The sequence below is a fragment of the Strongylocentrotus purpuratus genome, unplaced genomic scaffold, assembly GCF_000002235.5.
Source record: "Strongylocentrotus purpuratus isolate Spur 01 unplaced genomic scaffold, Spur_5.0 spur5_scaffold_18, whole genome shotgun sequence".
Taxonomy (NCBI): Eukaryota; Metazoa; Echinodermata; class Echinoidea; order Camarodonta; family Strongylocentrotidae; genus Strongylocentrotus; species Strongylocentrotus purpuratus.
Window position 1 is genome coordinate 18,476,747 of NW_022145603.1, and position 51,198 is coordinate 18,527,944.

Genomic DNA, 51,198 nt, shown 5'->3' on the forward strand with positions numbered 1-51,198 from the left:
AAGTCTTAATATTCAGTTTTTTGTTTTGTAAATTGTTTTGCAAATATTTGTATGGAATTGGTTATAAATAAAATTGACCTTTATCTATAACATTTTCAAATAGGTTTGTATTCAATAGCTGCTTTTCATTGGCTACACTTTAGTCAAAGAATGTATAGTGGAAGATAAGACCCGAACGGATAGGACCAAAGAAAAATCGAAGAAAATATTTATTTACCTTTATATTACGTTTCCCCATAAGTTTTTTTTTCAAAGAAATTCGATCCTATACATTTTTATTAAAGAGTGCCATCTCTTGTTAGGTTTCAAACAGCGGTCGTGGATCATTTGGATCGTCAAGTCGGAAGTGATGTTGCTAGCCGCTACGACGAACATTTGATATTTGTTGTGGATTGTAGCCTTCTTTAGGTCTTTTCTTGTCCATTAGCAGTTCGAAAGGATTGTGAGTATTTTAGTGAACCTGTATTAAAATGCTACTTTCGATCTTGTAGTTTCAAGTCTATTATTTTTCTGAGTATAAAGTGGAGTGTCGCCGCCCGGCCCGGTCCATCGGCAACAGTGCAGTGCCAGTGCACTGTGATATGAGCGACTCCGGCCGAGCTGTTGGAGGCCGGAGGCGGGGTCATTTTTGTTGATGTTGTGTCGAGCGTGGGTGAAAAGCTGGTTCCTTTGTTTTAGTTTCTTATTTATGACTTATGGCCCTGCTGTTTCTACAGACGTATTAAATCGTGTCATGCAAATACCTCCTCTTTCATTGTCTTCCAAAATATTGTGTAAAATCTGTGGAGTGTTGGCTTGCTGCTTAATTGCACTGGTCCGAGAATGAGGATCGTCCGCATAAACGAGGGTAGGGGTCTAACTTTAGGCCTATTCGCATAAACCCGGACAAATTGCATCCTAAAAAATAAGCATATTCTTCATTTTTGCGAACTACGGTTTCTGCTTTCCAATCCGCACGCTGGAGCCAATGCGAAAAAAAAATGGATTCCAGTTCACTGTCTACTTTTAATTTTATGGGTTGACGGCTTCCCAAAGATTCATCATTCATAGATCAAATGTGAAAGTCTCTGTACATAGTGAAATGCTCAGTACATAGTGAAACGCTGCTGCATCAAGGAGTATCATCGTGGAATCCGTTTTTCGCATCACGAACGCGCGGATTGGAAATGAGAATCGTCTCCGTGGACGATGCTTTCTGGGTTTTTTAGGACGCGTCTCTCCGTGTTTACAAAGACGATCCTTGTTTATGCGGGCGATTCCTTATTCTCAGCCCAGCGCCCCTACTGTCACTAATGCCACTGTTTGCTCTCACCATTTACTGGCATTGGTCTCTCAAGGGACGTACAAATCATGGTCACAAATCTACAGTATTTAAATTTTTTGATAATCATTATTGAAGGAAAAAACATTACAAGATCATAATGTGAGAGCAAATGGTGGCATGAACAGCCTGCCATAGTTGAGTCCAACTTAAAGTCGTTCTTAGTCTTTGTGAAACACTCCCCTGTTCTAAACATTGATGATGATAAATACGATAATTTCTTTTCTCTACAGTTACTCCCTAAACACCAGGTTGACTTGAGCAGTTGACCATCATAGGATGATGACGTTGTCCATAGACATGGTACTCTCCGATGCCAGGAGACTGGTAGAAAGGTTAAAGGAACACGACAGCGCAGCCGACCATCTCATCCAGGAAACAACAACGTTGAACAAGAAAATTGAAGTCATGAAAGAGGTAATCATGTCTGCTGACTGTCCTATTGTAGAGAATTAATTTAAAGGGAAAGTCCACCCTGATGTTAAGTTGGTTGTAGTGGAAGCAGAAATTGAGAACAACGAATCAGTGGAAGTTGACCACCGTTCACTATTCATATTATGATATTGTAAATCCTAGATTCCTGTTTATGTGAGACTTTAAGCAATCAGAAACACGACTATAATTTTTATATTTTCAGTACCAAGAAGAGATCGAGGAGATGAACAACATCGCCCGACACCGGCCTCGCTCTGCCCTCATCCTTGGTATACAGCAGGAGAATCGACAGATCAGGGAGCTACAGAAGGAGAACCAGGAGCTACGGGTGGCCCTGGAGGAGCACCAGTCGGCCCTGGACCTGATCATGAGCAGCTATCGGGACCAGGTCTCGAGGCTGGTCAACGCTAACCAAGCCGAGAGGGACAACATGCTCGCTAATCAGAAGACGCTGGACTTTGAGCAGGTGATGTGTGGTTCCAAAGCCAATGTAATAGACTGGTTTACTATGATCTATCATATTCAAATTTTAGGCGTACTGTTTGAAGAAAAGCTTTCCTGAGGCTTGCAAGACAAAGCAAGAAGTAATGTATGCTGACTGGACTTTTGTGATAAACAGCTTTCAAGAATTGTCTTTCGCAGTATGAAATTTTGGTGAAGCTGAACAAGTCGCAATATCTATGGAAGTCTCTTGTGCAATTGCATTAAAACTATAAACAAATATCAAACGTCATATCCACACTTTCAATTCCATCTGTACTCTTGATAAGCCTTTCATTGAGTACTACGCTTCAAAAGGGTTGGTTTTCAGCAGCATTAATGTAGATGTAGAAGCTAAAGGATTAACATCATTTTATTCCTTTCATTATCTGTGATTGGCAGGACCCGGCAGTCACTTCCATCGAAAAGATCATCGAGATGGCCGCCGTCATGCAACGAGCCATCAACGTCGACGAGCAGACCTCATACGACGTCGAGGAAACCCTGGCGCGGCTACAGATGGAGAACCGTGGCCTTCGGGAACTCCTGCAGATCTCCAGGACGACGCAGGCCAGGCATCTACCCACCTACGGCAGCGAGGGGAGTGTGGACTTGGGAGAGAGGGAAAAGGGGAGAGACGATGATGCGGAGAAGGACAACGAGACGAGCGAGAGTGACAGTGATAAGGACACGTCTGTCATTCACGACACGACTATCATACAAAAGGATAAGAACGGTGTACCGTTGAATTGATCGGGTGAACTGTGATGGCAGCAGAGACTGTCATATATCAACTCCACTTTATCCTCATTATGATGAACGCTACACGAGGAAGCGCTACATGTTTGAGTTACTTGAGTAAGACAACATGAACTGATCGTTGGAAAGGATTACAGTAAATTGTTTAGCTACCCATTGCGTCCTGCATTTATATTTATATATTTATATATCTCAACAGGCCCAATGCAAGAAAGTCAATGCAGATCGTTTATTGTACAATGTTAAATTGTTAATTGTCCTCTTCAATAGTTAGTTATTTTGTAAAAACAACTGACATCACCAAATTGTATCTAAAAATTATGATTTAATTTAATTTTCATATATTCCAAAATATCTATAGGTTATTTAACGTTAGATTTATACTCAACATAAATGTGTTTGTAAGATAAATAGAGGGTTCAATGAACCATATTAGCACAAACTGGAACATTTGTTTTAAATTAAAAAGGAAAGGTATGGTGTAGTCGTCAGCGAGATCTATTCTGTGCTTCAAGTTTATCAGCTTGTGAAAAAACAAGAATAGGAGCAATTCAGCCGTTTTTGTGTATCTAAAGTAAGTTTGGTCCCAAATGATTAAAAATAGGGTCGTGTATCATCCCTGGGGGCCGGTTTTGGAGGATCAACACAATTTCATTCACCTATTTATTACCTTCAGGCTTTTAATAGCCATACCCATGTCAGGAGTGTGTTTCCCTCTGGTTTTCTGAAGTCCCCAACTATTGGTACAGTCAAACCTGCTTAAGTGACCACCTGTCTACAAAGACCACGTTTTTGTTTTCCTTCAAAATGGTTTCTCATCGGGACATGTACTAAAGAATTCAAAGGAACCTGCCTACAAAGACCACTTTTTGTGTTTGGGTGGTTGCTAAAGACAGGTTTGACTGTATTAACACCAAGTTTGTAATGCCCTGGTCACCTGCCGAGAACCCTATATGCATTCGATGTGTCAGTTGAAAAGTTTCCTTTTAGCTATAATTTCTATCGGTGGTTTGTAGTAGTTGAAATTAGTGATCACGATTGCCAAATGCTGCTCTGGTACAGAAATGTGTATGTTTTTATCAAATTAGACAAAAATGTTGTTAGGGGTGTAAGGCGATTCTGTGCAATGTGTCCCGTACTACAGAGCATAGGTCTTTCTTTCCACTTAAATGTATTTCATTGAAAAATGTATTTCATCCAAAAATAATAAGTATTTTGATGTGACCAAACAGTTATCGCATTGGACACATTGTACAGAATCACCCACTGGCATACATGTAAATGCTATGCAGTGCTGGTGTAGGACAGGTGAAAATACCAGAATTTTAAGTTTTAAACTTGTCAAAACATATAACGGTACACAACGACACGACAGCTATGTGTATCGGTACATATAGCTCTACTTTAGGCTTATTTATGTGTGTGTGAATGTTACAGTATGTTTTTTGTGATTTTGCTCTGGAGACAATTGCTCCGATGTTATTTTGTCAGAGGTATAGGGATAAATGATTATGGTTGAAATTGGGTAGCATCTTAGGTTTTGGGTTAGGTAAAGTGTTTGGTGTAGGAAATCGGAGGTGGAGCTATTGTGGTAGGAGCACAGCTCATGACCTGACTATGACCAGATTTTGAAAAAACTTGCATCAGGGTTGGATTTAAATATGAAGATTTCCTCATTATTGAGGTCCAGAAGTATATGAATTCAATTTTTTTTTACATGGATCACTTGTTTCAGTATGGACTTTCTTCACCTTGGTCGGGAGCGATCTACATATTGCAACGTCCAACTCTTAAATCGTTTTGCAATTTGTTGAAAATTTAGCTGTAGTCGTGTCATGAGGGAGGCTTGATCCACAGTTGTAAAATATTTTATCGAAATATAATGTATAATTGTACAAATGAGAGCAGTTGATAAATAGTACATTGAACTTGTACATTAAAACCTTTTTTGAGAAGAAAAAGAAGAAGATTATCTCCATGTTGCATTGTTGTTCATCAGGTGTTGTGGGAAAATGGGCAAGCTTTTTTTTTTTAGCTCTGGAGGGGGGGGGGGGGAAGAGGGAGGAGGTAGGAGGTGGATGAGAAGAGGAGAGGTACAGTGGCGGATCTTGGGGTAAGGGATCTCCGTGTTCAAGGGGGAGGGGGATGCTTCCTCCATAGTCCAAACATCACTTTACAAGCACAAAAAAAACAAAACAAACTTTCCAGTTTCCTCTTTCAGCCAAGGACCTTTACATGTAACATGGAGTTGCTGACGTGTCTCGAGTTGGATATGTAATATAAAATCAATCAATTTTTGCGCTGGAAAAACTTTCATTGCTTCTTAACAACTGCTGATTTTATAGCTAGAATTGTTTCATGAAAATATTTTAATATGCTGGAATTATTTGCAGAATTCTTTTTTTGTTTGTTTTATATTTCATTAACAAAATTCAAATGCCTAAAAATACCCAGAATTATCAACAACAAAAATAACATCAACAAGAACAAAAACAAAGAAACTGATTGAATTTTTTATCAAATGATTTTATTATGTTGCGTGTATCAAAACATACAAAAAGTAAATATTCTCTTAATAGAAAATTTGTCACTTGCTGCAAAGATTGTATTTCATATCGTTAATTGAAAAGTGCAAGAGAACAGATCATATTATTTGCAAGTTAGAATGCACATAAACATAAGGATTAACATTATGAACCACAACGTTATCAATGAAAGTTAAGAGAGATTAAAACACATTATGAACCACAACGTTATCAATTAAAGTTAAGAGAGATTAAAATACTTGTTATATAGAGCAAAGACAACAATAAAATAGTTCTCTGTGGAGAAAATATGAAATGGAATGGAATGGGTCCAAGAAAATCAGTGCTGCAGGCTCGGTATAAACTGTTGAGCAACATACATATTCTACATAGGTCGAGTTGATGGTCATCTGTATGAGATCAAAATTACTTGAGAACGAGATGTAGAGGGAGGGGTGGCTTCTAAGAACAACACTAGTTACTGTATTTGGCAAGTAATGATGGCCGTGGATACGAGTGATGAAAAATGAAGAGAGAAATGAGAGAGAGAGGGGGTGAATTATAAATAGGTGGAGATGGGGGATTGTGGATAGAATGAGAGAGAGGGGGGGGGGGAAGGGATACAGATAGATAGACAGAGATAAGGAGGGGTGAAGAGAAAAAGAAGGAAGAGAGAGAGGGAGGGGAGAAAGAAAAGGCGATTTTCTTATTACCGGATATAACTTTTGGCACATTTAAATTCGAAGCTTTAATGTCCAATCATTATTACAAGATGGAAGCACTTAGTATTAAAGTAGTTCAAAAATGTGAAAATAAAATTGATTGCATTGTGCATATGAATTCACTACTGCCTTGACACATGTTTACACTGCCCAATAGGGACCCGTTTCACAAAGCCTTTTTTCAATGACAAATGACAAATATCAGTGACAAATCTGCTGATAACCAACCAGACGCAAGGATTTCAGTAGCTTATAACAAAAACTGTCACCTGTTACTGATGACAAGTTTTGTGAAACGCCCCCCAGTTATCTTGATGTCATAACTTTAAGAAATGTAAGAAATGATATGAACCGATACTAAAAACATGTACGTATAAGTACTAAAATATTGCGTCCATCATCTTATTAACTCTTTATGTGCGACACAAATAATTTCCCCATGCCACATTGTCTATATCATGGAATAGATATATACCAAAAGGCTTCAAGAATATCAAACTGTTTCCAGTGCAAAATTAATCTATATCAGTATCAAAAAGGTTGTCATGGAATTAATGAAGACCAGAAATGGGTAATTTGCAAAGCCATTGTGTTACACAAAGCAATCCTTCCACTCAATTGGTGCCTATTGTTTTTGTGCAAAATTACATGTGTAGCAAATGAGCAGCTGTGCAGAAAGGCTAAGGAAGCAATGAAAGAGTTAATAATGCTGTTTACATATAACAAACTGTAAAAGACATGCAAGAAAAATATTGCAACATTATACATTTAAGTACTAATTCTTATATCCATAAAATACCTTATCACAAATGAAAAAATATGTGTATAAACTTAAACGCTGCATAAAAGAAGTTAATTTTACAAAATGTGTAATAAAGTTCAAATAAATTGAAACTTAAAGTAGAAAACTTGAATCTATCATTGATTGTATTGATACCAAGAAATATGTTAAGTAAACTGAAAATCATAGACCAAGAAATATTGAACCCTGCACAAAAAAAAGAATATGTATGAATGTATATTATATAAATAAAGTTGAGATGCAAATTCATCAATATTGTGATGAACGTATGTTTCTTGGACACATTAAAAATACATATACATGTACTATGTATATGTAAGCTACATTTACTACTTGTTGATGTATTGAATTGCAAAATATAAGAAAGTTAAATGTTCTTTAAAGGCCAACAAATCATTTGATTTCTTTCTCGAGTAACTCACTATTGCACTATAAAAATAATCAGTTCATAAACAACAAAGAATGAGAATTCAAGAAAAATTCCTCAAAACCAAAGTTTTCAAAAAGTTCTCTCCTGCGTAGTCTTGTCATTTAGCTGTTGTACGCCTAAAATCTACACAAAATTAACAATCAAAATTATTTTAAAAACTTAATGAAACAAAGAGTTGTAAATTCCTATAATTTACATGAACATCAATATAATTTTTAAGTAGCTTCATCTTAATGTAACTTAGCCTCACCATAAAATACATGTGCATGATATACATAAGATAAACGAATTGAAGAAGAAAAAAAATCTTTATAATTATACTCCAGAGTTGATAATGATACTTCATATCTAAAATATTAATTTTCACTCTTAATCATGATCTTTCCATAATTTAAAATTTAATTACCTTTATTCATAAGAAATATAAAAAGTTAAGGCACAATTCACTCAATTTGTGTTAATATATACATTATTATTTAGAAAAAACAATAATATGTGTCCATTTTTAGAGAGCAGCTACATACTAGTTCTCTATTGTGCTTAATATAGAGTATCATACCATTACATTGGCTGTAGCCGAGCTGCCACAATAAGGCAATAAAGCTGAAGCTATTAAAATGTTCTATTGTGCACATGAACATGTATAGCATACACAGAATATGTTATTAGAATAAATGTGCAAGATGGTCGACTTTGTTAGAGTCGACAATCCCCAATTAATACGTACCGGTAGGCCTACACATCTTACAAATATGGTTTGTGTGATGTTCGTGGATTGTTATGTCAATTTGGCACAATTTTTTGAGTTACGACACATTTTAAAATGAGAGAGAATTGATATACTTTGAAATTTCAGCTACATCTGTAGGCATAAATTCATGTTTCAATTTCAGAGCAATACCGCTCACCGTTCTCATTGATTTTCATTCACTGTTTTTGTTCCCTCATAAGCAGTATCAAAAAATTCTTTAAAATATCAAGGTGAAAAATCAAAATGCTTTTAAAAACTGTTTGGCACTGTACGTATCTTCTGATTCAGAATGTTCCCCCCCCCCCCAAATATCCACGAGAAGAAACAGCTTCACGAACAGTTAGCAACTAAATTGTCCATATAAATTTTGTACTACTCATGATGATGGGTCACTTGTTTTCTGTTCTATTCTTAAAAGTTTCTGCCACGGCTGACTGAGCACTAGCATTTCACAACAATTTCTCACAATCATAAACTGCATGACTCTGCAAAGCAAAGTTGCCATTTGTGAGCAAGAATTCCGCAGCTAATATTTACACAAAATTGTTCAAGTACACATGGTATAAGGCACAGGTACGTGTATGAAATGTTCTTTAAGTACAATATTTATAAGTAGAATAAGTGTCCAAAGTTTAAAATTGAAGACATTCAAGAGACATCCTTCTATACGTCTTATGCTGCCTTGTGTACTAGTTTTTTCTAATAATTTGATTAACATACATGATATCTCATTAGGAATGTGAGAGCATAAGAAATAATGCCTTTGGCTACTTTGTAGCAGAGACATGACAATACATTTTTTTTCAATTTGAGGAAGCAAAGCCGATTCATTAAGCATGTCAGAACAAACTTTCCAGCAACTCCACGAAGTTACAATTGTGCGCAGGAATTCCCGAGCTAATCCACAACGATAAGTGGATCTCTGTCACTGTCGTTCTTTTTTTTTTCCAATTTGAGAAAGCAAAGCTGATTTATTAAGCATTTCAGAACAATTTTCCAGCGACTCTGCGAAGTTGCCAATTGCGAGCAACAATTCCAGAGCTAATCAACAACGATTAGTGGATCTCTGTCGTTGTCGTTCATTTCGGCCGCGTTGAGGGTCGCCGTTGGGTCCTCCATGGGGCGTTGAGCCTGGCGCTCACGATCCTCGAAGCGAGTGCGGTTGCGCAGGGCTTTCTCGTGGTTGCGCTTCAGGAGTCTCTCCTTGAAGCCGCAGAGCGGGAAGTCACGGCGCCCTCTGGTGAGGCGGCGCTGAACGAGGACTCCTGCAACGATCAACACGAACCAGACCCCGATGAGGAAGTAATCTGCAGAGGCATGAGAGAAGAAAATAGAAATAACAAGATATCTATCAAAATATGACCTTTGACCCTATAAAAGATGGAACACTTGAAGCAGCACCACCCAAATCTATAGGTGTGTAGATTATACCAAGACACACCTCCATACAAAATTTGAACAAAATCTGTCAAGGAATGTGGCAGTTAGAGCGCACACAAGAATATGACGCTGCTGATTCCAAAGTACCCCTCCGGCATACTGCCAGGGAATACAATAATTTAATGCTAACCCTTGCCTTTCCTTTGGAAACAAATCCTTCTTGATAATAGCTGACTCAATTAACCTCATTAGACTTTGTCACTTTTAACATTGGTTTGTTTGGTTTACCTGAATTACCACCAAAACAAAATATGTAACCTAAGATTGAGATTTTAACAATACAAATAATACCCTTGTTTGAAGTTTGCATGAAATGAGAACGATATCACATATGTTGGTGACATCACTGACATTGCCAGCTTTCAGATTTTATTTAAATTTTTTCTGAAAAGATCATTTTAGCAATATGTTTTCATGTTTTTTTAATTAAATTTAAAAAAGAAGAAGCAAGAAGCCTCAAAAAGGAAAACAGGTGGGGAAGCTAATCATGATTTTTTTAAAAATAATTTCGCCAAATGATCTATCATTAGTTTCATCACACTTACCAACAGGGTTCATAGGCACAATGACGTAAGCCTCGCTATATCCAGGTATGTAAGATCTGTGGATTACATTGAGAACAATGTAATGGAGAACCCCGCCCGAGTAGTAGCTGATGGCGGCTATGACGAGATAGCTGCCCCATGCTGCACAGGCAAGCATACTCAGCTGAAAAATAGAAAGAAAAGACATAATTTGATGTTGCTATGTCAGGTAAATTTCTAACAATAATATAGAAAATAATACTAGCTTTGAGTTGGCTTCCTCATACAGCATATGTAAGCATGCTCAGCTGACAGAAAAAGAAGACATAGATTTATCCAGTGAACATAAGATTGAGCTGCTACAGGTGCTATGTTAGATAGCTCTCAGGCAAGACCATAAAGTCGGCAAGCTTACTCAGCTGAAAGACAGAAAGAAAAGCAACAATTTGATGTTGCTATGTTGGGTAAACCATTAACAAGATCATAAGATAAGCTAATATCTATAATGTGGTGGTTCTTACTCGAATCAACAAATATAAATATTGTTTGATCTTTATTTCATTCATCATAACAACATATAAAATACAACACATAGTGTACAAGTTAAAGAAAAGTATTTTCAATAGAATACAACAACAACAAAAATGCTATATGAATGTGGAGACAGCTTTATTGGTGCTGCCACCGAAACAAAAATAAAGTATGATATCAGTTGTTGTTTCTTTGAAGTATATGCTTTACCTAAAGGCTGCTAGGTCCTAGAAATATAGTAGTAGGCACATTAGAAATACAACGTAATATTAACATAAGTGTAGGCAGAACATTTTGTTTTCTTGTATAGATCGAACAAAGTTATTGATAAACTTTAAAGAATTGGTTTAGTGATGTTAGGTTTACGAACAAGTTGTCTACTACCCAATCGGTCTATTCCCATTTGGTCTCTACCCAGCCTGTATACTATCCTAGATCATGGTCTAATAATCATTTAATCATGAATAATAATAATCATTAAATGATTATTACACCATATTGATGGTAGACGAAGTGGGCATTAGACAAATGTAGAATCAGACCAACTGATTATAATAAATAAACAATAGACCAAATGGGTAGTAGACTCATTGGAGATTAGACCATATGGAAATTAGACCAAGTGACTACTAGCCTAAATGGTCATTAGACCAAATGATAAGTAGACAAAATGATTATTAGACCATGTGAATAGTAGAGGAGCTGGGTGTAGACCAAATGGGAATAGACCGACTGGTTGTAGACTAAACGGCAATTCCTAAGAATCAGCATGGCTACAGATACTAATGTATAACAGGCGCAAATACAATGAAATCATATTACGATATTAACTTGTGGAAATAAACTACCCTTCTTTTTACAGATATGATATCATGTATCCTGAGATGAATAAATCCCTTCTTGCAACATCGTTCACTATAATTATTAATTGGTAGGAAACCGAAACTCATCGATCAAGAAAAGGTATTCACTTACCGCAGATCATAATAATGGACCTAATTAAATGGGCGACAATAAAAGCCAACTGACGAACACATCAGATCCTATTATTGATACCATCAATAACAGTTCAAATGTTCTTTCACTTTTTATCTTTACAATTAGCACTAGCTTAATGGGACGTGTTCATTTTTTTTTACTGCAATTAAAGAAAGGCATGGTATTATTACTTTATTGACAGTGGGATGGAGGCATATTTTTATATCTGTCTAAAAGAAAGGTGAAGAAAAAATGAATACAAATGAGAAGAATGGAGTGTTGGTGGGATGGGGGGATGGTTGGTAGAGAAAGGGGGCTGGGAGGGAAGAGAGGAAAAAGAGAAAGGAGAAGAGAGATGAGAGGAGAAATGAGAGAGGGATAGAAAGAAGGGAGTGAGAGAAGAAGACAGAGAGGGAAGAAAAGGAGAGGAGAAGAAGAGAGAAAAAAGAGGAATATGAGAGAGGGAAAAAGAAAGTCAGTAACACAAAGAGAAGGAGAGACAGATGGTGAGAGAGGGCGAGAGAGGGGGAGTGGAGAGACATGCAGAGACAGAGGGAGAGGGAGAGGAGAGGAGAGAGAGAGGGGGGGGGGTATAGAAACACGAAGAAAGAGACATATAGGTAGAGACAGAAGGGAGAGAGGGGAGAGAGAAAGAGAAAGACAGAAAGAGATTGGAGAGACATATAGGGAGAGACATGGGTGAGGGGAGATAGAAAGAGAAAGATAAAGATACAAGGAGGGGGGGGGGGGGGGGAGTCAGATAGGGGAGAGACAGAAGGGGACAGAATCACAGAAAGTCTTGAATTCAAATCCTTGTCTCTTGACTAATGTCCCCCCCCCCCCCCTCCATTATTTGCCCCTTAGTTACTTTCGCAAGTACTGTGTATTTATAAACACTAAATGTTACATCTTTTTTTCCTTTTGCTGTAGGCTTTCCAACTAATCGTTGTAAATAGAATTACGGTGTGATTGAACTCAAAAGATTATTTGTATCCTCATTATGTCAGCATACGCAGCTAAACTACATTTTATATTTCCTGTAACGCTTGGCTCTTTCTCTCTTTCTCTCTTTTCTTCACTGCTCTACCAACCTCCTCTGCCTACCTTTTAGTCCTCTTCTACTCTCTTGCTCTGTCGGCATCGTCATTGTACAAATCTGATTTTGTGTAACCTACCCCAAAAAAGCTGTTATAACTTTATTTCCCCATTGATGTAATTGTCTATGATTCTGATTTTTGTAAATTGATCTCTAAACATTTACAAATGAAAAAACATATAAACAATTAATTTCAACTTTCATATTTCCTGTTGACTTTATACCAAAGCTGTCTGGTCGAGTATACATTACAGATATATAAATGAATACAAATATAACGGTTAAAAGATATAAAACTGTACTTTGTATACCTTTGTTAAACAGGGAAGTAAGTAATACACCTAAATGTTCGAGCTCCTAAAAATGGCTAAATATTGCAATAATTATGATATCTGCCATTCTTTTTCTGGTGTAAAGACCGAAGTTCTCCTCACACTTCGGTTACGTGTATGTTGCAAGCACATGAATACTGCGGTTGCATCGTCCGTAGCTGTATCACACCTGATTGGCCCCGGGAAAGACACATAGTCTTGTCATGCTATAGCCCCTTTAACTTTTCCACGTCAAAATTTGCAACTGTATTAATTTCTACTTCAGATCTACTTTTGATCAAAACAGCACTCATCATCATCGCTCATCATCCCCTCTGCACAGTCTTGTCAAGTATATCCTATTACTTTCTACTTTCACTTCTATACTTCCTTGGGCAGGAAGTAATGTCTATTTTGAGCACATCTATGTGCTGTTTCCTGAAAAAACACAAATCTCATTTCATTTCATTTAAGCCTATTCTTAAACACACAATGCAGATGAATTTTATGTTTATCACGTTTAGAAGATCCTGTCTAATCTATTTGTGGCTCTCTCATCTATTAAAGTGAAAGTGATTTTAACCCCTAAATATAGGCCTGTCTTCGTCAGCTTGAGTTTGCCAAATAACCCCCTTTTTTCAAACTTGGGATGTTATCCTGAAGCTCAAAATTGCGTTTTCACAAGACCGTTACGCTCACCACAAACTAGCTCGGACGGGCAAAAATTAGCCCGCTTTTTCCCAAATAGCAGGCTACTTTAGAAACAAGACCAAGATTTCTTGGTATATTTTCTCGACCAAATATCCCACTAATTGCAGCCACGGGCTGATGAAAATACAAATTAACTGGTTAATTTGCATTCAGGATATTTGAAATAGCGGAAAAAACTACACACACCTGGTAGAAAAGCAATATACATTAATTATCACAACTTCACTCATTCCTGCCAACTTTTTACTTCAGGAAGATAGACAAGTTCGGTCTCTGTTTAATATACATCACTAATCACTCAGAGACATTTATATATATGTGACTCTTGATAAGAATGAGTGCAGATTTTTTTCTTTCTTCCCAGGTAAACTTAGAGCCAGCAGTTTTCTAGTTTTTGATACTTACCAGCTTGGTGAAGACGATGAGGATGACTGGAACTATCATCACACCGCACATGTACGCCATACCGTAGGCCAGTGACCTGTACCACACATTCAAATTACCTACAAACAGGAAGAAAAAAAAGACAAAATACACTTTAAAGCGATACTGAACAGATGAAATTTCTGCCCTAGCGTACTGTTTATTGCACAGTGCCATCTCATGGTCTACTTTCCAACAGTGCATCACCCAATACCTTATTCTAACTACCGGTATGCAGAAAGAGGACTTGACATATTTTTTTCAACAAATCAGGACGGGTCAGGCTTCCAAAAGTAAAAACAAATAGATTTAGGGGGTCATTCCTCATACGTGCCATGACACTACACAACGACAGGTTCAGGAGGTAATTGTTAATTATTTATTTATTATTTATTATTAGTTACAGAATCAGTTATTAAGGATATATGGATGTACTGCATAATTATTTAAACTCTTGTAATTTGCCCATAACTGTATAATGATATCACCAGTTGTAATTTGTGTGTAATTATGTTTCTATACCAAAGCCTACACTGTATACCAGTCTGTACTCATATTCTATTGTGTGTTATATTTATTCCTGGTTTTGTACTTTGTATAAATTGATAGTACATGTATGTTAATTGATGTTATATAAATTGAGAAACAGCCGGAAAATGACTTTTATGCCATGTAAATGTGCATGATCAATAAAATTGAACTTGAACTTGAACTTGATGCGAGGACTAATAGTGCAGCTAGAGAAGCAGCGAGTTATGGAACCATACTGCCACAGCTGACCCGAGATGGCACTTAAGGAGATTTTGCAGTAGTGCTTCTACTACAGTATGGCTTTAAATGCCTTCTTTGTTCACTTTGTAAATTATGCATAATATTTTATGTCATATACTCTATATAAGGAAGACATTGACTTATAAGAATGGAATTCTTAGATTCATATTTCCTATCACTAAATAAAGTGTACCATCACACTTTCTGAATGATATTCAAGAGCTATTAAAATGATCAAAACGAGTCACAAGAGATCTTTCGATCCAATGGCCAGCACACTCTATTGTTCTCTAGTTCAAGGCTTTTTTTCTCATGATTTGACCCTGTTAATTCCTGGTATTTCAACATGGCATTATGGTGAAGTTTATGTAAGCATATCTCTATAGAGTAGAGAATCTCTTTTTTTGAAAAATCAGTTCAAAACTTGATCCATGTGAGATTAGTGGCACCGAGTCACATGCATACACGTACACACACATGTAGGACCTACATCTCCCAGTCCTATCCGAGGGATTCTTACGGTACTCACCGAAGGGCGTGAAGAAGACGATCGCAGACAGGAGGAAGCCCAGAGTCAAGGAAACCCACATCATGATAGGAAGGACGTAGCCCCAGCGCCACCAGAGGGCCACCCACATCAGGCCTCCAGGGATGCCAAACACAAGAGCCATTGCCAGGATGACTGGAAAATAAAACGGATTTTCAGTTGATTTTGATTGTATATATATTTTGATGGTTTAACTCATATATGAAAATAAGACATAAAACAGGCTTTTAAAATCTGTCAGCACTTAAATGCTTGGAATGGTATACATAGAGCCAATTCATTGCTTTGTGACGATTTACATTCACTTAAAATTGAATAAATTATAAATATTATAGTTGGGAGAATTCAGGAATAGATCAGATCAATTTTTCCCAATTTTTAGCATTAATAATGGTATGTTTTCACTCAAACTTTCAGATTATCTTTAATTGTACATCTATCATTAAAGTCACTACCTTAGCACGATTTTCTCTCATCTGAACAATGTTACCAAGTCCCTTTAAAAAATGACTAAACTTGGTAAGGGTATAAATAATTCAGTTGTTAACTACAAATGTAATGAAAGCAAGTCTTTTTTTCTTTTGGATCAAAATCAATGACCCATGCACAAAATCTCTAATTGTATCCTCAATTTCTCAAAGAAATTGACATAGCTTGATCTTTAAAAATTTCTCTAAGACTGTTCTCACCTGGTTGTGAGAGGGAGGTGTTCGCGGAGAGGATCATGATCGAGAACAGGCAGAACGGAAGGTATCCAAAGAATAGGAGCTCTGCAAATGTAACCAAAAAAACCAAAAAGATAGCCAAGTAAAAAATTAGGTCAGAAAGAAATATATTTCATAAATTAGTTATCAAGAACATATGTTACAAATTATTGTATTTCAATACCGGTAGTCAGAATGAGAATTGGATACATTAATTGATGACGTCACACTTCACCACTCTATGTAACAGTATAGCTTGTCCTACCTAATGCATTTTACTTGCTCTCTGACTGTCGGAATACATTTATTCATAAAAGGTGTTTTGTAACGAGGCACTTATCAAAGATATATGCATTAAATTTGATTACATTACGAAAATGGCCTATTACTGTTATTTTTGTGTAGAATATCTGTTATTGGTACTGTCATCTGTCTATGTAATGCTGATGCACGTTTTATTTACTGTATTATTTCAATGAACTGTATTGTTTCAATGATATTTCCTTATGGACTTTCCTTCCTTATTCAATCTTTTTGTTATTCTTTTCATGAAACGTGCTAGTCCAGAAGGATATAGTGATATATCACAAAAATAGCATACATAAATATATTTTCTGTGTGAAGCTAGAAAGGCGTGTTCCCTGACAAGCATGGCTTTAACTCAAATGCCTCCATATTCTAAATATGACAAGTAACAGTTTTCAAAATGAGGACCCAGTTTTTATGCCACATGTTTGTGTAGTCCCATATGCATCTTTCTGTGTACAGTACTTGTTACTTTTACCAATACTGGGCCACATTTCTTATCATTTTGATGACTCCAGAACCTTGCAGTACACACCAATGCTACGTGATCAACCATTTCTGATCGATTCCACACCGTTTCTTTAATTTAATTTAATTTTATCTTTACCTGCATGAAAAAAGTGATGTCCTGTGAAGCACATCACCGCTCCTATGATCATAGCCGCAGCAAAAACTATTCCATATAAAGGTTGAACTGTACAGAAAGAAAGAACAGTGAGTCATTACTTAAAGCCTGTCTGCACTAGTTTGGCCAGGAGGGATTAGACCTCCCTGCAAGGTCACTGACAGGTGGTTATCTCAACAAATCAGCTCTCAATTAACATAAGAAAAATAGAGCACCATGAGTGATCAACGGGTACCGCTTAAGCTACAGTCCCATATACGTCCCGGACCGTCCCGGACCCCATCCGGGGTGATCTGGGATTCGGTCCGTGTTGACACCGTGTTGGCACCGGGGTGGTCCTGGATGGTCCTGGGTGGTCCTGGATGGTCCTGGATGGTCCTGGGCGGTCCGGGAGTCGACCCTGGATGTTTTTGACGGTCAAAAACTGCCGGGGTGGTCCGGGACAATAGTTTGATCCGGGGTGATCCGTGTAGCCACCGTGCTGGGTCCGGGGTCATCCGTAGTGGCGCCGGGGCGGTCCGTATTGATCCGTGGCAGTCCGGGAGTGAGTTATTGACCCCGGATCACCCCGGCGCCCCTACGGATGATCCCGGACCCAGCACGGTGGCTACACGGATCACCCCGGATCGTTCCAGGATGATCCGTGTTGGCACCGGGATGGTCCGGTGTCATCCGTGTTGGCACCGTGTTGGCACCGGGGTTGTCCGGGACGGTCCGTGGCGGCTCCGTGCTGGGTCTGGAATGATCTTTACTGCTGCCGGGGCTATGCCCGGAAGGTCCGGGGCGGTCCGTAGTGGTACCGTGTTGGGTCCGGGGAGACGGTCGGCGGTTGCGATTTTTTGAACAAAACATCCCGGACCATCCCGGATCACCCCAGACCATGGTCCGGGATGGTCCGGAGTGGTCCGTGCTCGTCCGTGCTGGTCCGGCTTTATATGGGACTGGGGCTTAAGGCATTATGGCATTATATTATAGAGGGCGCAAGTAGCTACAAGTAGTGCAGTCCCACTTTAAAAGATCTTTTGGATGTACTGTAGGTGTGGACTATTTCAATTCTAAAAATCATGTACACTTCATAAGAAAATTCGCATTTGGCAAATTAATGTTCATCTACATTTCCTTATACATGTACATGTAATTCACAGGAAATATTAGATCTGGGGAGTGTTTCACAAAGACTAAGATCGACTTTAAACTGGACTTACATATGGCAGGCTGTTCATGCCACTGTTTGCTCTTACCATTATGATCTATAGACAATATTTTTTTTTTCAATAATGAATTATCCAAAAATATAAATTCTGTAGATTTGAGACCATGATTTGTACGTTCCTTGAGAGACCAATGCCGGTAAATGGTAAGAGCAAACAGTGGCATGAACAGCCTGCCATAGTTAAGTCCAACTTAAAGTCAATCTTTAATAGTCTTTGTGAAACACTCACCTGGGATCCAAAACATTATTTTGCAAGCCAAAAAGTAGGAATAATTCCTGCGGAATAGGAATGGTTGGCAGCTGTGATAACCAAAAAATGATCACCGATATCTCACAACATGTACTTTGTTCAAATCTATCATTTTGTTCTTGCTCAAGAACTATTAAATAAAATATTGTTTGAAAAAAAAAAAATAAATAAATAAATGATAAAATAAATCTGTAAACTCACCCCGACCATAGCACAAACTCCCATGGCTGTTCCCACAGGCATACGTGACTCTGGGTATGTACGGCGACATGGCTCCGGTTATTGAATTTCTCACTATCGTGTTCAGGATGACCCCACGGCCGTTAAACATCGCCAACCTCAGCTCCAGCTTATCGTTCTTCCCAAACATATGAATCTAAAATGAACAAGGAACATCCTTAAAGGCACCTTTTCTACTTTTAGTGATAACCGTTAAACATCGCCAACCTCAGCTCCAGCTTATTGTTCTTGCCACACATATGAATCTAAAAGGAACAAGGAATACATCCTCACATGAACCGTTTCCATTTTACTGATGTTTTTGCATTGTCTTTTGATCCGGAATGCTAGGAATCGCACATTAAACAATAAGAGGAAAATTTTAGGCCATTTCTAATGAAGTACGTTGTGCCATTATCAAATAAGAGTGATTTTTATTGTAACTGATCATTGACATCTCTAAATTGGCAATGCAGAGTAATGTAAAATCACTAGTTTTGTGTATTAATTGGCAATTTGTTTGCGATATTTTGCAATTTTCTTTCGCATTGGTTTACTTAATAAATATTGTCCTTTTCAGTTATAAAGATGGCATGATGTAAGCATTTCAGAATTAAAAAAAACTGATCATGATAAAATAAGGTTTCTCTAATCCTCCAAACAACAGGTATTTTTTTGTGTGCTCACCTTACGGCCATGTTTCATGATGCCTTCGACGGTCATCATCTTCTTCAACTCGCCAAAGAGGGAGTCCTTGGAATACATGTTCCATGGGATGAACATGATGTAGAAGTCGTAGCGAAGCACGCTGCGTTTGGGAGCGGATGAGTCGCAGTCAGGCGGGTTCTTGTCAAAGCCCACGTTTGCCAGCGAGAACGTGACATTGATGAGGACGTTCTCAACTTGATAATGAATATTAAGGTTGGGATTTAATTCCGGGTTGGTCTCCATGTTGCATGATCCTGGGACAGGCACTATATGGTGATAGATAGGGAGAGAAGAACAATTTTTTGGTCAGGCTGCCAAAGAATATTTCATTTATATGTTTTTTTAAAGCCCAACTGCACTACTTGTAGCTACTTGCTCCGTCTACCGGTATATAGAAATCAATGCCTAAGCGGTGCCCATTGGTCCCCCACGATCCTCTTTTTCCTATGTTAATTGAGAACTGATTTGTTGAGCTAACCACCTGTCAATGACCTTGCAGGGAGGTCTAATCCCCCTGGCCAAACTAGTACAGACGGCCTGTAAAACAGTTTATTGACAAGAAATTATTTGTGACTAAATAAATTGTTTCCAGATCCAGAGCCACATGACTGTAATTCAATGAATTCACATATCTGCACTTCATATTTTTACACACAATTTTACGGAGATGGAATAGAGGATGTAAAGTTCCATCATTCTATAATATATCCCAAGTTGGCCACCCAATATTCAAATATGTATCTTCTTTTTCATCTTCATACATGTATATCAAATTAAAATCCAACTACCACACACATCTGTGAATCTTGATGTACACCCCCTCTTTCTTTCTTTCTTTTTCTCTCTCTTTTTCCCCTTTTACCAATATTTTTTCTTCCATATGAGCCACTTTGTATTCATGGAGACGTCATTGAGCAGGTACATGAGTACAAATACCTGGGAACAATCATTGATGATAAGCTTTCTTGGAAGCAAAACTGTCTGTCTGTTCAAAAGAAAACGAACACAAGGATGTTTTTCTTACGGAAACTAAAGAGCTGACGGGAAATGAAATATCATATTATGAGACATTTTAATTTATGACTCATGTTATTTATTCATACGATTGTGCCGGTAAATTGTTAACTTGATTTCTTCAATCGTTAAGAGTTCATTTTACTGTAGAAGTGTTGCGTAATTATATCACGCATTTATAATTAAGAAATCTGAATGTAAATGTATTTATTCCTGTTATTTTTCTGCAAATCCAAAACCATCTGTGGATCGGGAGCTAGCGGATGGGGGGGGGGGGGGGGGGGGGGGGGTGGTGACAAGAAATACTATATTATATTATGAGACATTTTAATTTATGACGCATGTTTAATGTAGGCAATAGGAAATTGAGGGGCATATGCACACTATAAATAGTTATCCATATTTATGTACATAGTTTTCTATTGTTAAATGTTATATTGTATTTTCTATCATTTGTATTTTCTATCATTTGTATTTTCATTGTCAAAAAAGCCATTGGAAGCAAAATTTCTATGTAATGTTTGCATGCATGGACCAATAAAATAATCTTGAATCTTGAATCTTGAATCTTGAATATTTGTATTTTATTCATTGAGGGTATACATGTAGTCATGCTATCAAGCTTTGCTTTTCTTGTCAACCCTCCCGTTTGATGTTTTCGATTAGTTACAGCCATCCTTACGTTATTCTACATACATATTCTTTTATACAGTAGGCTTGCAGGTGCACCATGTGAGAGAGAGAGAGAAGATTGAGGAGTCCTGATTCTTATTATTTTTGTCATGTGCAAAATTTGCTAGGTTTTGGTTGTTTTATATTTGTAAAAGACTGCAAAAGAAAAAGAAAATCAAACAGAAATAAATTAAATCAAATTACATCAAATCATATGAAGTACCTGAACTGTTCAGAGGCGTGTATAAAATCAAGGCTTCCGTTGCCGTCATATTAGGCTCCGTCAGCGCCACGTAACTCTGCACGTCTTGCTGGTAACTGTTCATTCGCCATAGGAGACCGATGTGATCGCCCCTGATGGCGTATTCCCGGCGGGGCGTGTAGTACAGCGATGCAGTCAGATTGGAGTTCCATACGTGGTACTGTATGAGGACGGAGGAGTAGGTCGTGTTCATACTGGGAAGGCTCATGTTGGTGCAGATGAAGTTTGGGCGAGACGTAGAGACATTGTAGAGTGTGAACTCATCCGCGATGATCTGTAAATGGTCTGGATTACACACAAAACAAAACAAAATCACAAAAACATCAAAACAAGGAGTAGGTTGTGTTCAGACTAGGGAGGCTGAGGTTGGTGCAGATGAAGTTTGGGGGAAGCATAGAGACATTGTAGAGTGTGAACTCATCTGCGATGATCTGTAAGTGGCCTGGATTTCAAACAACAACAAAATTACAAAAAAACATAAAAATGGACTAAATTACCACTTTGACTAGCTCGACTAATTAAAGGTAAAGACCAGTTTTGGAAACAAAAAATGACATGGAAGCTGTTATTACCAATCATGTGAAATAATGTTTTGACTAATACGTGATGATACAAATTTTGCTTGAAAACCGCCTACCGTACTAATTGATTTATAGATATCGCGTAGTCCCATATACATGTACATCTTTCTGTGTACAGTGCTTATATCTTAACCAACCAAGACTGGGCCAAATTTCTTATCATTTTGCTGATTCCAGAACCTTGCAGTACACACCAATACTTGCATGCTAGATGATCTACCTTTTTTGATCGATTCCATGTTTCTTTCACGATGCAATCGCATGACCAGAACTGGTCTATAGGCCCTACCTTTAAACTAAAGAACCATGCTAGGCGCAAATAGTAACATTTGACTGAATGCCCAAAATGCAAACACAACGACAACCCATTGACTACTGAAATTGTTCATCTTCAAAGCAGAACTTTTTCATCTTAAATGCAGACAGTTTATATCAGTTTGGTGTCGGCTGGTCGGAGCTTCCTGGAGTTACAGTTTGCTGTGAATCCCGTGAGAAAGTGCATAGACTATTATAAGTCTTCATTTTTAGGAAAAATACTCCAAAAAAGATAAGAAAAATGACACGAAACAGGCAACAAACATATCAACTTTTAAATCACGACCTTTATTTGGACATTAGATGAATATTTACTTAATTTTGGGCATGTTTTAGTAGGGTATCTCTACGCCAGAGTTACGGGTCAAATTTTGGATAGACTTCTGAACTAGCGCCCTTTTTTTTATGCGCTCTTAATTCCGATGACATGTGATTATTGATTATATTTTAATTGTGCTTTATGGTACTTGTGATTGACTGATTGCCAAATAAATAATAATAATAAGCAAAATAATACTCATTCAATACTTATAACACTAATAATAGGGATCTCCATTCACATGATGATTCAAGTCTCAAGAATCAAGTTTTGTTCAACTGTTAACAAAAACAAACAATGAAACATAGATCTATCTCACCTGCGGAATTCCGACAGTCTTCCCCGTACGACAGAACTGATCCAAGAATCGCGAATTCTACCAGCACTGTGATCCAATAATACTTCATTTTGCCGACGAAATGATAACAAAATGGTGAGCAGTTTTATGACTGAACAACAAGTGAAAATGACGCCAAAGATTCATGCACTTCCGAGTTCCGTGTTCAATTCAGAGAGTTACTTGCCTTTTGATGCGCTATGCACGCAACGCCCGCATACTGTGTACAAATGAGATACGATGTGGTGCGCATTTGGTCATGTGACATTACGTAATGGGATAGACAAAAGGGACTTCCCCTAAAAAAAAAAGTCGCACACCCGGCCCGCGCTCTGAAAATGTTGGATCGGGGTCTATTTCGTTTTAGTGCAAAATACGGGCATTAGAGAATGTTCACAATTACCACTAATTTTACAGAAACAATAATCGAGCTTCTACATAGCTAACCCCATTCCCCCCCCCCCCCGAAAAACCAAACAGGGAGAGACTAGGAAGAAGAAGGCCGATGTTAGGAAAATTGAAAAGAAACAAGAAAAGAAGACCGCCACATGGATATGGACATATAAAAGTTATCGTCCCGATACGTGCATAAAATGTGTAGTCAGGGGAGCTTAACCCACACTTGTTTAGGTACTCCCAAAGTACCCGTTAATACATAGAACAAGTGCACCTTTTCTTTTTAAAAAACTACCCCTTCTTATAAGTGCCCCTTTTGATAAGTGCACCCCCTCCCCATTTTTTCATAAGATCTCCTTCCCTTTCTCAAAAATGTCCTTATTAAAATCTGATAAGTGCTCCTTTTCCTTCAACAACTGCCCCCTTTTCCTTTGCAGTAATTGGATCTTTTCCATCTCTGGTAAGGTCCCATTTTCAGGTACGAGAAGTACCCTTACCACCTTCAAGGAGTACCCCTTCACCTCTGATAATTTCCCCTATCAAAATCTGACAGGTACACGTTTTACTTTGACTGCCCCTTTTCATTTGTAATAATTGCCCGCTTCCCTTTCTGATAAGTGCTTCCATTCTTCTGTGATGAGTGCCCCTATTAACATCTGATAAATGCCCCTTTTATTTTGATACGTGCCACTTTTCCTTTCTAAAAAAGTACCCCTTTTTTCCTTATAATAAGCGTCCTTTTCTATTCTAATAAGAGCCCCTATTCATCTCTTGTGAGTGCCTCTTTTCAGTTGAAATAAATTCCCCTTTTCACCTCTGATATTTTTAAAGAGATAAACAAAGGTTGATTTCATCCCTGATAGCTAGTGTAATCACAACCATGACGATTCAGGGGTATATACCAACGTCTAAAAATGATGTATGTTCACTTTGAGGTTTCCCTTTCTAGTTCTGTATATGTTCAAATATAAAAGTTACACGTCTAAATCTTCTGGCTCTTTTCTTTATATTATTTATCTTCCTCCTATTTGCTTCTTATTCTTTATCTCCTCTTTCTCTTCCTTTTTAAAATGTTATTTTCTTCTTCTTTTTCTCCTTCCCCTTTCTTCCTCTTCCAATTCTTCCCCTTCTTCTTCTAGTTCCTCTCATTCTTCATTTTCTTCTTACTCCTCCAATTCTTCTTCCCCTCCTTCTTTCTCTTCTTCTTTTTCTTCCAATTCTTCTTCTTCCCCTCCTTCTTCTTTTTCTTCCTATTCTTCTTCCCCTCCTTCTTTTTTTTCTTCTTTTTCTTCCAACTTTTCTTCTTTCTCTTCTTCTTTTTCTTCCAATTCTTCTTCTTCCCCTCCTTCTTTCTCTTCTTCTTTTTCTTCCTATTCTTCTTCTTCCCCTCCTTCTTTCTTTTCTTCTTTTTCTTCCAACTTTTCTTCTTTCTCTTCTTCTTTTTCTTCCAATACTTCTTTTTCCCCTCCTTCTTTCTCTTCTTCTTTCTCTTCCAATTCTTCTTCTTCCCCTCCTTCTTTCTCTTCTTCTTCTTTCTCTTCCAATTCTCTTCTGCCCCTCCTTTTTCTTGATACTTGATGTTCCCCTGGAACACTCCTCATTTAAAAATAAACACAATCATAAATCATGAAGGCTTTCAAGAAATCAACCCAAGGGCATTCCAAACGGTGACACAAAAGGCCACTGAAATGCACCATTTTCGTTATGTAATAAAATTTAATGCCCCGATCTTTGTTATAAGTACCTCGTTACAAATTATTTCACTCACCTGTCACATATTATGGAGTCAGAAGGCAAATTGCATACATTAATTGTTGCTAGGTAGGACAAACATGACGGCTTATACTACCTAATAACACGCAATGTATACAATTCGCCTTCGGACTATTGAAATTCAATATTTGTAACAGGGGTGAATTAAATAATTTGTAACGAGGCACGTAACACAGAATTGTGCATTAAAATTGATTACATTACAAAAAATGGCCTATTGCATAAGGTAAATTTCCAGGAAGCCTTTGCTATTGTGTTCATAGTATGAACAATCGCACAATATACAAAAGTAGGTCAAATAAAACACCAAAGGTAAAGAAACAGAGATTTTATATACAATAGTTTATTACAGATCTGTTATATTTAAACATACCAGGCTTGTGCTGTGTACATAATATTCATAAATAATCAAATTCAAACATTGAAATGGTAACTGTCAACTAATACTTTGTGAGGAGTATTCCTGCTTTTGAGAAAAGGAATGATGATTGAATGTTTGACCCCAGAAGGAACAGAGCTGATTAATTTCCACTCAAATGATACGCCTGTTTATACCAGGCAAAGTATCAATGGTTTAAACTGCTGCTGGAAAGGAGGGGGGGGGGGGGGGGTAATTTGGGGAACAGTTTCTAGTTGTAATTACAGTTAACTCTGCATAACAAAAAGGTGAATCTGTTGAGTCGGCAAAAATAGTTTGACTCCTGCAAAATGCAACTTAGAAAGTGAAAATAATACATTTTGCAAATTTAGGTCAAACAAATTGATTAGACTTAAAGTATGTGCCCCCCCCCCCAAATTCACAAGTTCTTTTCTATCATTACATCTTAAATACTCCTAAAAGAGTGACCACTATATAGCTTTGCAATTTACAAATATATTTACATAATATACAAAAAGAAAACAAAAAACATGACATCATCATGTTTACAAAAATACTCTTCTTTGACACTTTTATATCAAACGTTGGAAATGGATAATATAGATTTTGGGGGTAACTCTTTAGACCACTTTGGATAAAGCACATGTACAAATGACCCCAAAATATCCAGAGATCTTTTAAACATGGAAAAGTCCCACTTCGTGCATTTTGGACTGATCACGGATTACTTTTGTTTTCCCTCTTGAAAAGAATATTTCCACTTGGGAATCATAGAATGTAACGCGGGTGCAAAACTGAATAAGGATAACATAGCTTTCATGAACACATACATGTATGCAGCATTCATCTCAATCAGTTTTACAGTATTGTACAAATTATCTTTTTTCTGCCTACACTAATATCATTAATTGCTGCTCATTGTTTGTGCCCAATGCCATTTAACTACTGGGCAACAAAAATAAGATCAATTCATCACCCTTTTGTCCCAGCTCTCATATTTGTCATTCTTCAAAACTGCATGGTTTTGCACACAGATGGGAATAGGATTAAGGAAGTATTTAGATTGCCCTCGCCTATTTGTCAATTCACAATGCACTCCTTGGGAAACTGAAAGTACTTTCCCTCGAGTAAAAAAGAAAGTAATTTTGAAATGTGAAACTCAGCATCTATCAAGTTATTATCTTCAGCAATGCAAACTCATTCACTTTTGTATTCATGAATCACTTTGTGTTAGGGATCTTAAAGATAAAGACCAGTTATGGCCATGCGATGGCATTGTCAAAGAAACGGTGTTGAGTCGATCAGAAAAGGTTGATCATCTAGCAGATAAGTATTTGTGTGTACTGCAAGGTTCTGGAATCATCAAAATGATAATAAATTTGGCCATGTCTTGGTAAGTTACAAGCATTGTACACAGAAAGATGTATATGGGACTACACGAACATGTGGCGTAAAAAATGATAACGCTCACAAATTATTTTTCACCTCTTTAAGCCTCACAATACAAAAAGACTTTGCAGATCTTGGCAATGTTGGGAAATGAATTCAAACAGAATTAAACAAAACTTTATACACCTGAATATTTTTAAAGGTACAAATACATGATATCTCCCAAAACAATGTTAGTAGAAACATTACAGCAGACAAATAAGCAACAAGATAAAGGTAATACACAGTCCGTTGTGAGTAAATGTGAGTTGTGCTTTTCTTTGAAGTCAATCTCCATGTGCAGTAGCCTGTAGGTTCTAAATTTATTGACACCAGACTTGGTGGAAATACCATTAATGGGTGTGCATGTCTCGCACCCAGCAAATCCGAGGTCCCATCGAGATATACCCCCTTGTCTCTCAGAGAGTCTTCGGGTGAGGAAATTGTAAGATGACTTTTCCATATGGGGCGATTGATGGAAAATGCAGAGCATTGCATAAGGCCTATTGGTCTGAAGGCTAAACCTGGTGAATGACATCTTTTATTAGGTAAACACTCAAATGGTGTCAAATTCCCAATGAGAGCCCACTACTATGCGTATTTAACTGTAATTTTCAGCAAGCTTTCCTTAGTTTGTCTATGTTTTGTTACTCTCAACAACCACCTAATGATAGTAAGTAGTTGATTTTACTTTTTTAGCAAATTCTCTCACCCTGGAATTCAATAACCAAACGTCAAAATAAAGGCATTATTGCCTGTGGCATAGAGTGTACAATATTACATTAATAATAATATTTTGCTTTTATTTAGCAATCCATCGACGAGGCCTGTAAGCGCTTTATTATTGCCCGGGCATCGGATTCAGACTTGCCCACACACAGTGTATGCGCATTCTCCACTCCCTGGGGAGCATTCCAGCCAGGTGCCATTTTATAGATTAAATTTCGCATTCTACCGGGTCCCCATTTAATACCTGGGTGGAGAGTGGCAAATGTAGATTTTGTCTTGCCAAAGGACGTAGTGCCAGGCTGGGAGTTAAATTTTACACGCATTTTAATGGGATGTTGGTGAATTTGTACTTATCACGTGACATTTTGGTGAAAACGACACAATGAAGTACACCATTCAGCAAGTCCTCTGTTGACAGCCACAAGGTGTTAACTCTGTGTAAAAGTGTATGAGTTAACACCCTTCGGGCTCTTGGAAGACGATATCTAATTCGGAGATGGCGCATCATTGCATGTTATCGTCTACAGATGGCGCTCTGTACTCGGCCATGTTCTCGTGATGTTGTTTCATGTTGAGCAGCTTGAGGGCCATAGTGTCCATGCCTTCGTCGCCGGGGCCTTTACTCGTCACTTCTACGTTGTAGTTGTTGGCCTGGGGTGAAGAGAGAGGTATCAAGGAGAAGTGGGGAGAAGGAGAGAGGGGGAAGGTGAGAGGAGGGAAAGGAGAGGAGAGAGGGGGAAGGTGAGAGGAGGGAAAGGAGAGGAGAGAAGAGGAAAGGAGAGAAAAGGAGAGACAAGGAGAGGAGAGAACAGGAGAGAAGAGAGGAAAGGAGAGAAAAGGAGAGAAAAGGAGAGGAGAGAAAAGGAGAGGAGAGAACAGGAGAGAAGAGAGGAGGAAAGGAGAGAAAAGGAGAGAAAAGGAGAGGAGAGAACAGGAGAGAAGAGAGGAAAGGAGAGAAAAGGAGAAGAGAGAAAAGAAGAGAGAAAAGGATAAAGAGAAAAAGGGAGAGAGGAGAGAAAAGGAGAGGAGAGAAGAGGTAAGGAGAGAAAAGGAAAGGAGAGAAAAGGAAAGGAGAGAAAAGGAAAGGAGAGAAAATGAGAGGAAAGGAGAGGAGAGAACAGGAGAGAAGTGAGGAAAGGAGAGAAAAGGAGAGAAAAGGAGAGAAAAGGAGAGGAGAGAACAGGAGAGACGAGAGGAAAGGAGAGGAAAGGAGAGAAAAGGAGAGAAAAGGAGAGGAGAGAACAGGAGAGAAGAGAGGAAAGGAAAGGAGAGGAGAGAAAAGGAAAGGAGAGAAAAGGAGAAGAGAGAAAAGAAGAGAGAAAAGGATAAAGAGAAAAGGATAAAGAGAAAAAGGGAGAGAGGAGAGAAAAGGAGAGGAGAGAAGAGGTAAGGAGAGAAAAGGAAAGGAGAGAAAAGGAAATGAGAGAAAAGGAAAGGAGAGAAAATGAGAGGAAAGGAGAGGAGAGAACAGGAGAGAAGTGAGGAAAGGAGAGAAAAGGAGAGAAAAGGAGAGGAGAGAACAGGAGCGAAAGAGAGGAAAGGAGAGAAAAGGAGAGAAAAGGAGAGGAGAGAACAGGAGCGAAAGAGAGGAAAGGAGAGAAAAGGAGAGGAGAGAAAAGGAAAGGAGAGAAAAGGAGAAGAGAGAAAAGAAGAGAGAAAAGGATAAAGAGAAAAAGGGAGAGAGGAGAGAAAAGGAGAGGAGAGAAGAGGTAAGGAGAGAAAAGGAGAGGAGATAAAAGAAGAGGCAAGAGTAGACAAAGGAGAGAAGAGGAAAGGAGAAATAAAGAAAGAAAAAAAAAGAAGAGAGAAAAGGAGAGGAGAGAAAAGGAGAGAGAAAAGGAGAGGAAAGAAAAAGGAGAGAGGAGAGAAAAGAGAAGAGAGAAAAAGAGAGAGAGTAGAAGGAGAGTCTATTATCGCATCAAAGTTGTCAATGACCACATAATAACACATAGAAACTGTTCAATAACTGAGGTGGCTGCTGTAAAAACCACAAAATATTCCAGGAATTTAGATTCCAAATAACTTCCTTAATGTTGCAATGCCATTTCCAATTCTTGATTAATTTGTTTGGTAGCTAAGTACTGTGAATTAAAAATACCTAATAACTGTGAGACTTGGAAAATTAATGAGAAAATTTGGGGGAATAAAAATCCCATGGCCCTGTAACAAACGGATTCCTATTAATTGTATCCCCCGGTATCTCCCCAAAAGTAATTGTTTCTCCTCCCATTGATGGTAACATTAAAAAAAATTAATAATTGTAACTATCGTAACTGTAAAAGTAGAAAAATTGGTACATTAATTTTCACAGATTTCACGCTAAGCTCTGCAAGCGCAAATTTTAGGACTCACAAAAATATAAGCATGACTTCTTACGCGTGTTTTGGCTGAATTGCATGCAACACGAATTTAAGAACGAGCGAATACGTTTTGGGGATGCTCAGCGCAAAATAATTAATCGTGCGAAAATAACAGAGTTTACAGTAGCTTATAACAGTTATTGTAACTTATTATTGATGAAAATTATGAAACAGGCCCCAAGATCTATTTCCTCATACTTTAATGATAACTTTTATGGAAAGTACTATCCCGTTGTACATGTACGTCTTCAGGAAATGTGCAATCACAGTGGTGAAACTAAAGGAATCAAATTTCTGGAATGACATTTCGGTGAACTTTCTGTGCGTCACTTGATATATGGGATCTTCCAATAACAAGAAGCCCTTGATTAAGCAGACTACAGAATAACAGACTCTAGAGATTAATTGCTAAGCATCCAACCATGTATTAAGGTCATGCCTCAGTCACACCTTCACGTATTTGGCTTGCGTTTTGCACGAACACAGACATAGGCAGTCATACCCAATAATGCGCAACTTGGCGAGCAAACTGTGCATTGAATCGTACCGCTATGAGCAACAGCGAACTATAGCATGGTCATAGGCAACCATAGGCAACCGCAGGTAGTCTTTATACAAGAGGCATACAAGCTACCTACAGCTAGATACCTAATAGTATGACTGCTACGTTCTAATTTGCCGCGTATTGCTGCGCACGGCTGCGTATTGATATACCCTGCATAGCGCAGCAATACGCAGCAACATACGCAAAGGTGTGACTGAGGCATAAGGTTGAGGTCAAGGGTTGGGTCAGGGTCAAACTCACCAACTGAAGCGTTGCAAGGAAGTAGCGGCTGACCTCATGGATCTGCCTGTCCTCCATGACCTCACAGAAGGTCGTGACCTTCTCTTTCTTCTGCGACTCCTTCTGGACCTTGTCCAACCTATCCAGGACAAACTTGCCGTACTGGTTGATGTCGAAATATGCAAATTTTTCCTGCATAAGACAAAATGAAAACATCAATGTTTTTTCCAAAAATGACAAAGAAACAGACAAACACTTTATAGTCCCATATTCCATATACCCAAGGTCCAAAACAATGTTTAACAAAAGGAAAACTTCAAGCCCAGATTAACCTTTATACTCTTTGATAGGTAATATTATATCCACATACTAAGAATCTTGCTCTACGATTGGTCAAAAGTAAATCATGTGATGAAAGATAGTTTGCCCATCATTGACGGGAGAAGAAAAGTTTGTTACACAGTGCAACGCACTTTCAGTGAAAATTATATACGTTGCGTATACGTACGTACTGCATGCACTTGCTAGCTTGTTAATTGATGACTTGCATGTTACTCTAGAATGACGGAAGAAGTGAAATGTTTCCGATATGGAATATAAAGCAAATAATCACCTTTTGGTTTCTGGCGATGGCAAACTATCACTTCCTCGGCGATCTGAATGTAGTAGGCTATCTTTCCTGAGATCGCCTCGGAAGTGATAGTTTGTCCCATCACCTTGACCGATAGTAATTATTTGCTTATTACTCTCTTAGTAAGCTACTATTTCTTACCTCTCTTGCTAGTACAGGTGTTATTCTATCCTCCCACTGCTGGACTCTCTTGGATAACTCAGTCATCTGGGCATACTCTGAAGCACTCGCTAGGTATGCTTCCTGTAAGGGCCAAAGGTCGGGTCAAAGGTTACATACATCAACAAGCACATCCACAACAAAGTAACAATATCTAGTAGGTACTGCATCAATGAAAGATTTTGAACAAAATAAACAAAAGTAACTTATACATTTACCTTTCTTGTAAAAACCCTTAAAACATAGCAGATGCTAGAGCAGAAAGTGCAATAAACTTCTGCTTGTCTGTGTCCATTTTCCTTGTATTATAACAGGATGGCCGATTCCACAGATTTTTTTCAAGAGGAAAACAAGCTTTTAAGTTTACGAATTGGCCACATGATGACAAGGTCAAATCTCTCTTCCCAATTTTAATTAAATATTAAATTGTTTTCAACCATTTTTTTCAGACCCATGTCTGATTTTGTTCATGGAAAAGAAAAAGTATTTGAAAATAGACAGGCTATTTCTCGGACAAGAAACGGATGCTTACCACATGTTTTCTAACAAGTTCTTCATAGCTGGTTACTATTGCATCCTGACTGTTCGCCATGAAATCATCTAAGAGAGAGAGACAAACAAAAAGGAAATGAGTGACAAGTTATATTCACATGAGAGAAGATGTAAACTACTACTGTTTTTCAATATGAGTATTTTGAGCAGAAGACAAGACTTTAATCACTCTCCTGGCAGGGTTGTTATCCATTTGTGTCCTAATATCAAAGGAGTGTATATTATATTTGATCCATGTTGATGGTAAGAACATCCTTTCTTTCTTTCTTGTATCCATCAAGTAATTAATCCATTTACTCATTTCAGGACGTTCCGCAGTTATGATCGTGTGCACCTTCGCTGTGCAGGGTCAGCTGATCAGCGGAGAGTTTCACAAAGACTAAGATCGACTTTAAGTTGGACTTGACTATGGCAGGCCATTCATGCCACTGGTTGCTCTCATCATTGGTCTCTCAATTATGATCTTTAGATACTATTTTTTCCTTCAATAATGAACTATCAAAAAATGTAAATTCTGTAGACTTGTGACCACGATTTGTACGTCCCTTGAGAGACCAATGCCAGTAAACGGTGAGAGCAAACAGTGGTATGAACAGCCTGCCATAGTTAAGTCCAACAGATGCATCAAGACTGGCTGCAGACAGAAATACTTGGCATACCATCACCATACAGAAGCCATCACGAGACCTCTGGACGGCATAAGTCAAGTCAAAGTCGATCTTAGTCTTTGTGAAACACTCCCCTGGTATTATAACAGGAACTCCAGGCGTTGTACATGATGAATACATAAATCAGTGTTCATCTTGAATATAACACTTTGACTCACCCTGTCCTCCTCCTCCTAGTCTATCTTCCTGGACCTGGTCCTCATCATCTACATCTTCAGGCCCGTCAAAACCAAAGTTATCTCCTCCATCATCCATCTCCGGGATCGCATCACCACCGCCGTTACCATGGTAATCCTCAGCCTCTGCAGCCTCCTGCATCTCTCTCTTGGCAAGCTCTTCAAACTTGCCCTGTTGAGCCTGAAATAAAAATGTCAAAGAGGAGGGTCAGTCATATTATTATTAAAGAGAAGGTTGACTTCTGGGAAAAGGTGAACAATAATTTGTGAGCATTATCATTGTATTATGCAAGTGTGCAAGAACATCAGATAAAAAAATGTCCCAGAAAAGCATGGCTCTTCATATTCTAAATATGGCATGTAACATCATAAAAATCGGGACAGATTGTTATGCCACATGATTGTGTAGTCCCATATACATCTTTCTGTGTACAGTGCTTGTAACATTACCAAGACTGGGCCAAATTTCTTATTATTTTGAGGATTCCAGAACCTTGCAGTACACACCAATACTTATATGCTAGATGATCAACCTTTTCTGATCGTTTCCACAGCGTAGTTTCTTTCACAATGTAATCGCATGACCAGAACTCAACTTTATCTATAAGCTGAAAAAAATCAATTTGTAATGCGACAGTACATTTGAATTAATAAAAAGATAAATAATAATAATAAATAGTGTGAAAGTACTACCCAGGTAGTAGTATACAGCAAGCAAATACAAGTTAGTTGCAAAATTGTTTTTTTTTTTTTTTATGGTATAACTCTTATTATCAAATTAACATTTACTTTACTTGTATTAAAGAGAACTGTTGCTGAGCTAGTGCCATGATCGTCCCTAGACAGTGTGTGCGCTCTATAAGTTTACACTATTATTTTATTATTAATAGAGAACAACTTATTCTTTTATTTTTTAGAGTACAACTTATTTTTCTATTTTTGATACAGTTAAATTTGTCTAATAATAATAATAATACTAATAGTGGGTTCTTGTATAGCGCTCATGTCAGTCAGATTTGACCCTCCTGGCGCTCCCGATTATTACCCTGGCTTTAGCACGGCTGCCATACGGCGCTCTAGCATTTCAAGGAATAAATTCCTACCAGGTACCCATTTACTTCACCTGGGTGGAGTGTGGCAAATGTAGATCAATGTCTTGCCAAAGGACATTAGTGCGGCGGCGGGACTCGAACCGCGGACCTTGTGATCGACAGTCCGGCGACGTATCCACTCGACCACAACACCTAAGTGGCCAGCTCTTTATCAGGCCACCCATCTAAAGCGGTCACATACAGTATATGTTGTCCTCTTCTACGAAGAAAGAAGTGTTTTCCAACCTGTCCAGAAAGGCCACATATCTACATTGGTCACTTTTTCCTTGAGTGGCCTTAGAAGATCAAATATTTTTCCAGTCAAAATTTGAAGTTATAAAAATGTGTTTGTCCATGACCTAATTGCGGTTTAAAGAAAAATCAAAGAAAAGGGAAGAAGAAAAGAGGGAAAGAAAATACTCACCAATCGTCTTTTCTCTCTCCTGCTGGTGTCCAATTGTTTCTTATATTCTGTGTAGTAGAGGTATTCAAACTCTTCATGGTATGGTAGCTTTAAAGGGTTGCTTGGAAGCTTGGACGCGTGTGAGAAATCTAGGAGAGATTTTATTTTAAAAAATTGTATTTTTTGTATTTTTAGAATTTCAAAGTCCATGATTGAACTATGTGAATGAATTTTGATAGTTTTTATCTCAATTTTCTGCATTACTGAATATTTCTTGCCATCTCCCCTCATCTGTAATGATCAGGTACCCTTTGTCTGTCTGTCTCTCTCTCTCTTTCGGTCTCTCTCTTTCGTCCCCCATCTCTCTCTTTCATTCTCTCTTTCTTTCCTCTCTCTTTGTCATCACTCCAACTCTCCCTCTCCTACACCTCTCCCTATCTCTTTCTTTTTTTAACAAAAATTTGAATTTGATCAATGAGTTTTTATGAAATGTCTATATGTTTGATTATTGATTTATGTCATATTTTGTGTTATTTCAATTTGAATTGCAATTGTATCGTATATGTGAAAAGGATCGTAATTCAGCCATTGGCTGCGATGATTTTTTTAATAAAAACCATTTCTATCTATCTATCTATCTATTCATTGATCAAAGACACTTATCATGGGCTATATTTGGGAGTTTAACGCCATATGGCTATTTACCCGATAAATGGTGTCATCAATCGCAGAGTGTGGACTTCAAATGTATGACCAATCCCGTCTTATTAAATGCATATATACCATCCATCAAGTTCAGAAGAATCCCATTATTATAAATTTGACTTGAATGTATGGTGACGTTGTATGGTCATTTTCATGAAAACCTTTGAGAAATATTGACGAATCTCATGAGGACTTGAGGGAAATTTGCGAGGCGTCCTAACCAAAATGACCTAGCACTACATTTAAATAAATAAGTACATCACTACATAAGTGAAACTTACAAGCTTTGTTGATGAATTCTACGATCGGACAGAGTTCTGCTTTCTCTTGGGCCGGCTCCTTTTTTCTTTTCCGGCCCTTCCCACCATTCTTTGTCATCGATGCTGGAATCTTGAAACACTTTCCTACATGGAAAAGAAACAATAACTCTTATTATTTGTTATTAACATTGTTTTTGTCTTGTTTTGTCCTGTCATGTCTTTTTGTTTGTCTTGTCCTGTTATGAATTGTTTTTTGTCTTGTCTTATCTTATTATGTCAGTTTCCTATCCTTTGTGTCCCGTTTTGTCTTTTTTTTTTCTTTTTGTATATTTTGATTATTTAGATACTTAAAAATGATTTATGAAAATAATGTTCATATTATATTTATTCTTGGGAACCTACAAAAACAAGCTATGCTTTCCATTAGGTTCCTGTTTCATTTCATAATTTCGATCTTGCTTTGCTTTCCAGATCAAGTTAGAGAGAGAGAGAGAGAGAGAGAGAGAGAGAGAAGAGGGGGGGGGGGGGGATAAAATGGAGAAGAAAGAAGGAAAGAGATGGAGACTTATATTCGGTATAGAATGAAGAGATATAGAGAATGCAAAGATTATGGGAGGAAATTGCAATGGGGTGAGAGAGAAGACAGAGACAATACAAACAACTAGACTACTTAAAATACAGACAGAGAACAAAAATGGACAGATGAAAATAATAGATATGGGCAGGCTTAAAATGAATAGGGAAAGAAGAAAAAAAAGGAGAGAAGAGTGAAAGAAGAAGTAGAAAGAGAGACAGATAGAGAGACAGAGAGAGAGGGAGAGAGACAGACACAGATAGAGACAGATAGAGAGAGAGAGACAGAGAGACAGACAGAGAGACAGACAGACACAGATAGAGACGGACAGAGAAAAACAGAGAGACAGACACAGATAGAGAGGGAGAGAGACAGACACAGATAGAGACAGAGAGAGACAGACACAGATAGAGAGAGACAGAAAGACAGGCAGACAGAGAGACAGACACAGATAGAGACAGACAGAGAAAAACAGAGAGAGAGACAGACACAGATAGAGACACAGAGAGAGAGGGAGAGAGACAGACACAGATAGAGACAGAGAGAGACAGACACAGATAGAGACAGAGAGAGAGACAGACACAGATAGAGACAGACAGAGAAAAACAGAGAGAGACAGACACAGATAGAGACAGAGAGAGAGACAGACACAGATAGAGACAGACAGAGAAAAACAGAGAGAGAGAGACAGACACAGACAGAGACAGAGAGAGATAGAGAGAGAGAGAAAGGAAGAAAAGAGAAGGATAGAAAGGGTGGAGGATGGACCTACCTTTCTTGTATGGTTTAGATACCACTCCTTTGCTATCATGAGGATCGAGAGGTTCCCAGGGGTCAACAAACTCTTTGATTGGCTTGATGGGGGCAACGACCCTTGCCCTCAACGCTCTCTTCTCTTCAACCTGTATTAAATGCAAACAAGGGAAATTAAGTAGACTAAGGGTCATGTGACACAAGCTTCAACAACAATCGTTCATTGGTCAATATACAGTGAAACCTGTCTATTAAAACCATCCAAGGGAGATAAGAAAAGTGGTCTCTGTAGGCAGGTGGTCTTTATGTACAGGTTCCTTTAGTACACGTTTCAATGAGAAACCATTTTCAAGGGAAACAAAAATGTGGTCTTTGTAGACAGGTGTTCACTAAAGCAGGTTTGACTGTACTACGCTAACCAAATTCTTAAATAAATTTGTATGAAAGCAGGAAAAATAAGAATGAACAGAATAACAAAAGTTTTAAATAAATCAGATCAATAATAAGAAAGTTATGAATATTTCAAATATGAGATCACTAAGTCTATGTGATTCTCAAATTGGCAGTTTGGTCAGTGGAATATGATGTAGTCTTGGATAACTCTCCCGTTGTGGAGTGCGCCTGTAATCCAGCTAACAATGGAAGTTACAAACTGATTTAGCCAAGGACGCAGGTTCGAAACTGAGTCACGTCTTTCGGATGGTGACATTTAAAGGTCGGTCCCCAGACGTTAATAATAATTTCTGATTGATACACGTCTGTAAAAACCCAATCGCACACACGTTTGTCAGGCTCAAACTAATGATAAGAACGGTAGTAAAGGTGAATAAGTGAGTGGATGAAACTGACCTGCATGGGCTGTTGCTCCTCAAACGAGTCATCGAAAGGCATCCCCATCTCAACATCATCAGCTGCATAGGAAATTAAGATCAAGAAAGAATGACTATGAAATGAAATGAATCTATGTATAATTTTTCAAGCTAATATATTTATATGTTACAAAAATTATGTTTGTCATTATTTTGAGGGATCCACATTTTACAAGCTCTGCTCTTCAGTGGATCTGTGTATAAACTTAAAAAAATGAAAAATAACTATTATACTGGATGATTATGTATACTTTCTATTTTATAACTTTAAACCATGTAAAATGTATTATATTATTAAATACTGAACTGTATGTCTGATTTCTTGTCAAAATCAATGTTCTGTTGGAAATGAAAAATAAAAGTGAAACTGAAACTATGCTACAGTGAAACCTGTATATAAAAACCGCTCAGGGAAACAAGCAAAGTGGTCTCGATAGGCAGGTGGTCGCTAAAGCAGGCTCGATTGTATTAAGGGTAGGAGAAATATGCCTGTACTCTTAAGTTTCTATACATTGGGGAAAATAATCACACCAACATTTTTCTTGAATTACTTTGTCTGTTGGGACCCAGACCCTGTTTCATAAAACTTTTTACCAATACCAAATGCTATGATTCTATGACAAATTTGCTCTCAGCCAATCAAATGCAAGGATTCCAGTAGCTTATTGTAACTTGTATTGATAACAAATTTTGTGAAACAGGGACCAGAAGGGTGTTAACTTAAGTATACGAGTCAACTCAATAACAGTGAAAATATGAGGGGGATATTGGGTGGTATTCCGGTAGCGCGTACTAAGTTAGCGCGTGCTTAGTTAGTTCACACTTTTATGGAGTGCCTGTTGTGAACTAATTTACCCTGAACAGATTATTTTAATCCTCCAATGAAAAGTGTCCAAAAAGTTAATTTTGCACTGAAATGGAAAGAAATAGATAATATGAGTATGAACTGAATTTCAACAAAGTCTTTGGTAGATTATCTTTGTCATGAATATTTAAGGAGGAAGATGAAACCTAGCATTCCATAGAAGTGTGAACTAAAATTCTTGTTTAATCTGGACTTAGTCCCGGCTTAACTTATGAGAATACCACCAATTGAATATAGCAATTCGTCTGTACAGTAGTAGCTACACATATTGATGTCGGTGACATATCCACTGATTAAAAACATTTGACCTATGACCTACCACTAATGTCATGCTTAGGAATGTCATCGTCGATGTCATCTGGAATCTCAGGCAGGACGTTGTCATTCTTCTCTGGACTGAAGGCAGCTATGGAGAAAAATGAGAGAAAAAATGATTCATTAGGAAACATTAGGCAAAAATATAGGCAGATATCAATCATTCATATATATCAATTTTAAATTGGTGACAATTTGTTGGATTCTGCAACAGTGATCTTTATATCATGCTTCAAGGTTACTTACATGTACAAAATGTTGACAGGATAACTCTACACTACGGCTAACTCTGCTTTATTTCTTTTTCACTCCTCATTATTCTCATCACTGTAATCATTATATAATAAATTATAAATGCTGTATTTTCATTGACTTAATAAAACATACAACAACCAAATAAAACCCTCCGCTTTGAAGTTCAATTAGGTTACAAGAGCTCAAGTGCTAGCTACACACCAAGGGGGACAGTTTCCCCAACCCATCATATGCCTAGGTTCATTGACATCTCTTTGAAACGCGTGATAAGTCAATATCATATATTTCTACCAAATGTCCACAAACTTTGATGACGATCTTGTGAAACTGGCCCCTCACCTAAATGTTACCTAAATAGCCCTAGATATTCAGGTTGTGTAGAATTTCACTTCAGGAAATTTTCAAAAATCACTACTTTGCATAACATTATCGAGAATTGAAAACTGTTTTTTAAAAGATATACTTCATGCAAAATTCATAACATATTTGCGATGGAGTTGTTTATCGGGTATAATACGACTACGGACAACACGACCGCAGCAGTCATGTACGCGAACATACGCGAAACCGAAGCCTGGGGTGAATGTTGAGATAAAGTTGCTGACTACAGTTAATCAAGTCCATTCGTTTATGTACAGTTATACAAAAGAAGACGTAGATGGCGTTAACCAGTATTTGCCAGGCTACACTCCCTTTAAAAAAAATTGACATGGCCCCTGAAAGGAAACTCACCCTTGAGTATGAAGTTAGCCGGTGTAGACGAGGGATGTCTCATCATGGATTGCTCTAGGAGGGACAGGTGGGAGGGGTCTATGAGGAGGGCTCGCGAGGAGTGGAACATGGAGCTGTTGATCCGGAAGTCTCCCTTGTAACCCACCGTCTCACCCTTACGGCTGAAACAAAACGATACACAAAATCAAAGATGATAGTAATAATACAGTAGGTTTACGGCTGCACCATGTGAGAGAGAGGGGGAGGATCGGGGAGTCCTGAAAAGGACTGTCTGTAATCTTTCTTTCTTTCTTGAGTGTGTAGTCCTGAAAAAGACTATTGGTAATCTGTCTTGAGCTTATAGTTCTAAGAAGATCTATAGCGCCGGTTGGAGAGGATGGGTAGTACTAATACCTACATTTATATTGTGCACAAAACCATCGCAGGGGATGCTCAAGGCGCCTAGAAAGTACTATTATTACCCTAGCTTTAGCCCAGCTGGCCTAAGGCCCTAAAATTGGTTCAAATGGACCTATTGGAAGCATATGTGATCCTACAATATTCAGTGATCGTTGTCGCGGTTGAAAGCGAGCTTTAAGTTATGAAATTGTAAATAATTCACTCTTTATGTTGTATAGCTCCCTCTCAAGGTCATATTAATTACGCTATAAAACAATGATTCTTGACTAAAATCGACTGATTAGCTATTCCCGTTTGGAAATTATATATCACAACTACATATACTGAGATTTTCATGGTCGCAGCTAACATTGTACGGCCGTAGGCGCTATTTGAAATGTATCATAATTTACCCCACTGGGAGCACCGGTAAATTTTTATATTAAATTTTTCTCGAAATCAGAAGTGTTTTTAGGAGCTACATTTTCTAGTGCTTATAATACATCCACAGGGGCATCCAAATATATCAAAATTGTAAAGAATCACTACCATCCAATTTTCAAAATTTCCCAAAACTTTGAATTACCTTTAATGCATACATTTATTAGGTACAAATAATATCAAGTTAGAAGGGACTATGGTTAAAAATTATAATCCCTCTAATTCTACACCCTTAATGGGCAATGGACTATCCCTTTCACTAACTTTGTCAATGGGATCCCTCTGTCGGCACCTTCCACTTTGAGTAGTGATAGGGGTGTTTGTGCTAGGAGGTGCCCAGTCATGTTGTGATTGCGCTCATTTTCTTCCTTTAGGTCAATGTTCTTTGCCACTGGGAGATCATCTAATGATAAAAACTAACGTTTGGAAAAAGAAGAGAAAACTAAAATTAGATAATGAAAACTCAAATGGAAACATTCAATTTCACAATGAAATAATATACACATATATTGACTGCTGTGAGGGGCACAGTTAAAACTATCACCCAAGGTAATCTTTAAACGGTACTGTGGCCTGAGACGTAGTCGAGAGGCATCCATAGTGTAGTCTCGCAATCACAGAGGAGCTATACTTTTAGCCATGACCCAAAAACTGGGCAGTCAATATTCCATTGATATACCACATTCCTTGTGTCAATTTACAAGCAGTAAAAACACTTCAACAAACACATGCCTGTCAAAGCATCGAGTTGAAGGGTATTTACAAGTCAAAGGGCGTTGCGTGTGTGACATTTCAAGCATCCATTGTTAAGTTCATCCTGAACCATTGTATGAAGATTTAATCCTGGTCAAAATATTTCGTTAATTTGTCAAGTAGTCAGTAGCGTTCATATGCATTATTTAATAGCCCTCGCATACTGAAATTCTTTGTAATTCCCACATAAATGTACAATTGCAAAACTTATTCCACATTCCTAATTTCTCACTATTTCAAATTTCAAAATTAGTCCATATCTATCTCTGCAGAGCTCTGAAAGACTGAACTCAAGATGATAATACCACCTCTGATGAAATCATACTTTTTTATATAAGGATAAAAAAGGTACAAAAAGTGTTTTCTATACCGTTTCTCACCTCAATCTCATTCTTTTTAAATGCAAACGATGCGTCTGTGTCCTTTCCTTCTGCATCAACCGAACAAGCCTGCGTCATTTTTCTATGTAAACAAATAAGGTAATCAAGTAAATAAACAAACACATGACTAGTATGGGGCTAACGAATTGCAGTGAGAACAGCATGAATTTTCTTAATCCAGGATAGGCGCTTAGTACAGGAGTAAAAAGAGCATGTGTGAAAAGCCAAACAAATTAGTAAGTTAGAGCTATGATCAGATCAGATAATCGGGAGGGAAGTCTGATAAAATCTTTTGAAAACCTGCCTCAAAAAATTACCACAATTTGACAACTTTGAGCACTGTAATTCTACCTGACATCACTCATAATTGGGATTATTTTGTAATTTGGTGTTGTTGTACACCATGTCTGTTGATGCTTAGTGCCTTTTCATGCTTCCAAATTTATTTTTAAAAATCGTCTTTTTGTGGGTATACATTTTTTTTCTTCATTGCTATTTGATCTTCCCGTCAGTTTTCATTGACCAGCGATCGGATTTGATCATCCGATTTATGTAAAATCTAAATTGATCGGCCCTCGATCCATTTACCTGTTACATGGTTAGTTGTGCCTGCAAATGATTTACACTAGTGACTTACTTTTTACTCGCGAGCAGGTCTAGTGTCTGGTAGACCAAGGCATAGAGGTATTCCACCTTCTTGCTGTAGATACAGGCCGTGCCTTGGATAAGGAGTGCAGCTTCAGCAAAGTTCATGGTGGTGGAACCCCCGTCAAAGCTGATCACTATTGCCTCCATCTAGGATAGAATCAATGAGAATTTTTCACTCGTAATAGTTTACAGATTAATTTACAAAAAGATATAATCTGAATCAAAGACAATTATGGTGGTGGAACCCCTGTCGAAGCTGATCACTATCCTCTATCTAGGATAGAATCAGTGAGATATGAAATGAAATTGGAAATTGAAATTATGGTTTTATTATGATTTTATTTGGACATTTGTTTTTCACTCGTAAAAGTTTACAGATCAATTTACAAAAGAAAAAAATCATAATATAACCATAGAGCACAGACAAAGGGAGGATTCATCTTCACGGGGAGGGAAAATGCATGTATGCCCCACCATCCAGTACTCCCCTTATCCACACTATGGACCAACAGTTAGAAGTACAACTTACCTCTCTGCAGCAGATTTTTTTTTTTAATTGGCCGTTTGCCATGTTATGTCTTACCAAGCATTAAAGCCCATCTGTACTAGTTTGGCTAGGTGAGGACAGGTGGCTATCTCATCAACTCAGCTCTTAATTAACATAAGAAAAAGAGGATCATGGGGGACCAATGGTCACTGATTAGGCATTGTTTTCTTTTTAGAGGGAGCAAGTAGCTACCACTACTGTAGTAAAGTAGGCCTTTAACTTTAAGAGGGGAAAGTTCGTTTTAACTCCCCCCCCCCCCCCCTCCCCCACACACGCAATAAAAAGGACCGCAGCCATACCTCAGTAACATAGTCCTCTAGATGGGATGCTATATCCACCTCCCAGTTCTTAGCTAGATCCCTGATTGGCTGGAGCAGATGGGCAAACCTCGTGTCCGATTCCATTGTGCCTGGTGCTGCAAAGAGAAACACGTTGGAGAGTTCACTAACAGCTTTGTTCGAACATGATCAGGGTTAAAAATATATCTTTTTTTTTCTTCTTTAAAAATATAGGCCTAGACTACATAGATCTATCATTCAACATAAATTTGGTTTCTTTGTTAATTTTATTGTATTCTTATTAGTCTATCTGCAATGAATTTCGCACATGATCAGGGTTAAAAATAGATCTAAAGTTAGATCTAAAAGTTAGACCTAGAGTAGAGTCTCCGGTTTGCGGCATCGCCCGGTTTGCGGCCAGGGGTATTTGTTTCAAAAATAAAATGAATATGACTCGATAATAATCATTGAAACCTACCGTGGATTCCACGGTAAGTTCTGCTTTGCCGAAAATGTCCGTAGCAGGTGCTCCTATCGGTACGGAGTATCCGTCAGCGATGTCGGAAATCTACGGCACCAGTCGCCGATGAAAATTCCAGCAGGTGCTAACTTTTAAGTTAAGAGATCGAGGCATGACTAGATCAATATTGTAGCTCTATTTGTCCGATATTTGTCCGATTGGAGGTGAAATTTGATGTTTTTGTGGAAGCATGATGGCTGTGGTCTGTCTCCTATCGCAGATATTTTGATTGTGCCACCGCATGGCTAGTTGCATGGGGTGACCGCAAACCGGCACATAATTACGTGTTTTTCTGGTTTGCGGCGGGGGGTGTTAATACACACATAACATGCGGGATCGTGTATGATGGTATGTGTGCTGATGTGTGTACCCCCTATGACCCGATAGTTTCTAGTAGTACGTACCCCCGTATGGGATGATCCATTCGAGGAAAAGGTGAAATTGTTTAAAACTTCACAAATTTACCGTAGCAACAGATAAACATGAGAATTTGGGTTACCCGTAGTAATTTGGTACATGCTTTCATCGTGACGTAGCGCATAAAGCTTTGTGACGTACGCGTGCCGCAAACCGCTACTGCGTTCCCGCAAACCGGGGAACTCGAAGCATTTCGAAACATGGTCAATGCTGACCACGCTGTGGGTCAGTTTGGTTATTTGTGACTTCTATTTAATAAGTAAGTATATGGACTCTTTATTGAGGGTATTGAAGTATTCTGTGAGTATTCCAATAAAAATAGAATCGGCAGTTCCCGCCGATCGGCCGCAGACCGGAGCCACTACTCTAGACTTCTAGATAGAAGATCTAGACCTAGTACTAGTAGGCCTAGACTAGACTAGTTCTAGACTCTATATCGACCTCATTATCTTTTTTTTTCTTGTTTAAAAATATAGACTACATATATCATTCAACATAAATTTGCTTTCTTTGTTAATTTTATTGTATTCTTATTAGGTCTATCTGCAATGAATACCCTTTTAGAGTCTACATGTTTTTATGTATTTCAAATTTTTTGGCTGGATATTGGTAGCCGCTACCGCAGCTGATGACGAGCGCCCCGATGATTCGGGCGGCAATCACAGCAGTAAGTAAGCCTTCACTCACTGACTCAGTCTCAGCTGCGCCACTCTCTAGCTCTCGGCAAAGCTGTTCTTTTTCCTGCATTATAAAAGAACGAAATAATATCTTTGAGCAAAATGAAAACTTACGATCTCTAGACGATGAAGCAAAACAGGTGGACACTGGACAGATCCCTTTTTCTGTGAGGAGATGCAGTTCAATGTAGGCTAGTGTCAAATTTGTCGCTGCTTGTTTTCGAAATCAAGACGCCATTTTCTTCGAAAAATCGCGCGCTGGCGCTTACTTAGTCTGTATACCAGGAAAATATATATTTTTCAAAAAAATATTCTAATGAGCAATAAAAAATGTGAAATAAATGTATAAAATATCGAATGTTTATTAATTCCAAGTAAAGAATGAATTTATAACTTGATATAAAAAGGTGTTCTTCATAGTTATTACCCCTCCGAAGATTCCCCAAGGAGTTTTCTTATGAACCTATTTCCCCCTTCATCAGTTTCGAAAATACTATTTTGACTTGTAAACGTCTACACCTCAACGTGAGTGGCGTAAATATTCACAACTGAATGATGTACACGCGAATAAAAATAAAACAGCAACAACATGAATATCCAAGCGCAAGAAAAAGACCAACAAAAATAGGGGAGGGTGGGGTAGCTAGGGCATAGGGGCGAAATAAAACTTAAAGTTCTACGTCATGTGAATTATTATGTAGTGTAGTGCCAGGCGCGGATCAAGGAGGGGGGCGAGCAGCCCTCGGCCCCCCTCGCCCCCGCCCCCCCCCCCCCCGCAAAAGAGAGAGATCGAGAGAGAGAGAAGGAAAAGAAGGGAAAGAAAGAAGGAAAAGATGAGATAAATGAGATAATGCGTACATGTCAGGGCCCGCGAAACGGCGGGGATCGGGAGTATATAGCTCCCTCCCCCCCCCCCCCCAACTTTTTTGAAAAAATATATTAAAGAGATATAAAGAAAGAGAGCAAGAAAGAAAAAATAGTTAACTGCCAGTGTCACAAAATAAGGAGGTATCAAAATATGCTCATCTGACGGTAATCAATGCCTAAAACCCCTGATTTCAAGGGGGCTCCGCCCCCTGGACCCCACGCCAATTAGTGTCCAGCCAGTGTCACAAAATAATAAGGTATCAAAAAATGCTCATCTGACCGTAATTTAAAGCCTAAAACCCTTGAGCTTCCGGGGGCTCCGCCCCTGAACCCCACGCCAATTAGTGACCTGCCAGTGTCATATTTTGATACCTTATTTTGATACCTTATTGTGACCTGCCAGTGTCACAATAAGGTATCAAAATATGCTCATCTGACCGTAATTAAATGCCTATAACCCCTGAGCTTCCGGGTGCTCTGCCCCTGTAGTGGTGTATCCAGGGGGGCGGGGGGCCGGCCCCCCTCCCCCTGGGAAAAAAACGTGTAAAAACATGTGATTTCTACCTTTTTCTTTAAATTTTCGAATAATTCCCCCCCCCCTAAAAAAAAAAAATCCAACCCCCCCCCCCCCCCCCCCGCTTCTTCAGCGGTTGGCTGAGTCGTTGCGATATTTTTGGGGGGAGCAAATTTTCGGGAGCAAAAAAAAAAATAGTGATCACTACCTTCCCCCCCCCCCCCCCTCCCCTTTTTTCGGCCGGCGCGATTTTCAAATCTTGGGGAGCAAAGAAAAAGACCCTAAGGCGGACCCCTGGACGCTAATCTGACGGTAATTTAATGTCTAAAACCCCTGAGCTTCTGGGGGCTCCGCCGGCTGGACCTCACGTCAATTAATATCCTGCCAGCGTCACAAATAAGGTATAAAAATATGTTCATCTGACCGTAATCAAATGCCTATAACCCCTGAGCTTCAGGGGGCTCCGCCCCCCTCGACTCCACCATGGGCCCTAAGGCGGGCCTCTCAATGCATATCTGACCGTAATTTATTGTCTTAAACCCCTGAGCTTCCGGGGGCGGACAAGGTATATCAATTATGTTCATCTGACCGCAGGCGCGTAGCCAAGGGCCCCCCCCCCCAAAAAAAAAGAGAGAGAGAGAGAGAGAGAGAGAGAGAGAGAGAGAGAGAGGAGAGAAAAGGAAGAGGACGTAGAAAGAAAAAGGAGCAGACAAAGAACATTTTGAAATTCAGACAAGGATTAAGAATCATGAACGGTACAACGAATCGTCTTCTTTCTCTCTATTCATTTAATGAAACGTCAAAGCGTACGCGCTTCGCGCAGGAGGGGGGACGAAATTCAGACAAGTATTAAGAGTCGAGAACGGTACAACGAATCGTCTTCTTTCTCTAATAGTTTAAGGAAACTTAAAAGCTTCGCGCAGGAGGGTGAAAACTGAATTCAGACGAGGATTAATTAGGAGTCGATAATCATTGCCGAATCATCTTCTTTCTCCCATGATTTGATGAAACGTAAAAGCCCCCTCGCTTGTTCGCTATCGCCCCTCACTAAAATAAGATCCTGGATAAGGTGAAAACTGAATGCAGACGAGGATTAATTAGGAGTCGAGAACGGTACAACGATTCGTCTTCTTTCTCCAATGATTAAATGAAACGTAAAACCAGCCTGCATTAAACTGCTATGATGCTGACTAAGTCGATGAAATAATTCGTATATTTGTGTCGTCGAGGAAATTTTGCAAGTACTTTAGAGTTTATAGGAAAAACAATTTAGCCTTTGGCCCCGGGTTTATTGGGTTAAATTTGTAAATATTGGGAAATTTGATTTTGTCGGTAATTGTGGCTAGTTTTGTCGGTAATCGTTGGCCTTTACACCCCCCCCCCCTACAGTGAAAAAGGTCTATATAGCGACGCCCCTGGATGTAAGGCCTATTTCCTGTAAATCATTAATCATCTTCATCCTCTTAGTAGTATTCACATCTGTTGTCTTAGTTTTATTTTCCTCAACTTCTAGTCTATATTTTAACATAAACAAAAAATATTTGCTTAAATTTTTGTTACTACATTTTTATAACATTTATTTACAACACTCGCTGTATAAATTGCAAATAAAGCATAACGAAGTATTAAATTAATATCTGTAATATTTTCCTTTGCGTCATAAAAACCATATACAACAAAAATGGGTAGAAATTAAAAATTCTACCGAAGGAGTTACATAATAATATTTCAATAAAGTTCCAATATGGATAAATCTTTTCGCATTAAAAAAAAAATGTTTGTACCAGGTTTGGTACAGTAATAACACAAATCGTTTTCTTTGATTTGCCATTTGAATAAATTAACAGGTGTTTGTAAAATATTATACGTAAATTTAAAGTTGAATTGTATTAAGTAATTATCACGAACATATTTCAATTTAAGTAACAACAGAGAATCCCACTTAATACCAAAATTTGTCGGTAAAGTGTTGTTCCAGAAATCTACCGCCCTAAATTGTTTTGGGGTTAATTTTACGAGTTCCGTATAGATTTGTTTCACAGTAATACAGTGTATTGATAATTCAAAACTATTCAAATTCAAATTAGAATATATCATTGATTTACGTTTGTAATCTTTACAATCATAAACTTGTTTACCATATTTAATTTGCCTACATCTTTTTTGTATTGCGGTTCGTATTTTGGCATATTCACTCAACCATCTACCATCTACCATGATCGTAATAAATAAGTTTATCTTTCAATTCTTTGACCGTCAAAAATCTACTTCCTATCACTATACCCCCTAAAAATAATATACCTGACTTTATCAAATGTTTATACAACAATGCTTCTCCTTTAAATTTGATATCACAATTTAACCAATTCATTTCTTTCGTAACACTTCCATAAGTGGGTTGTATAATTTTTTTACATAATTTACTTGCTTTACTGTTAACAACGTATAAATTAAATCACAATAGAAATCAGGTATTTTTCCTCTATAAGAAGTCACATATTTTGGTAAACATTTACAATTCCTGATACTAATCCCTCCAATTTGTTCAATCCAATACTAAAATGAAATAGTCCATTTTCCTTTTTTTTTCATGGAGTTCTTTAAAACTCAGGAAGCTAAACAACCATTTTATTCTTAACGACATAAATTTTGTATGCATGTCAACCATATTCATGCCTCCATTTTGAAGAGTATCTATTATGTTTTCCTTTTTTCACTTTCGCTCTACTACCCCATAACATATAAAATTACTTTTCATACGCTTTTATCCATTCAATAGGGCACGATAAAACTTGAGTTTTAACATCAATTTTAAATCACGTGTCGATCACATATACATGGCCTGTCTAGAACCCCCCGTCCAGTTTAAAGACTATAATAAGTCCACTCCAAAAATAATTTGCTTCTAATAGATGCAAAAAAACAAGAGAAACAGAGCAAAACAAATTTGAGTGAAATCGGATAACTAATAAGGAAGTTATACATTTTTTGATAAAGTATGACAAAGTATGGAACAATGGAAATCACTACACAAATCGCCAATTCGGTTATCAGTTTGTGACGTCATGTCCTCACTATTTATCAATTGCTTTATATATTTTAATCCAATTAATTTTCCTTTTTATATGATTTGTATCATATTGCGTACATGACATTACACAAAATCTTTGATGAACTTTGAAGAATTGATATTATTTTCTGAATATTGTATCATAATTATTGAATTTTACATAAATAGTTTATCAAAATTCACATTTTCCATGATTTAACTGAACAAAAAATAACTCTATACTTTGGGCACCCACACAAAAACATATTACTATCAATATAACTTGGATGCTGGTGTGAAGGAATACGATTCTAATAGGGGGAATGGGAAGTTTATAATATAAATATAAAGAAAGCAATGAGTGGATAGTGAGGCAATGACGTCACAGACTCATGAGTGAGTTGCAATTTGTCTTGTGATTTTCAAAGTTGTTCATTTCATTAAGAATTCATTACTTTCTTTTTAGTTATCCGATTTTGCTCAAACTTGATTGGTTTGTCTGATTTTTCTGCTTTTATTGAAAGTAAGTTATTTTTGGAGTGGACTTGCCCTTTAAGATACAGTCGTCAGTAACCTTCACGGTTATTTCCGAGTCAAGACGACGCTAATCGCTTGGAATATCAAAATGGTGACCACAGGTTTTCCAGACACCTCCTAAACGAGGATTTCTTCTGAAGCCAAAACACACTCTACTTGAGGATTTCGCGTGTTTTTTTTCTCCCGAATTCACACCCCGGTATTTCAAAAAGTGTACTCCTATAAACAAGTATTGTAAAATTGTAATCCCTTGAGCATTTTGAAGTGCGTTTGGGATTACCATTTAAAGATGAAGTTGAGTACTGGTCATGCAATTGCATTGTGAAAGAAACGGGGTGGAACCGACCAGAAAAGGTTGATCATCTAGCATATAAGAATTTGTGTGTATTGCAAGGTTCTGGAATCATCAAAATGATAAGAAATTTGGCCAAGTCTTGGTAAAGTTACACTTGCACAGAAAGATGTATATGGGACTACACGAACACGTGGCGTAAAAAGCCGGCCCCCGATTTTTACGATGTTACATGCATATTTAGAATATGAAGGCATTTGAAGAGCCATGCTTTTCAGGGAACATGTCTTAACTGATGTTCTTCCACACTTGCATAATAAGAATGAGTAATGCTCACAAATTATTTTTCACCTCTTCCCAGAACTCACCCTTCTCTTTAAGTGGTTGACAATGTGAAATGAATAAAAAATTGCGCTTCTGATGATGTAGAAATTCACAATGTAAGAATTTATTTAAATAGAGAAGCAATAACATCAACCTGTATACTGCCAAATAATAATAATAATAATAATAATAATAATGAACATTAATGCGCCGTGTCTGTCAAAGTGACACTCCTGGCGCAGCTGTGTGGAAATGATATAGTTGAGGACATACGACCATAAAGTAATTTAAGAAAGAAAGTACCACACATAAGTTAAAGTATAACATACTTCATGACATAATTTGCAATAATAGAATAATACAATACAAAGCATATTACAATAATAAAAGGGTTTAATGCACATCCTTCATAAGGCTTAGCTTTCTTTGAAGAAAAAAAAATTACATTTCATATTTGGTTTATTTTATATAAAGTACATGAAGTGATTACAAACAGTACACAATGTACAATGAACAATTACTATTCTAATATGCAAAACAAAATATAAGGACCATCTATAGGCGTGATACTTGGTAGGTTGGGTCGGTATCGTAAGCATCTATCTTGATCTACTGAAGATCACACCGGCAGGCGCAG

At 38.0% G+C, this 51,198-nt stretch overlaps 3 protein-coding genes across 3 annotated transcripts; 1 reads left to right on the forward strand and 2 right to left on the reverse strand.

The window, feature by feature from the left end:
- The first annotated feature begins 297 nt into the window (after nucleotides 1–297).
- On the forward strand, nucleotides 298–4,956 carry LOC581725 (FGFR1 oncogene partner 2 homolog). The gene is made up of 4 exons (XM_781712.5): nucleotides 298–442; nucleotides 1,555–1,738; nucleotides 1,959–2,222; nucleotides 2,639–4,956. Exons 2-4 carry the CDS (start codon nucleotides 1,601–1,603, stop codon nucleotides 2,987–2,989), a joined length of 753 nt encoding a protein of 250 aa, XP_786805.2. The 5' UTR covers nucleotides 298–442; nucleotides 1,555–1,600; the 3' UTR covers nucleotides 2,990–4,956.
- Nucleotides 4,957–5,503: 547 nt separating this feature from the next.
- On the reverse strand, nucleotides 5,504–23,295 carry LOC100889649 (transmembrane 7 superfamily member 3). The gene is made up of 10 exons (XM_030989362.1): nucleotides 23,065–23,295; nucleotides 21,492–21,815; nucleotides 19,562–19,848; nucleotides 18,857–19,031; nucleotides 17,175–17,261; nucleotides 16,247–16,327; nucleotides 15,540–15,692; nucleotides 14,222–14,319; nucleotides 10,211–10,373; nucleotides 5,504–9,532 (listed from the first exon to the last, which is right to left on the reverse strand). Exons 1-10 carry the CDS (start codon nucleotides 23,150–23,152, stop codon nucleotides 9,267–9,269), a joined length of 1,722 nt encoding a protein of 573 aa, XP_030845222.1. The 5' UTR covers nucleotides 23,153–23,295; the 3' UTR covers nucleotides 5,504–9,266.
- A 4,223-nt stretch (nucleotides 23,296–27,518) lies between these two features.
- On the reverse strand, nucleotides 27,519–45,246 carry LOC584403 (condensin-2 complex subunit H2). The gene is made up of 16 exons (XM_030989363.1): nucleotides 45,093–45,246; nucleotides 43,386–43,501; nucleotides 42,529–42,686; nucleotides 41,892–41,973; nucleotides 41,023–41,174; nucleotides 39,940–40,100; nucleotides 38,957–39,043; nucleotides 37,753–37,814; nucleotides 36,923–37,052; nucleotides 35,598–35,720; nucleotides 34,633–34,760; nucleotides 33,100–33,298; nucleotides 32,254–32,321; nucleotides 31,704–31,805; nucleotides 30,953–31,123; nucleotides 27,519–28,438 (listed from the first exon to the last, which is right to left on the reverse strand). Exons 2-16 carry the CDS (start codon nucleotides 43,488–43,490, stop codon nucleotides 28,292–28,294), a joined length of 1,875 nt encoding a protein of 624 aa, XP_030845223.1. The 5' UTR covers nucleotides 43,491–43,501; nucleotides 45,093–45,246; the 3' UTR covers nucleotides 27,519–28,291.
- Between the last annotated feature and the right edge of the window lie 5,952 nt (nucleotides 45,247–51,198).

Coding starts and splice junctions, on each gene's coding strand:
- LOC581725 (XM_781712.5), top strand. CDS start 1,601: ATGATGACGTTGTCCATAGACATGGTACTCTCCGATGCCAGGAGACTG. Junction 1,739..1,958: donor AAATTGAAGTCATGAAAGAG/GTAATCATGTCT, acceptor TTATATTTTCAG/TACCAAGAAGAGATCGAGGA. Junction 2,223..2,638: donor AGACGCTGGACTTTGAGCAG/GTGATGTGTGGT, acceptor TGTGATTGGCAG/GACCCGGCAGTCACTTCCAT.
- LOC100889649 (XM_030989362.1), bottom strand. CDS start 23,152: ATGAAGTATTATTGGATCACAGTGCTGGTAGAATTCGCGATTCTTGGA. Junction 16,328..17,174: donor ACATCACTTTTTTCATGCAG/GTAAAGATAAAA, acceptor TTACATTTGCAG/AGCTCCTATTCTTTGGATAC. Junction 10,374..14,221: donor TCATCGTCTTCACCAAGCTG/GTAAGTATCAAA, acceptor TCTATTTTTCAG/CTGAGTATGCTTGCCTGTGC.
- LOC584403 (XM_030989363.1), bottom strand. CDS start 43,490: ATGGAATCGGACACGAGGTTTGCCCATCTGCTCCAGCCAATCAGGGAT. Junction 40,101..41,022: donor AGAGGGATCCCATTGACAAA/GTTAGTGAAAGG, acceptor GTTTTGTTTCAG/CCGTAAGGGTGAGACGGTGG. Junction 33,299..34,632: donor GGAGAGAGAAAAGACGATTG/GTGAGTATTTTC, acceptor TTTTTATTTCAG/GCTCAACAGGGCAAGTTTGA.